Source organism: Misgurnus anguillicaudatus, unplaced genomic scaffold, assembly GCF_027580225.2.
Source record: "Misgurnus anguillicaudatus unplaced genomic scaffold, ASM2758022v2 HiC_scaffold_34, whole genome shotgun sequence".
Lineage (NCBI taxonomy): Eukaryota > Metazoa > Chordata > Actinopteri > Cypriniformes > Cobitidae > Misgurnus > Misgurnus anguillicaudatus.
In genome coordinates, this window is record NW_027395284.1 from 1770582 (window position 1) to 1821337 (window position 50756).

The following is a 50756-nucleotide window of genomic DNA, read 5'->3' on the forward strand; positions in this document are numbered from 1 at the left end:
TTCTGTTCCAACTTAATGCAATAATAAACTCAATTTAGGTTTATTTCCCTTAAACCACTGGCATATATTTTTACTTGATTTAGGCCTTAACCTATTACATTTTAGAATTTATTTCAGTAAACAAGACTTAAAATCTAAGCCACTTTGCTTAAGAAAATGCATCTCGATTTAAGAATTCTTTTTTACTCGAAAACAGGAAAAAAATACAAAGTAAACGAACAGATTTGGATGTTTAAAACACTTTAACACTTTTTTTTCACTCTACCCTTCATATTACATACTACTTCATATTAGAGTTAAATGCCCGCTAGCCTCCACCCCGAAAGCCAGCGCCTTCGCCGGCTCCCCTTTGGCTGCGTCTATTGCGGTATCGCTTCTCGGCCTTTTGGCTAAGATCAAGTGTAGTATCTGTTCTTATCAGTTTAGGAGGACTAAAAACAGAACATACAAGTAAAAGCAATGGTAAAATTACAGCTTTAAAAATCAACACTTTTCCATGTAATGTCAACTGTCTCTGTCCCCAAAACCCCAGTCTTTTCCTAACTTTCCCTAACAAGTCAGTCCAGTTTCCCCGTCCACCACCCTCCTTGTCAAATTTAACTCCTAAAATTTTTAGGTCTGTTTCTTTAAAATCCACATCCAGTCCTCCTGTGTCAATGTTTCCCCACGGCCCGAAGAGCAGGGCCTCAGACTTACTTCTGTTGAGTTTAGCGCCTGAGGCCCGACCGTACCAGTCAGTCAAGTCCATTGCTCTTCGTAAAGATAAAACATCAGTTGTTAAAAGGGTTACGTCATCCATATATAAAACACAGGTCGCTGTCAGTCCACCAGTCCCAGGCACGTCTAGTCCTTTAATCCATTTATCGCTTCTCAAGATCTGTGCCAGTGGTTCCATACATGCCACATACAGGAGGGGAGATAAAGGACACCCCTGACGGACGCCGCTGCATATATTTACAGCTTTGGAAAGATGCCCGTTAACTAGAATTCTGCTGACTAAGCCGTTGTACAGCAATCCCACCCAAGCTATGAATCTCCCTGGGAAACCCATTTTTTCCAGTACCTGAAACAGGTACTTGTGCGAGACCCGGTCGAATGCTTTTTCAAAATCTAAATTTAGGACTGCTAGCCGAATGTTTCTGTCTCTCGCAAAACAGATGGCATCTCTAATCAGCACCAGACTGTCCGTGATCTTCCTCCCGGGCACAGCACATGCTTGATCCGGGTGGATTACGTCCTCTAAAACAGTAGACATTCGTGTTGCTAAAATTTTACTAAAAAGTTTAATGTCAAAATTTAAAAGTGTGATTGGTCGCCACGTCTTAAGGTCAGTCTTGTCTCCTTTCTTATGTAAAAGTGAAACTATCCCTATTCTGAAGCTGTCAGGAAGTTTGTCTAGAGTCTCAAATTCCTTAAAAACCGTCAATAAATCATGTGCTAAAATATCCCAAAACGTCACATAAAACTCCAGGGGGAGTCCATCCATTCCTGGGGACTTCCCTCGTTTAAAACCTTTAAGAGCAGTATGTAATTCTAAAATGGTTAAATCTTGAGATAAAAACACATTTTCACAACTTACCTTTTTTTCTACAAACTCTAAAACTTCCTTTATTGTCTCGTTTTCTACTTCTTTATTGCAATATAAACTTTCATAGAATTCCGTCACTCCATTTAAAATTTCTTTTGTTGTATGCACTTCCCTCCCACCTGTTTTTAGTGATGTTATTGCTTTAGCCTTTGTAACAATCTTCTTAAAAAAATATCTGGTGCATTTTTCCCCTTCCTCAATATCTCTTTCTCTACTTCTTAAAATTACTCCTTTGCTTTGAGTTTCACTTAAAGCTGACATTTCCTCTTTAACTTCTTTGATTTCTTGACTAAAATCCAATCCTTCATTTAAAAGATTAAAATACCTCTGCAGTCTTTTTTGCAGCCCCATCATGCGTCTTTTCTCCCTGTCTTTTTTCATCTTTCCTATTTTTCTAAAAAATTGCCTTGTCCTGTCTTTTACCATCTCCCACCATTGTGTACGTGAATCATAAAAGTCTTGGAGGGTCTGCCATTGGCTAAACTGCTCCCTATATTCTCTAACTACCTCCTCATCCTCGAGAAGGGAACAGTTCAGCTTCCACAGCCCTCCCCCTACCGTCACACCAGTGGGCAGTGAAAGGGTGCAAGACAGCATCATGTGATCAGAAAAGAACAGGGGGGTCAATGTAGCATCGGTTGGCGGGCAGTCTCTTGTAAAAACATAGTCGATTCGAGAGGCTTTAGTGCCATCACCACTGAACCAGGTGAAGCCCTCCTCTCTCTGATGCATTAGTTTAAAACAGTCGACTAACTTAAAATCTCTCACTAAACCCTGCAATAAAACCGATGTTTTATCTACCTTAAAATCTTCCCCTACCCTCTTCCTATCCTTTTGGCTTAAAACACAATTAAAATCCCCTGCCACCACCAGGGGAGCCCTACCTAGCATGTGAGGCTGCAAAACCTCTAAAAGTTCATGCCTTTCATTTTTATCTGTAAAACCATACACGTTGAGAATCTTAAAATCCCTGTCGAAAAAAGTCAGATTTGCTAAAATGGCCCGTCCGTCCCTCACCACCGTGCTGCCCTTCACCAAGATGTTAGGATTATTTATTAAAATTGCAACACCATCTGATTTATTAAAATTTGATCCACTCCACAGTGAGGGTCCTGGGGTCCATAGTTCCTCCCACCTTCTGTAATTAGTTAAAAAGGGCAGAGAACACTCTTGCAATAAAAACACATCTGACTTAAAAGACTTTAAAAGGGATAAAACACTCTGTGCTCGGATGTTAGTCCTCACACTTCTCACATTGATTGTAGAGACAGTGAGGGCCATGAGCAGTAAGGTTTTAAAAAGCATGAACTTTAAAAGAGAAACATTGTATGTTCTGTTTTTAGTCCTCCTAAACAATTTTTTACAGACGTGGAGAGGGCCGTGTTTTATTTCCTGTGGGGGTCCAAATGGGAACGTCTAAAGAGAGAGGTCGTAAAGAAAAGACCAGAAAATGGTGGGATAGGCCTCCCAGACCCACAACTGTTTTTAACAAGCCGATTTACTGCACTGCACATTAGTTATGCAGTGACCCCATCCAACGAGAACAAGACGACAGCTATGGTCAGATATTGGATGGGGTCCTACCTGAGATTTTTAAAAGTTTTACCAGTTGATTTAAAAACTCCAGTATCTTTTAATTTGCCCCAACAGTACAGTTTTATCAAGACATTTTTAAAGAAATATATTTTAGAGACTCAAGATGTAAATATTTTAACAAATCACAAATCTCTTGTCTCTCTTGTACAGGACCAGGAGTCAGTGAGCCCAGTTCCAGGCCTCACTTTAGAGGAGGCCAAACAAGTATGGAGGAACGCTGCCCACCCCGCTCTTCAGAACAGACACAAAGATTTGGCGTGGTTGGTGGCCCATGAGATCCTCCCAGTCAGGGCGGTAATGCACTCCCGGGGTATGGCCAAGAACCCAGTCTGTCCACAGACTGGGTGTAATCTACCAGAGACTGTTCGACATCTGCTCTGGGAGTGCGGTAATGCGAGGGACCTGTGGGCCAGAACCGGTCCCCTGTTTTTCCCGTGCCTGCCAGCAGGTGGGGTCCAGATGGACTACAAGCTCGCAGTCCTGGGGGTGGGTCTGGGCCTGAGGGTGTTGTCAGCACAAGAGTTCACCTCGCTCTGGCTCACCCTAAATGCCATTAAGGACACCATCTGGACCACCAGGAACCTGCTGGTGGGGAAACGTGTTACGGTGCCCCTCCACGCACGCGAGCGGATGGTCAGAACGGTGTTGCAGGGGCACCGGACATAATCATTCGGACGAAGGGGCCGGGGTCACACAGGGAGGTCCCCGCTTGCCACCGTGCCGGGCTGCCCGTAGATGCACCCAGACCACCACCGGCTACGGGAACAGCGGGCCGGAGGGTGGGGATCTCCGCTGGGCACCAGGGAAAAAATAAAAATAAAAAAGTTTGTTCTGTAGAGTGGGGGGATGGCCACGTTGGTAAGGGCTCACCCCGGCCCTGGACAATAAAGGACTTTTTAAATTGATTTAGGTTGTTGTTTTATAATTGTTTAAAACTTCATGCATTGTTTTATTCTTAAACTCATTGGCTTTTTACCCTTTTAACACCCAGAAAAGATTTTAATAGTCCTATCTCTTTAAAAAAGTCTTAAATGTTATGTATTGTCTGACGTTTTAAAGATATTTTATTGAAATTAATGACTGTGACTGTGAATGTGAGTGTTTCTTTAAAGCCATGTTTGTTTTTGGAAAAAAGATGTGATGACAATAAAAAAATTTTCGAAAGAAAAATCTGTTCTTATCAGTTTAATGTCTGATACGTCTCCTACCCGGGGACTATACGTTAAATGGATTTTTGACCTTCGGAAATGGAAGCGGAGCTTGCTCCTTCCACTCCATGCATCGACGTGGTATTGCAGTGTTTCCATGAACGGTGCGCTCCCCTTCTCGGGGACAAATAAGTTAGGTAAAAAACAGAATTTGTTTCTTTTGTGCGTGAATGACAGAGTGTTTTTTAATTCGTGTGTTTTAAAAGTGCTGTGTATTCGTTGGCATTATTGGTTTAACGAAAAGCTTGCATGGAAATGAACACGCTGATAACGAAATGTTTTTGTAATGTATTTAATTATTTTCCTTACAGTTTGCGGAGGTGATACCAGGACGAATTAAACAGCCTCGACACAGCTGAAGGCGCAAGAAAATCGTACGAGACAGTTTGGGATGTTAAAAACACCTGAAAACTTTTTTTCCACTACCCTTCATACTACAGCGGTCGAAAAACCACAGCAACGTCGACACGCCTGGAAGCATAGCTGTATTTGTTTAAGACAACGGGTAAAGTATTTTCTTGATTACCTAAATGACTTGCAGTAAGAAAATATTTTAATTTATAATGATAACTCTGTCATCATTTATTCATCCTCGTGTTGTTTTCAACCTGTATGCATTCGTATTTTGGAGGTGACACGATGACGACTTAAACATCATCGACACAGCTGAAAAAGCGAACGAGACAGATTGGGATGTTCAAAACACCTGAAAACTTTTTTTTTCACTGTACTACAGCTGTCGAAGAACCACAGCAACGTCGGCAGATCTGGAAGCATAGCTGTATTTGTTTAACTCACAACGACAACGGGTAAGTCATTGAGCCCTTGTGTTTTTATTTATCCACGTTCTAAAATTGCTATGCTTTCGTTGTTTCTCGATTGCTCTGTACATTTCTTTGTTTCTATTCCACGTAAAGTTACTTTGTAATAACGAAACGATATATTGAAATGCGCTATTTAAATCCATTTGATTTAAATTGTTTCACGTTTTTCTCTCTGCACGGTTTAACCGGGCTGGAAACGGAAAATGGGTAGATCTCGAAGAATATTTGGTTTCAGACCTGGCTTCGTGCGCCTTTCCACCTGGTCACACACAGTAATGAAATGGTAGTCGGACGGCCTTCGGGGGCGCCGTCGATGCGATCGGTCACAGGAAGATGCGGCCGTCTGGCCTCAAATGGCGCTTTTCCATTGCATAGTACCCCACGGTTTAGTTTAGTTTGGGTCGGGTCAGCTCACCTCACTTTGGCGTGGTTAGCTTTTCCATCGAGTTTAGTATCACTTCGCAGTGGGAGGAATTATAGGCGTGTCGTTATATTTGCGCTGCATACGGCTGTGACATCATACAAGAGAGAGCGTCCTTGTACATTCCCATACATTTATTTATTTATCAGTCCGCCACAAAATTAAAATTGGCCACCACAAATAGATGTTTACTTTGCACATCGCGTTTATAACTACCTCTCTCTCACATAACAGTTTCTGTTCAAACACCCGTGGCGTCTGTCGACGGCGCTCCGCTGAGCCTCAATGAAGTTGCATTAAAGCATAAATAATACTGACGTGCACGTCGCGAATGTGCCGCCACAAAATTAAAATTGGCCACCACAAATAGAAGTTTACTTTGCACATCGCGTTTATAACTACCTCTCTCTCACATAACAGTTTCTGTTCAAACACCCGTGGCGTCTGTCGACGGCGCTCCGCTGAGCCTCAATGAAGTTGCATTAAAGCATAAATAATACTGACGTGCACGTCGCGAATGTGCCGCCACAAAATTAAAATTGGCCACCACAAATAGAAGTTTACTTTGCACATCGCGTTTATAACTACCTCTCTCTCACATAACAGTTTCTGTTCAAACACCCGTGGCGTCTGTCGACGGCGCTCCGCTGAGCCTCAATGAAGTTGCATTAAAGCATAAATAATACTGACGTGCACGTCGCGAATGTGCCGCCACAAACTGCAAGTCTGGAAAAAACTTTTATGTGTTCCTGATTCACAACCTGTGGACGTTTTTAATCGCTAAAAGGGTGTTTGGAAACTTAAAACAGAGCACAGATGACAACATGTTTGCTCGAGACAGCGCAAGTTAGCAGCAAGCTTAAGCTAAAGCTAATATTTTACATAATAGGATGACGGCGCCGATGACGATTCTCTCAGACCAATCAGTGAACTACAGTGTTTACGCGTCACGTTTGGTATCAGCTCGGGTCGCTTGGAACCCCAACCGAGGTGGTACGAAAAAAAGTATCGGGTACTACGAAGTGATCCCAATGGAAAAGCTCCCAAAAGTAAGCTGACCCGACCCAAACTAAACCAAACCGTGGGGTACTATGCAATGGAAAAGCGCCAAAAGGCTGTTGCTCATACTTACCTGGCAGGGGAGATACCATGATCATGAAGGTGGTTCACCCAGGGCGAGGCTCAGCCATTGCACTCCGGTTGTGCTGACCCTTTGCGAATTCCCCAAATGTGGGAATCTCGACTGCAAAATTTCTGATAGTGGGGGACTGCGTTCGCGCTCTCCCCTGGCCTTTGTGTTAAAAATAGATTCGTTTGTCTTTTTACGGAAAATCCAAGAGACGCCTAACCACGGCACAAGAACGCATTGGTCATCAAAAAGCGGCTATTAAACGACTACATAACTTCTAATAGACCGCGAATATGTGTCTAGGCTAAAACAAGGCTTAATTTGGGCTGTCAGTGAAAATCTAATAGACGTTTGACCGTTCCCCAAGTATAGACTGGCCATTAAATAGAACCACAATCAAACAGCTACATGTCTAAGAGACATTCAACAAAATAATGCTTAGATGATTCTTTTACTTACAATGTAAGCGGTTCTCAGGAATGGCAATCATCCAAACTAATAAATTATAAAGCTTTTAAAAGAAAATGACAACCGTTAAACAACCTAGACAACGTTGGGCAGTACAAAATGCTTAGAAATACAAGACAAAACGAAATATTGTACATGAATGTACATTAAAACAAGCCAACAAATCTGCCAATGGGCTAAGACAATTTTTCTTGAATTAGGTGTTTAAATCTAGATTTGTTTCTAACCCCTTTGGCAGATTTATTTGCTTGTTTTAAGCCCAAATTCACTTAAATTTTATGTTTTTTCTCCCGAAAGGCTAGGCTTATTTTCTTATGTCCTTTTGCTCATCAAAATAATGCATCTTATTTTAAGACTTTTTAGATATTTGCATAGTTAAAAAGGATTTTTTGTGCAATGTATTCATTCATTCGCTACCCTTCATACTACAGCTGTCGAAAAACCACAGCAACGTCGACAGACCTGGAAGCAAAGCTGTATTTGTTTAACTTGCAAAGACAACGGGTAAAGTATTTTCTTGATTACCTAAATGACTTGCAGTAAGAAAATATTTCAATTTATAATAATGATAATTCTGTCATCATTTACTCATCCTCGTGTTGTTTTAAACCTGTATGCGTTCGTTTTTTCTGATTAACACAAAAGAAGATATTTTGAGGAATGATGGTAAACCCACAGCAGATAGTGACCATTGACTTCCATAGTAGGAATAAAAAAATATGATGAAATTTAATAGGTACCATCGACTGTGTGCTAACCATCATTTTTCAAAATATTTTCTTCATCATTTATCACGATACTTCCAAAATATTTTTTTCCTACTATGGAAGTCAATGATAATGTATTTCATTATTTGCTTTACAAGCCTGAAAATGATAGGTTGGAATCCAGGCGACAGGATTCTATGGTAGTCAAAAACAGGCAAACAAGTAAAATAATCACCATTTACTTTTAAAGCATTTTGAAAATTGCTTGCTTATGCTGGGAGTAAAGGTATTTAATGCAGTGCGCATCCTGTTTAAAAGGTAAGGTATGATTCTTTTAAAGCTGACACATTTGCCACATTAAAATAACAGAAATGTACTGTTTCAACATTTTGGAGCCGGTGTGTCTGTGTTCTTGGGGCACATCTAAATGTAAGAGCAGAATTGCTTAATATTCTTCTCTATTTCTTGTATAGGTCAATTATGAGTGAAGAACCGTTCACCAAATGAAGACCACAGCCAGGTGACGGGATTGTGTGGTAATCACAAACAGGTTGAAAATTGAAGTTCTGTGTGTTCTTTTTGTACTTTATTTCTGCAGGTAAGCACCATACCGTAAGCTTCATTCCCTTTATAACAGGCAAGGTTCATACTGTTTTATTCTTTTATACTGTTTTATTTTAAATCATTCAGTAAATGCAAAGTTAAACCGATGGTGTTTTTAATCTAGATTTGAAAGTGCCTACTGTTGAAACACATCTGATCTCATCTGAAGCTGATTCCAGCTATACAGGTTCATACTGTTGTATTCTTTTATACTGTTTTATTCGTACTGTTTTAAATCATTCAGTAAATGCAAAGTTAAACCGATCATACTGTTGTATTCTTTTATACTGTTTTATTCGTACTGTTTTAAATCATTCAGTAAATGCAAAGTTAAACCGATCATACTGTTGTATTCTTTTATACTGTTTTATTCGTACTGTTTTAAATCATTCAGTAAATGCAAAGTTAAACCGATGTGTTTTTAATCTAGATTCAAAAGTGTCTTCTGTTGAAACACATCTGATCTCATTTGAAAGCTGATTCCAGCTACAGGTTCATACTGTTGTATTCTTTTATACTGTTTTATTCGTTCTGTTTTAAATCATTCAGTAAATGCAAAGTTAAACCGATCATACTGTTGTATTCTTTTATAATGTTTTATTCGTACTGTTTATTCAGTAAATGCAAAGTTAAACCGTTGTGTCTTTAATCTAGATTTAAAAGTGCCTACTGTTGAAACACATCTGATCTCATCTGAAAGCTGATTCCAGCTACAGGTTTATACTGTTGTATTCTTTTATACTGTTTCATTCGTACTGTTTCAAATTCTTCAGTAAATGCAAAGTTAAACCGATGTGTCTTTAAATCTAGATTTAAAAGTGCCTACTGTTGAAACACATCTGATCTCATCTGAAAGCTGATTCCAGCTACAGGTTCATACTGTTGTATTCTTTTATACTGTTTTATTCGTACTGTTTTAAATCATTCAGTAAATGCAAAGTTAAACCGATCATACTGTTGTATTCTTTTATACTGTTTTATTCGTACTGTTTTATATTCTTCAGTAAATGCAAAGTTAAATCGATGTGTCTTTAATCTAGGTTTAAAAGTGCCCACTGTTGAAACACATCTGATCTCATTTGAAAGCTGATTCCAGCTACAGGTTCATACTGTTGTATTCTTTTATACTGTTTCATTCGTACTGTTTTAAATCATTCAGTAAATGCAAAGTTAAACTGATGTGTTTTTAATCTAGGTTTAAAAGTGCCTACTGTTGAAACACATCTGATCTCATCCGAAAGCTGATTCCAGCTACAGGTTCATACTGTTGTATTCTTTTATACTGTTTCATTCGTACTGTTTTAAATCATTCAGTAAATGCAAAGTTAAACCGTCGTGTTTTTCATCTAGATTTAAAAGTGTCTACCGTTGAAACACATCTGATCTCTTCTGAAAGCTGATTCCAGCTCCAGGTGGCATATTAACTGAATGCTGATGCACCTTGTATTTCGATTGCTTTGTATGCTTGAAACATGTGAAGAATTGACAATAAATAATCTTTATCAAGTGTTATACATTAAAAAGTGGATAAGTAACAAAAATGTCACTCCTGACAGCTGATAAATTAATGTTTTTTTATAGCACCATTGAGGCGAGCACTTTTCAAGGCAAGATTCTTTATAGAACCTTATAAAAAGTTTCCATATAGTACCAAAAAACGGGTTCTGCTGTGGTTACATGCTGAGGAACCCTTATTTGGTACTTTTTAGGAGCATTTGTCTTAAGAGTGTTGCATAGGTTCGAAACTTTCAAACTTGAAACCAAATAGAAGGGTCACACTGTTTTTTTTTGTGGAGTGGACATGAACAAGCTGCAGGCATTCAAATGTTATTTGTAATTTATTGTCTTATTTCATATTTAAAAAATAGCTATACAACTGGTGTTCCTCAATTTTAGGGCCTATTTTGTTTAGTATATCAGTTTTGTTCAGTTTTTTATGTGCATGCAAAAAGCAATCAGCAGGCAAATTAACTGAAGCTTTACCTTCATGTTCTTTTTGTGTAAGTGATAACTGTTTCTGTATGTATTTTATGTATTTGTATGTTTTTTACACGTATAGAGTGAAATGCACACGGTGAGGAATGGACCCAGACCTTCAGTGCCAGACCTCTGACCCGTTAACCTCCATCCCGACAGCCAGCGCCTTCTCCGGCTCCCATTGCGGTATCGCTTCTCGGCTTTTTGGACAAGAACAAGTGGACACCGGGGACTACAAGTTTAAATGGATTTTTGACCTTCGGAAATGGAAGCGAGGCTTGCTCCGTCCACTCCGTTCATCGACTCGGGCGCTTTCCGGGCACAAATAAGGTGAGTTTAAAACCAGAGTTTGCTTCTTTTGTGCGTGGTTGCCAGTTTGGTTTCCAATCCGTGATCTATATGATGTTGCGCGTTCTATAATATGTTTCTCGTTCGCTCAGTACTTTTGTGTGTTTCTATTCCACGTAAAGCTAACACCAAAACGATTGTGGAGAGCGCTATATAGATTGTTTTCAAAGAAAAAACAACAACGAGAAACAAACCCATGTTAAAATGGGTCAAATTATTTAGGCGGAGCACGCTGTCGCGTTGAACAAAGACAATGGCGCGTGCACACAACGAATGTGTATTGTGGAAAAGTTTGGCCCATATGCAGGTTCGCATGTGTCTTCGGTGGATACTAAAAAGATAAACATCTGCCCGGTGATCTAGTTTGTAGACAATATTTTTATATATGCAATCGAAGTGAATTTAAACAAGCAAAAAATCGGCCAGTGGGGTAGGACAGTTTTTCTTGAAATAGTATTTATGGGAAAAGTTCACGACTTTTTTTCTTACCCTTTAGGCAGATTTATTTGCTTGTTTTAAGCATAAAATAATCATAAACAGGAAAACGAATTGTATAGGCGGAGCACACGGGGTTTTTTTTCGTTCAAAGAAAAAAAGCAGCGTGGCACGAAGGAATGTTTGACTGAAATGGAATTTCGCCCTCTATTTTCCTTACAAACATAAACCAGAGAGAAGGGCCAGATGGCATCGTGTTGTACCTTGTATTCGGTGATTGAAATCGAAAAAAAAATCGAATAGATCTATATATAAACACAATTGTTTTGTTGAACAGAGACAATGGCGGCATGCTCCAGCGTCGCCTATATGCCCATTTCACAAAATGGCGGCTTTGACCGGAAGTAGGGAAAACATTTTACTGTAATGACGGGGGTCGTTGTCCAAAGTGTGCCCATTTGAAGAAGTACATACACGTTTTACTTCTCATTTCTTTAGACTGAATAATTGTTTCTTATTAATTCCAAAGTATGTGACGTGATGATCTAATCGTATGTGTTATTCCTCGTTTGCTTGCATGTGTAACCTTTGGTTAAAGGTATGAAAAGGAACCGACTAGGTCACCTGGGTTATTTATTCACACAGGAAAATAGATTGAACCCAAGAGAAAAAATAAACAAACAAAAAAGTTACAAAAATATGAAAAGGACCCTGCTGGTTCGGATGGGATTAAAGACAGAGACGTGACTCTCCAAAAATAGTACAAATTTATTTTTTACAGAAAGTGCTTAAAAATATTTAAAAGATAAAATTTATGGCCCACCGGTTATTTACCCACAATTGGAGAGACTAGATTAAATCCACTTTTTAACAGAAGGGACAAACCACACAGCAAATCAGTGCATAGTTCTTAAAAGCAGTGACGAACCAAAAATAAACCAAAACACACAAACATACTCTCGCCTTCTGTTTAAGTCTCAAAAACCACCGCTCAGATATTACATGTGGAAATAGTTATATAAATGGTACATACACTTATATACACACGTAAAGAAAGAAAAAAACTGCAGGACAGCAAAATACAGTTAACTCCCGATGACTATTTAAACAGCGTCCAAGCGGCTCACGGAGCAAAAATCAATCAAGCACTTTATTGTCACATGGTACAAGTACCAGTGAAATTATCCATCAACCTGTCCATACATACAATACATGAACTGACAAGGGGTAGACAGAACAGGTTGACAGGGCATTAGGAAGAAATACAGCATTACATGAGGGAGGGTAGGTTAAAAAAAAAAAATACAAACCCCCAGACTATGCTCCAAAGGGAGTACAGTCTGGGAACAGGGAAAAAAAAACACCTCAGCAACATAAGCACATAGTACACCTTACAACATGAACAACACACAAAACTTGCAACACGTTAGGTAAGGAATGGGGGTAGAGATAGCCCAGCAAGGCCAGCAGCCATCCGGTCCTGCAGCCATGTTAGGCGCTGGTCACAGACCCGTCTGTCCCGCTGAGGGGTACGAAGCTGCGAAGGCGAGGGATCTGGGTACTGGGTGGTGATTGCATATATATATATATATGTGTGTAAGAGTTCGTGTGTGTGTGTAGGCCTTGAGAGAGTCGCTTTGCCCGGCATCCCAAATCTCGGTGCCTCAGTCCGCAGGTTGTTAAAGCGTTAACACAGCAATTGCCATGGAGACAACCTTGATTAGGTCCAAACAGAGTCAACAATCATCAGGTGTCTGTGGGAGAGGGGGTAGGTAATGCAAGAGATGTCTCGCTGCAGTGCTCTTCCGAGGGAGTTGTTGTTCCAGCAGCGGCCTTGGCCGAGGCCAGTGCTGGATAAGGGGGCCGAAAGCAGATAAGATTGCAATTATTTGGTCTTGGGGCGAGTAGCCGCATTCCTTTACACAACTACTCTCTTAGTCCATTCTGGTCCATCAGTTTTCTCAAATCCATTAACATCTCCTTGATGTTTTTCAAATCCGTTTGCATCTCCTTGATGGTATCCATATTGCGGGTCATTTCCAAGTTGTTATCCAAAATGCGGTTAATAGTCCCAGCCTGAGCGCTGACCGCTCTGCCCACCGCTTCAATCATCCCGGGCAGCTTTTTTGGACTTTTGGCAGCTGTCACCGTTTTCTTAATTTCTCGATAAACCAGGGCAAAGCATAATCCAGTCAGCAAACCCCAGGTTATCATGGTTCCGAATAGATAGATATCTTCAACGTCCTCCACGGAAAGAGCCGCCAGACACACGACCCGCCACTTCTCCCATGCGTCCATCGTGTAGCCAGCAGCGAACGTTCCGGCAGGGCAGACAGGTTCCCCCGAACCCAAGCTTCTCGTCGAGAATATGGTGTCAATTGCGTTGAGAGACCAGTTGATCAAATCCATGATTTTTAGTTTTCAAGAGCAGTGCGGAGAGAGTCTCTCAAAGTTAAGACACAAAACTATACAACACGATAGGAGCAAAGCAGGGAAGGTACGGGGAGGAGAGGAGATAAAATGCGACCGCCTTCGCTGAGAGCCAAACGAGAAAATACAAAGCCTTTTAGTTTAATAAACTTCCACAAAAAATAAATATCAAATCCTTACGCAAACATGTATGCGACGAGACTTAAATCATGCAAAACATGAATGGTAACCAGACGTGCTTGTTGTGTACAGGGAGTGCATTTATTTGTAAACTTTTGCTAAATCAAAATGGTTTATTTTTTATTTTACTTTTTTACCTGGGTTTTTGGGAATACTTTTATATATTTCACAGCTATATAATTGGTTATAATAACGCACTTTTTGTTTATGAGCACGTTGAAATACATTAACACAGGATAATGCGGCAACAAATCAAATGTGCATTTAAATGCAACAAGCAAAATAAATAAAGCAAATCCATGCAAGCAAACGAGGAATAAAACACACCGCGATTAGAAAATCAGATCGCATACTTTGTAATTGAAAATAAATAATAATTAATTCTAAAGAAATAAGAAGTAAAATGTGTAAGTATTCCTCAAAATGTGCTTTGGACCAAGACCCCGTTCATCACAGCAAACGGGAGCAGACCCGAATAGGTATGTCTAGTTGTTTTATTTAAAATGTCCAGCCGTCTGTAAATTCATGTTTGGAAGAAAAAAGTAAATTAAGGTCTGTCTTGCTGTTATTGTCTTGTTTTCTAGTAAATATCTGACAATTCTTAAATCGAGATGCATTTACTTGTTACGCAAAGTGGCTTAAGATGTTATGTATTGTAATAATTGAAATAAATTACAAAAATCAACAGGTTTATATTTAAAACAAGTAAAAATATCTGCCGGCGGGGTAAGAAAAATAAACTTAATTTCAGTTTCAACTGAATTCAATAATAAACTCAATTTAGGTTTATTTCCCTTAACCCACTGGCATATATTTTTACTTGATTTAGGCCTTAACCTATTACATTTTAGAATTGATTTCAGTAAACAAGACTTAAAATCTAAGCCACTTTGCTTAACAAGAAAATGCATCTCGATTTAAGAATTATTTTTTTACTCGAAAACAGGAAAAAAGTAGCAAGTAAACGAACAGATTTGGATGTTTAACTTCTTCCACCCTGAAGCTATTTTGGGGATTTTCGCCTGGATTTGGCCTACCCAATTTCAAAAGCTTCCCATACCCACATGCAGAGGTTTACATACAAATGTTTGGTATCATTTTACAGGAAACCCTTTGAAATTACATAAAACACTGTTGAAAGTGCTAAACATGGTTGTATGTGATGTCAGTCCTCTAATAAACACAAAAATAAATAGGCGCTTTTTGATGTTTTTTTTCTAAAGTTTTTATTTAAAAGTGTATAACTCTGGCCCTGAGTGCCTCAGCTCCCTGCAGACAGTTTTGTTTGATTCCAGCAATTGCCAGCTTACAGAGGAAAAAAGATTTTTTTCTCTATCATAATCTATGCAAAAGTTATTTTACTCCAACTGATGGGAGGAATAATACCCTTTTTGTATACAATTTCTGCCTAAAAACATTTGAAGTGCTCCCATAACCACATACAGTGGAATAAATGCAATTGCTTTATATCATTTTAAAGAAAACCCTTTGAAGTTACATAAAAAGCTGCTGTTTGTGACAAATAGTGTTATTTATGTTGTTTTTCATATGATGAAACACCAAATTTTCTTTTTATATGTTGTAAATACTGCCTCTGATAGTGTATAACTCTGGTTCTGGGTGCTCTAGCAGACTGCAGACAGTTCTGGTTGTTACCAGCAGCAGACAGTAAACACCCAAAAAAAGAATGATCTCTTTAGCATGTCGCATTTAAAAGTTATTTTCATTTTACTGAAGTGTCCGAAAATACATTTTTCATATAAATATTAATTTTTTGTTTTGGACATATAATAAATAACAAGGGATTATTCATGCACACAACCTAAGAAAATGCTGTGAATGGACTCATTTTTTAGAGTAGGACCTAAGAGAAAAGATGGTGTATCATTTGTGGCTATATGTGCTATCTGAGGCAGTCCACACTCAATTATCCCATATGTTTACAAAAGACGGTTTTTTACCTTATTATTCATTCAACTATTGTTGGATATGTGTTGATAATAGAACAAAAATAACGCTGTAGCCTTATTCCTGAGAATGAGAGCTTTCATTTGATATAAGACTTGCCCATGTTTGTCATACTTGAAAAATATGAAATATGTGAATATTAAATCATATAAAAAATTATGGGGGGGGGGGTGATAGTGTAAATTAAGTGTAAATAACTTTCTTACAGTAAAAGATTTCTCAAAGTGATGCATATCTGGAGAAAGTAGAGAGTCTAAGCTTTCAAACAGTATCTCATATGTGTTACTGGGGTCCATGGTGGACCATTAAAGATTAAAAGAATATTTTATTTGAGTCAAAATACGAAATTTTGTACCCGGGACTGGGTCCTCAGGGTTTAAGAGGTTAAAACACTTAAACACTTTTTTCACTCTACCCTTCATATTACAGCTGTCGAAAAACCACAGCAACGTCGACAGACCTGGAAGCATAGCTGTTTGCTTGTTGCGTTTAAATGGACATTTGATTTCTTTACCAGCATTGGATTTAGACCATTCAATGAGAATAGTTAACAGCGTTCATTATGATTGATAAGCCCTTAATGGAGAATGAAGTCTGCATACATTAAAAGCCTTATTTTATTCCAAAATGTATGCGACGAAACTTAAATCACGCAAAATATGAATGGTAACGAGACGTGCTTGTTGTGTACAGGGAGTGCATTTATTTGTAAACTTTTGCTAAATCAAAATGGTTTATTTTTTATTTGCTTTTTTTACCTGGGTTTTACCAGGTTCGCATTCCGGACATTTTTAATCCACAGTGTATGCAGTTATTTAGTAGAAAATGATATGCTGTTTTTTGGTAGAATTTTGTGTGAGCTAAAGAAAGTGATGCCAACCCAGCAAATACAAAAACGTTATAAAAACGTTTTGTGTTTGCTGGGAATACTTTTATATATTTCGCAGCTATATAATGAATTATAATAACGCACTTAGGCGGAGCACACGGGTTTTTTTTTCGTTCAAAGAAAAAAAGCAGCGTGGCACGAAGGAATGTTTGACTGAAATGGAATTTCGCCCTCTATTTTCCTTACAAACATAAACCAGAGAGAAGGGCCAGATGGCATCGTGTTGTACCTTGTATTCGGTGATTGAAATCGAAAAAAAATCGAATAGATCTATATATAAACACAATTGTTTTGTTGAACAGAGACAATGGCGGCATGCTCCAGCGTCGCCTATATGCCCATTTCACAAAATGGCGGCTTTGACCGGAAGTAGGGAAACATTTTACTGTAATGACGGGGGTCGTTGTCCAAAGTGTGCCCATTTGAAGAAGTACATACACGTTTTACTTCTCATTTCTTTAGACTGAATAATTGTTTCTTATTAATTCCAAAGTATGTGACGTGATGATCTAATCGTATGTGTTATTCCTCGTTTGCTTGCATGTGTAACCTTTGGTTAAAGGTATGAAAAGGAACCGACTAGGTCACCTGGGTTATTTATTCACACAGGAAAATAGATTGAACCCAAGAGAAAAAATAAACAAACAAAAAAGTTACAAAAATATGAAAAGGACCCTGCTGGTTCGGATGGGATTAAAGACAGAGACGTGACTCTCCAAAAATAGTACAAATTTATTTTTTACAGAAAGTGCTTAAAAATAATTAAAAGATAAAATTTACGGCCCACCGGTTATTTACCCACAATTGGAGAGACTAGATTAAATCCACTTTTTAACAGAAGGGACAAACCACACAGCAAATCAGTGCATAGTTCTTAAAAGCAGTGACGAACCAAAAATAAACCAAAACACACAAACATACTCTCGCCTTCTGTTTAAGTCTCAAAAACCACCGCTCAGATATTACATGTGGAAATAGTTATATAAATGGTACATACACTTATATACACACGTAAAGAAAGAAAAAAACTGCAGGACAGCAAAATACAGTTAACTCCCGATGACTATTTAAACAGCGTCCAAGCGGCTCACGGAGCAAAAATACAAAGCCTTTTAGTTTAATAAACTTCCACAAAAAATAAATATCAAATCCTTACGCAAACATGTATGCGACGAGACTTAAATCATGCAAAACATGAATGGTAACCAGACGTGCTTGTTGTGTACAGGGAGTGCATTTATTTGTAAACTTTTGCTAAATCAAAATGGTTTATTTTTTATTTTACTTTTTTACCTGGGTTTTTGGGAATACTTTTATATATTTCACAGCTATATAATTGGTTATAATAACGCACTTTTTGTTTATAAGCACGTTGAAATACATTAACACAGGATAATGCGGCAACAAATCAAATGTGCATTTAAATGCAACAAGCAAAATAAATAAAGCAAATCCATGCAAGCAAACGAGGAATAAAACACACCGCGATTAGAAAATCAGATCGCATACTTTGTAATTGAAAATAAATAATAATTAATTCTAAAGAAATAAGAAGTAAAATGTGTAAGTATTCCTCAAAATGTGCTTTGGACTAAGACCCCCTTCATCACAGCAAACGGGAGCAGACCCGAATAGGTATGTCTAGTTATTTTGTTTAAAATTTCCAGCCGTCTGTAAATTCATGTTTGGAAGTTTTTGTCTTGTTTTCTAGTAAATATCTGACCATTCTTAAATCGAGATGCATTTACTTGTTAAGCAAAGTGGCTTAAGATATTATGTGTTGTAATAATTGAAATAAATTCTAAAAAGCAACAGGTTTATATTTAAAACAAGTAAAAATATCTGCCGGTGGGGTAAGAAAAATAAACTTAATTTCTGTTCCAACTTAATGCAATAATAAACTCAATTTAGGTTTATTTCCCTTAAACCACTGGCATATATTTTTACTTGATTTAGGCCTTAACCTATTACATTTTAGAATTTATTTCAGTAAACAAGACTTAAAATCTAAGCCACTTTGCTTAAGAAAATGCATCTCGATTTAAGAATTCTTTTTTACTCGAAAACAGGAAAAAAATACAAAGTAAACGAACAGATGTGGATGTTTAAAACACTTTAACACTTTTTTTTCACTCTACCCTTCATATTACATACTACTTCATATTAGAGTTAAATGCCCGCTAGCCTCCACCCCGAAAGCCAGCGCCTTCGCCGGCTCCCCTTTGGCTGCGTCTATTGCGGTATCGCTTCTCGGCCTTTTGGCTAAGATCAAGTGTAGTATCTGTTCTTATCAGTTTAATGTCTGATACGTCTCCTACCCGGGGACTATACGTTAAATGGATTTTTGACCTTCGGAAATGGAAGCGGAGCTTGCTCCTTCCACTCCATGCATCGACGTGGTATTGCAGTGTTTCCATGAACGGTGCGCTCCCCTTCTCGGGGACAAATAAGTTAGGTAAAAAACAGAATTTGTTTCTTTTGTGCGTGAATGACAGAGTGTTTTTTAATTCGTGTGTTTTAAAAGTGCTGTGTATTCGTTGGCATTATTGGTTTAACGAAAAGCTTGCATGGAAATGAACACGCTGATAACGAAATGTTTTTGTAATGTATTTAATTATTTTCCTTACAGTTTGCGGAGGTGATACCAGGACGAATTAAACAGCCTCGACACAGCTGAAGGCGCAAGAAAATCGTACGAGACAGTTTGGGATGTTAAAAACACCTGAAAACTTTTTTTCCACTACCCTTCATACTACAGCGGTCGAAAAACCACAGCAACGTCGACACGCCTGGAAGCATAGCTGTATTTGTTTAAGACAACGGGTAAAGTATTTTCTTGATTACCTAAATGACTTGCAGTAAGAAAATATTTTAATTTATAATGATAACTCTGTCATCATTTATTCATCCTCGTGTTGTTTTCAACCTGTATGCATTCGTATTTTGGAGGTGACACGATGACGACTTAAACATCATCGACACAGCTGAAAAAGCGAACGAGACAGATTGGGATGTTCAAAACACCTGAAAACTTTTTTTTTCACTGTACTACAGCTGTCGAAGAACCACAGCAACGTCGGCAGATCTGGAAGCATAGCTGTATTTGTTTAACTCACAACGACAACGGGTAAGTCATTGAGCCCTTGTGTTTTTATTTATCCACGTTCTAAAATTGCTATGCTTTCGTTGTTTCTCGATTGCTCTGTACATTTCTTTGTTTCTATTCCACGTAAAGTTACTTTGTAATAACGAAACGATATATTGAAATGCGCTATTTAAATCCATTTGATTTAAATTGTTTCACGTTTTTCTCTCTGCACGGTTTAACCGGGCTGGAAACGGAAAATGGGTAGATCTCGAAGAATATTTGGTTTCAGACCTGGCTTCGTGCGCCTTTCCACCTGGTCACACACAGTAATGAAATGGTAGTCGGACGGCCTTCGGGGGCGCCGTCGATGCGATCGGTCACAGGAAGATGCGGCCGTCTGGCCTCAAAGGCTGTTGCTCATACTTACCTGGCAGGGGAGATACCATGATCATGAAGGTGGTTCACCCAGGGCGAGGCTCAGCCATTGCACTCCGGTTGTGCTGACCCTTTGCGAATTCCCCAAATGTGGGAATCTCGACTGCAAAATTTCTGATAGTGGGGGACTGCGTTCGCGCTCTCCCCTGGCCTTTGTGTTAAAAATAGATTCGTTTGTCTTTTTACGGAAAATCCAAGAGACGCCTAACCACGGCACAAGAACGCATTGGTCATCAAAAAGCGGCTATTAAACGACTACATAACTTCTAATAGACCGCGAATATGTGTCTAGGCTAAAACAAGGCTTAATTTGGGCTGTCAGTGAAAATCTAATAGACGTTTGACCGTTCCCCAAGTATAGACTGGCCATTAAATAGAACCACAATCAAACAGCTACATGTCTAAGAGACATTCAACAAAATAATGCTTAGATGATTCTTTTACTTACAATGTAAGCGGTTCTCAGGAATGGCAATCATCCAAACTAATAAATTATAAAGCTTTTAAAAGAAAATGACAACCGTTAAACAACCTAGACAACGTTGGGCAGTACAAAATGCTTAGAAATACAAGACAAAACGAAATATTGTACATGAATGTACATTAAAACAAGCCAACAAATCTGCCAATGGGCTAAGACAATTTTTCTTGAATTAGGTGTTTAAATCTAGATTTGTTTCTAACCCCATTGGCAGATTTATTTGCTTGTTTTAAGCCCAAATTCACTTAAATTTTATGTTTTTTCTCCCGAAAGGCTAGGCTTATTTTCTTATGTCCTTTTGCTCATCAAAATAATGCATCTTATTTTAAGACTTTTTAGATATTTGCATAGTTAAAAAGGATTTTTTGTGCAATGTATTCATTCATTCGCTACCCTTCATACTACAGCTGTCGAAAAACCACAGCAACGTCGACAGACCTGGAAGCAAAGCTGTATTTGTTTAACTTGCAAAGACAACGGGTAAAGTATTTTCTTGATTACCTAAATGACTTGCAGTAAGAAAATATTTCAATTTATAATAATGATAAATCTGTCATCATTTACTCATCCTCGTGTTGTTTTAAACCTGTATGCGTTCGTTTTTTCTGATTAACACAAAAGAAGATATTTTGAGGAATGATGGTAAACCCACAGCAGATAGTGACCATTGACTTCCATAGTAGGAATAAAAAAATATGATGAAATTTAATAGGTACCATCGACTGTGTGCTAACCATCATTTTTCAAAATATTTTCTTCATCATTTATCACGATACTTCCAAAATATTTTTTTCCTACTATGGAAGTCAATGATAATGTATTTCATTATTTGCTTTACAAGCCTGAAAATGATAGGTTGGAATCCAGGCGACAGGATTCTATGGTAGTCAAAAACAGGCAAACAAGTAAAATAATCACCATTTACTTTTAAAGCATTTTGAAAATTGCTTGCTTATGCTGGGAGTAAAGGTATTTAATGCAGTGCGCATCCTGTTTAAAAGGTAAGGTATGATTCTTTTAAAGCTGACACATTTGCCACATTAAAATAACAGAAATGTACTGTTTCAACATTTTGGAGCCGGTGTGTCTGTGTTCTTGGGGCACATCTAAATGTAAGAGCAGAATTGCTTAATATTCTTCTCTATTTCTTGTATAGGTCAATTATGAGTGAAGAACCGTTCACCAAATGAAGACCACAGCCAGGTGACGGGATTGTGTGGTAATCACAAACAGGTTGAAAATTGAAGTTCTGTGTGTTCTTTTTGTACTTTATTTCTGCAGGTAAGCACCATACCGTAAGCTTCATTCCCTTTATAACAGGCAAGGTTCATACTGTTTTATTCTTTTATACTGTTTTATTTTAAATCATTCAGTAAATGCAAAGTTAAACCGATGGTGTTTTTAATCTAGATTTGAAAGTGCCTACTGTTGAAACACATCTGATCTCATCTGAAGCTGATTCCAGCTATACAGGTTCATACTGTTGTATTCTTTTATACTGTTTTATTCGTACTGTTTTAAATCATTCAGTAAATGCAAAGTTAAACCGATCATACTGTTGTATTCTTTTATACTGTTTTATTCGTACTGTTTTAAATCATTCAGTAAATGCAAAGTTAAACCGATCATACTGTTGTATTCTTTTATACTGTTTTATTCGTACTGTTTTAAATCATTCAGTAAATGCAAAGTTAAACCGATGTGTTTTTAATCTAGATTCAAAAGTGTCTTCTGTTGAAACACATCTGATCTCATTTGAAAGCTGATTCCAGCTACAGGTTCATACTGTTGTATTCTTTTATACTGTTTTATTCGTTCTGTTTTAAATCATTCAGTAAATGCAAAGTTAAACCGATCATACTGTTGTATTCTTTTATAATGTTTTATTCGTACTGTTTATTCAGTAAATGCAAAGTTAAACCGTTGTGTCTTTAATCTAGATTTAAAAGTGCCTACTGTTGAAACACATCTGATCTCATCTGAAAGCTGATTCCAGCTACAGGTTTATACTGTTGTATTCTTTTATACTGTTTCATTCGTACTGTTTCAAATTCTTCAGTAAATGCAAAGTTAAACCGATGTGTCTTTAAATCTAGATTTAAAAGTGCCTACTGTTGAAACACATCTGATCTCATCTGAAAGCTGATTCCAGCTACAGGTTCATACTGTTGTATTCTTTTATACTGTTTTATTCGTACTGTTTTAAATCATTCAGTAAATGCAAAGTTAAACCGATCATACTGTTGTATTCTTTTATACTGTTTTATTCGTACTGTTTTATATTCTTCAGTAAATGCAAAGTTAAATCGATGTGTCTTTAATCTAGGTTTAAAAGTGCCCACTGTTGAAACACATCTGATCTCATTTGAAAGCTGATTCCAGCTACAGGTTCATACTGTTGTATTCTTTTATACTGTTTCATTCGTACTGTTTTAAATCATTCAGTAAATGCAAAGTTAAACTGATGTGTTTTTAATCTAGGTTTAAAAGTGCCTACTGTTGAAACACATCTGATCTCATCCGAAAGCTGATTCCAGCTACAGGTTCATACTGTTGTATTCTTTTATACTGTTTCATTCGTACTGTTTTAAATCATTCAGTAAATGCAAAGTTAAACCGTCGTGTTTTTCATCTAGATTTAAAAGTGTCTACCGTTGAAACACATCTGATCTCTTCTGAAAGCTGATTCCAGCTCCAGGTGGCATATTAACTGAATGCTGATGCACCTTGTATTTCGATTGCTTTGTATGCTTGAAACATGTGAAGAATTGACAATAAATAATCTTTATCAAGTGTTATACATTAAAAAGTGGATAAGTAACAAAAATGTCACTCCTGACAGCTGATAAATTAATGTTTTTTTATAGCACCATTGAGGCGAGCACTTTTCAAGGCAAGATTCTTTATAGAACCTTATAAAAAGTTTCCATATAGTACCAAAAAACGGGTTCTGCTGTGGTTACATGCTGAGGAACCCTTATTTGGTACTTTTTAGGAGCATTTGTCTTAAGAGTGTTGCATAGGTTCGAAACTTTCAAACTTGAAACCAAATAGAAGGGTCACACTGTTTTTTTTTGTGGAGTGGACATGAACAAGCTGCAGGCATTCAAATGTTATTTGTAATTTATTGTCTTATTTCATATTTAAAAAATAGCTATACAACTGGTGTTCCTCAATTTTAGGGCCTATTTTGTTTAGTATATCAGTTTTGTTCAGTTTTTTATGTGCATGCAAAAAGCAATCAGCAGGCAAATTAACTGAAGCTTTACCTTCATGTTCTTTTTGTGTAAGTGATAACTGTTTCTGTATGTATTTTATGTATTTGTATGTTTTTTACACGTATAGAGTGAAATGCACACGGTGAGGAATGGACCCAGACCTTCAGTGCCAGACCTCTGACCCGTTAACCTCCATCCCGACAGCCAGCGCCTTCTCCGGCTCCCATTGCGGTATCGCTTCTCGGCTTTTTGGACAAGAACAAGTGGACACCGGGGACTACAAGTTTAAATGGATTTTTGACCTTCGGAAATGGAAGCGAGGCTTGCTCCGTCCACTCCGTTCATCGACTCGGGCGCTTTCCGGGCACAAATAAGGTGAGTTTAAAACCAGAGTTTGCTTCTTTTGTGCGTGGTTGCCAGTTTGGTTTCCAATCCGTGATCTATATGATGTTGCGCGTTCTATAATATGTTTCTCGTTCGCTCAGTACTTTTGTGTGTTTCTATTCCACGTAAAGCTAACACCAAAACGATTGTGGAGAGCGCTATATAGATTGTTTTCAAAGAAAAAACAACAACGAGAAACAAACCCATGTTAAAATGGGTCAAATTATTTAGGCGGAGCACGCTGTCGCGTTGAACAAAGACAATGGCGCGTGCACACAACGAATGTGTATTGTGGAAAAGTTTGGCCCATATGCAGGTTCGCATGTGTCTTCGGTGGATACTAAAAAGATAAACATCTGCCCGGTGATCTAGTTTGTAGACAATATTTTTATATATGCAATCGAAGTGAATTTAAACAAGCAAAAAATCGGCCAGTGGGGTAGGACAGTTTTTCTTGAAATAGTATTTATGGGAAAAGTTCACGACTTTTTTTCTTACCCTTTAGGCAGATTTATTTGCTTGTTTTAAGCATAAAATAATCATAAACAGGAAAACGAATTGTATAGGCGGAGCACACGGGTTTTTTTTTCGTTCAAAGAAAAAAAGCAGCGTGGCACGAAGGAATGTTTGACTGAAATGGAATTTCGCCCTCTATTTTCCTTACAAACATAAACCAAAGAGAAGGGCCAGATGGCATCGTGTTGTACCTTGTATTCGGTGATTGAAATCGAAAAAAAAATCGAATAGATCTATATATAAACACAATTGTTTTGTTGAACAGAGACAATGGCGGCATGCTCCAGCGTCGCCTATATGCCCATTTCACAAAATGGCGGCTTTGACCGGAAGTAGGGAAAACATTTTACTGTAATGACGGGGGTCGTTGTCCAAAGTGTGCCCATTTGAAGAAGTACATACACGTTTTACTTCTCATTTCTTTAGACTGAATAATTGTTTCTTATTAATTCCAAAGTATGTGACGTGATGATCTAATCGTATGTGTTATTCCTCGTTTGCTTGCATGTGTAACCTTTGGTTAAAGGTATGAAAAGGAACCGACTAGGTCACCTGGGTTATTTATTCACACAGGAAAATAGATTGAACCCAAGAGAAAAAATAAACAAACAAAAAAGTTACAAAAATATGAAAAGGACCCTGCTGGTTCGGATGGGATTAAAGACAGAGACGTGACTCTCCAAAAATAGTACAAATTTATTTTTTACAGAAAGTGCTTAAAAATATTTAAAAGATAAAATTTACGGCCCACCGGTTATTTACCCACAATTGGAGAGACTAGATTAAATCCACTTTTTAACAGAAGGGACAAACCACACAGCAAATCAGTGCATAGTTCTTAAAAGCAGTGACGAACCAAAAATAAACCAAAACACACAAACATACTCTCGCCTTCTGTTTAAGTCTCAAAAACCACCGCTCAGATATTACATGTGGAAATAGTTATATAAATGGTACATACACTTATATACACACGTAAAGAAAGAAAAAAACTGCAGGACAGCAAAATACAGTTAACTCCCGATGACTATTTAAACAGCGTCCAAGCGGCTCACGGAGCAAAAATACAAAGCCTTTTAGTTTAATAAACTTCCACAAAAAATAAATATCAAATCCTTACGCAAACATGTATGCGACGAGACTTAAATCATGCAAAACATGAATGGTAACCAGACGTGCTTGTTGTGTACAGGGAGTGCATTTATTTGTAAACTTTTGCTAAATCAAAATGGTTTATTTTTTATTTTACTTTTTTACCTGGGTTTTTGGGAATACTTTTATATATTTCACAGCTATATAATTGGTTATAATAACGCACTTTTTGTTTATGAGCACGTTGAAATACATTAACACAGGATAATGCGGCAACAAATCAAATGTGCATTTAAATGCAACAAGCAAAATAAATAAAGCAAATCCATGCAAGCAAACGAGGAATAAAACACACCGCGATTAGAAAATCAGATCGCATACTTTGTAATTGAAAATAAATAATAATTAATTCTAAAGAAATAAGAAGTAAAATGTGTAAGTATTCCTCAAAATGTGCTTTGGACCAAGACCCCGTTCATCACAGCAAACGGGAGCAGACCCGAATAGGTATGTCTAGTTGTTTTATTTAAAATTTCCAGCCGTCTGTAAATTCATGTTTGGAAGAAAAAAGTAAATTAAGGTCTGTCTTGCTGTTATTGTCTTGTTTTCTAGTAAATATCTGACAATTCTTAAATCGAGATGCATTTACTTGTTACGCAAAGTGGCTTAAGATGTTATGTATTGTAATAATTGAAATAAATTACAAAAATCAACAGGTTTATATTTAAAACAAGTAAAAATATCTGCTGGCGGGGTAAGAAAAATAAACTTAATTTCAGTTTCAACTGAATTCAATAATAAACTCAATTTAGGTTTATTTCCCTTAACCCACTGGCATATATTTTTACTTGATTTAGGCCTTAACCTATTACATTTTAGAATTGATTTCAGTAAACAAGACTTAAAATCTAAGCCACTTTGCTTAACAAGAAAATGCATCTCGATTTAAGAATTATTTTTTTACTCGAAAACAGGAAAAAAGTAGCAAGTAAACGAACAGATTTGGATGTTAAAACACTTAAACACTTTTTTCACTCTACCCTTCATATTACAGCTGTCGAAAAACCACAGCAACGTCGACAGACCTGGAAGCATAGCTGTTTGCTTGTTGCGTTTAAATGGACATTTGATTTCTTTACCAGCATTGGATTTAGACCATTCAATGAGAATAGTTAACAGCGTTCATTATGATTGATAAGCCCTTAATGGAGAATGAAGTCTGCATACATTAAAAGCCTTATTTTATTCCAAAATGTATGCGACGAAACTTAAATCACGCAAAATATGAATGGTAACGAGACGTGCTTGTTGTGTACAGGGAGTGCATTTATTTGTAAACTTTTGCTAAATCAAAATGGTTTATTTTTTATTTGCTTTTTTTACCTGGGTTTTACCAGGTTCGCATTCCGGACATTTTTAATCCACAGTGTATGCAGTTATTTAGTAGAAAATGATATGCTGTTTTTTGGTAGAATTTTGTGTGAGCTAAAGAAAGTGATGCCAACCCAGCAAATACAAAAACGTTATAAAAACGTTTTGTGTTTGCTGGGAATACTTTTATATATTTCGCAGCTATATAATGAATTATAATAACGCACTTAGGCGGAGCACACGGGTTTTTTTTTCGTTCAAAGAAAAAAAGCAGCGTGGCACGAAGGAATGTTTGACTGAAATGGAATTTCGCCCTCTATTTTCCTTACAAACATAAACCAGAGAGAAGGGCCAGATGGCATCGTGTTGTACCTTGTATTCGGTGATTGAAATCGAAAAAAAATCGAATAGATCTATATATAAACACAATTGTTTTGTTGAACAGAGACAATGGCGGCATGCTCCAGCGTCGCCTATATGCCCATTTCACAAAATGGCGGCTTTGACCGGAAGTAGGGAAACATTTTACTGTAATGACGGGGGTCGTTGTCCAAAGTGTGCCCATTTGAAGAAGTACATACACGTTTTACTTCTCATTTCTTTAGACTGAATAATTGTTTCTTATTAATTCCAAAGTATGTGACGTGATGATCTAATCGTATGTGTTATTCCTCGTTTGCTTGCATGTGTAACCTTTGGTTAAAGGTATGAAAAGGAACCGACTAGGTCACCTGGGTTATTTATTCACACAGGAAAATAGATTGAACCCAAGAGAAAAAATAAACAAACAAAAAAGTTACAAAAATATGAAAAGGACCCTGCTGGTTCGGATGGGATTAAAGACAGAGACGTGACTCTCCAAAAATAGTACAAATTTATTTTTTACAGAAAGTGCTTAAAAATATTTAAAAGATAAAATTTACGGCCCACCGGTTATTTACCCACAATTGGAGAGACTAGATTAAATCCACTTTTTAACAGAAGGGACAAACCACACAGCAAATCAGTGCATAGTTCTTAAAAGCAGTGACGAACCAAAAATAAACCAAAACACACAAACATACTCTCGCCTTCTGTTTAAGTCTCAAAAACCACCGCTCAGATATTACATGTGGAAATAGTTATATAAATGGTACATACACTTATATACACACGTAAAGAAAGAAAAAAACTGCAGGACAGCAAAATACAGTTAACTCCCGATGACTATTTAAACAGCGTCCAAGCGGCTCACGGAGCAAAAATACAAAGCCTTTTAGTTTAATAAACTTCCACAAAAAATAAATATCAAATCCTTACGCAAACATGTATGCGACGAGACTTAAATCATGCAAAACATGAATGGTAACCAGACGTGCTTGTTGTGTACAGGGAGTGCATTTATTTGTAAACTTTTGCTAAATCAAAATGGTTTATTTTTTATTTTACTTTTTTACCTGGGTTTTTGGGAATACTTTTATATATTTCACAGCTATATAATTGGTTATAATAACGCACTTTTTGTTTATAAGCACGTTGAAATACATTAACACAGGATAATGCGGCAACAAATCAAATGTGCATTTAAATGCAACAAGCAAAATAAATAAAGCAAATCCATGCAAGCAAACGAGGAATAAAACACACCGCGATTAGAAAATCAGATCGCATACTTTGTAATTGAAAATAAATAATAATTAATTCTAAAGAAATAAGAAGTAAAATGTGTAAGTATTCCTCAAAATGTGCTTTGGACTAAGACCCCCTTCATCACAGCAAACGGGAGCAGACCCGAATAGGTATGTCTAGTTATTTTGTTTAAAATTTCCAGCCGTCTGTAAATTCATGTTTGGAAGTTTTTGTCTTGTTTTCTAGTAAATATCTGACCATTCTTAAATCGAGATGCATTTACTTGTTAAGCAAAGTGGCTTAAGATATTATGTGTTGTAATAATTGAAATACATTCTAAAAAGCAACAGGTTTATATTTAAAACAAGTAAAAATATCTGCCGGTGGGGTAAGAAAAATAAACTTAATTTCTGTTCCAACTTAATGCAATAATAAACTCAATTTAGGTTTATTTCCCTTAAACCACTGGCATATATTTTTACTTGATTTAGGCCTTAACCTATTACATTTTAGAATTTATTTCAGTAAACAAGACTTAAAATCTAAGCCACTTTGCTTAAGAAAATGCATCTCGATTTAAGAATTCTTTTTTACTCGAAAACAGGAAAAAAATACAAAGTAAACGAACAGATTTGGATGTTTAAAACACTTTAACACTTTTTTTTCACTCTACCCTTCATATTACATACTACTTCATATTAGAGTTAAATGCCCGCTAGCCTCCACCCCGAAAGCCAGCGCCTTCGCCGGCTCCCCTTTGGCTGCGTCTATTGCGGTATCGCTTCTCGGCCTTTTGGCTAAGATCAAGTGTAGTATCTGTTCTTATCAGTTTAGGAGGACTAAAAACAGAACATACAAGTAAAAGCAATGGTAAAATTACAGCTTTAAAAATCAACACTTTTCCATGTAATGTCAACTGTCTCTGTCCCCAAAACCCCAGTCTTTTCCTAACTTTCCCTAACAAGTCAGTCCAGTTTCCCCGTCCACCACCCTCCTTGTCAAATTTAACTCCTAAAATTTTTAGGTCTGTTTCTTTAAAATCCACATCCAGTCCTCCTGTGTCAATGTTTCCCCACGGCCCGAAGAGCAGGGCCTCAGACTTACTTCTGTTGAGTTTAGCGCCTGAGGCCCGACCGTACCAGTCAGTCAAGTCCATTGCTCTTCGTAAAGATAAAACATCAGTTGTTAAAAGGGTTACGTCATCCATATATAAAACACAGGTCGCTGTCAGTCCACCAGTCCCAGGCACGTCTAGTCCTTTAATCCATTTATCGCTTCTCAAGATCTGTGCCAGTGGTTCCATACATGCCACATACAGGAGGGGAGATAAAGGACACCCCTGACGGACGCCGCTGCATATATTTACAGCTTTGGAAAGATGCCCGTTAACTAGAATTCTGCTGACTAAGCCGTTGTACAGCAATCCCACCCAAGCTATGAATCTCCCTGGGAAACCCATTTTTTCCAGTACCTGAAACAGGTACTTGTGCGAGACCCGGTCGAATGCTTTTTCAAAATCTAAATTTAGGACTGCTAGCCGAATGTTTCTGTCTCTCGCAAAACAGATGGCATCTCTAATCAGCACCAGACTGTCCGTGATCTTCCTCCCGGGCACAGCACATGCTTGATCCGGGTGGATTACGTCCTCTAAAACAGTAGACATTCGTGTTGCTAAAATTTTACTAAAAAGTTTAATGTCAAAATTTAAAAGTGTGATTGGTCGCCACGTCTTAAGGTCAGTCTTGTCTCCTTTCTTATGTAAAAGTGAAACTATCCCTATTCTGAAGCTGTCAGGAAGTTTGTCTAGAGTCTCAAATTCCTTAAAAACCGTCAATAAATCATGTGCTAAAATATCCCAAAACGTCACATAAAACTCCAGGGGGAGTCCATCCATTCCTGGGGACTTCCCTCGTTTAAAACCTTTAAGAGCAGTATGTAATTCTAAAATGGTTAAATCTTGAGATAAAAACACATTTTCACAACTTACCTTTTTTTCTACAAACTCTAAAACTTCCTTTATTGTCTCGTTTTCTACTTCTTTATTGCAATATAAACTTTCATAGAATTCCGTCACTCCATTTAAAATTTCTTTTGTTGTATGCACTTCCCTCCCACCTGTTTTTAGTGATGTTATTGCTTTAGCCTTTGTAACAATCTTCTTAAAAAAATATCTGGTGCATTTTTCCCCTTCCTCAATATCTCTTTCTCTACTTCTTAAAATTACTCCTTTGCTTTGAGTTTCACTTAAAGCTGACATTTCCTCTTTAACTTCTTTGATTTCTTGACTAAAATCCAATCCTTCATTTAAAAGATTAAAATACCTCTGCAGTCTTTTTTGCAGCCCCATCATGCGTCTTTTCTCCCTGTCTTTTTTCATCTTTCCTATTTTTCTAAAAAATTGCCTTGTCCTGTCTTTTACCATCTCCCACCATTGTGTACGTGAATCATAAAAGTCTTGGAGGGTCTGCCATTGGCTAAACTGCTCCCTATATTCTCTAACTACCTCCTCATCCTCGAGAAGGGAACAGTTCAGCTTCCACAGCCCTCCCCCTACCGTCACACCAGTGGGCAGTGAAAGGGTGCAAGACAGCATCATGTGATCAGAAAAGAACAGGGGGGTCAATGTAGCATCGGTTGGCGGGCAGTCTCTTGTAAAAACATAGTCGATTCGAGAGGCTTTAGTGCCATCACCACTGAACCAGGTGAAGCCCTCCTCTCTCTGATGCATTAGTTTAAAACAGTCGACTAACTTAAAATCTCTCACTAAACCCTGCAATAAAACCGATGTTTTATCTACCTTAAAATCTTCCCCTACCCTCTTCCTATCCTTTTGGCTTAAAACACAATTAAAATCCCCTGCCACCACCAGGGGAGCCCTACCTAGCATGTGAGGCTGCAAAACCTCTAAAAGTTCATGCCTTTCATTTTTATCTGTAAAACCATACACGTTGAGAATCTTAAAATCCCTGTCGAAAAAAGTCAGATTTGCTAAAATGGCCCGTCCGTCCCTCACCACCGTGCTGCCCTTCACCAAGATGTTAGGATTATTTATTAAAATTGCAACACCATCTGATTTATTAAAATTTGATCCACTCCACAGTGAGGGTCCTGGGGTCCATAGTTCCTCCCACCTTCTGTAATTAGTTAAAAAGGGCAGAGAACACTCTTGCAATAAAAACACATCTGACTTAAAAGACTTTAAAAGGGATAAAACACTCTGTGCTCGGATGTTAGTCCTCACACTTCTCACATTGATTGTAGAGACAGTGAGGGCCATGAGCAGTAAGGTTTTAAAAAGCATGAACTTTAAAAGAGAAACATTGTATGTTCTGTTTTTAGTCCTCCTAAACAATTTTTTACAGACGTGGAGAGGGCCGTGTTTTATTTCCTGTGGGGGTCCAAATGGGAACGTCTAAAGAGAGAGGTCGTAAAGAAAAGACCAGAAAATGGTGGGATAGGCCTCCCAGACCCACAACTGTTTTTAACAAGCCGATTTACTGCACTGCACATTAGTTATGCAGTGACCCCATCCAACGAGAACAAGACGACAGCTATGGTCAGATATTGGATGGGGTCCTACCTGAGATTTTTAAAAGTTTTACCAGTTGATTTAAAAACTCCAGTATCTTTTAATTTGCCCCAACAGTACAGTTTTATCAAGACATTTTTAAAGAAATATATTTTAGAGACTCAAGATGTAAATATTTTAACAAATCACAAATCTCTTGTCTCTCTTGTACAGGACCAGGAGTCAGTGAGCCCAGTTCCAGGCCTCACTTTAGAGGAGGCCAAACAAGTATGGAGGAACGCTGCCCACCCCGCTCTTCAGAACAGACACAAAGATTTGGCGTGGTTGGTGGCCCATGAGATCCTCCCAGTCAGGGCGGTAATGCACTCCCGGGGTATGGCCAAGAACCCAGTCTGTCCACAGACTGGGTGTAATCTACCAGAGACTGTTCGACATCTGCTCTGGGAGTGCGGTAATGCGAGGGACCTGTGGGCCAGAACCGGTCCCCTGTTTTTCCCGTGCCTGCCAGCAGGTGGGGTCCAGATGGACTACAAGCTCGCAGTCCTGGGGGTGGGTCTGGGCCTGAGGGTGTTGTCAGCACAAGAGTTCACCTCGCTCTGGCTCACCCTAAATGCCATTAAGGACACCATCTGGACCACCAGGAACCTGCTGGTGGGGAAACGTGTTACGGTGCCCCTCCACGCACGCGAGCGGATGGTCAGAACGGTGTTGCAGGGGCACCGGACATAATCATTCGGACGAAGGGGCCGGGGTCACACAGGGAGGTCCCCGCTTGCCACCGTGCCGGGCTGCCCGTAGATGCACCCAGACCACCACCGGCTACGGGAACAGCGGGCCGGAGGGTGGGGATCTCCGCTGGGCACCAGGGAAAAAATAAAAATAAAAAAGTTTGTTCTGTAGAGTGGGGGGATGGCCACGTTGGTAAGGGCTCACCCCGGCCCTGGACAATAAAGGACTTTTTAAATTGATTTAGGTTGTTGTTTTATAATTGTTTAAAACTTCATGCATTGTTTTATTCTTAAACTCATTGGCTTTTTACCCTTTTAACACCCAGAAAAGATTTTAATAGTCCTATCTCTTTAAAAAAGTCTTAAATGTTATGTATTGTCTGACGTTTTAAAGATATTTTATTGAAATTAATGACTGTGACTGTGAATGTGAGTGTTTCTTTAAAGCCATGTTTGTTTTTGGAAAAAAGATGTGATGACAATAAAAAAATTTTCGAAAGAAAAATCTGTTCTTATCAGTTTAATGTCTGATACGTCTCCTACCCGGGGACTATACGTTAAATGGATTTTTGACCTTCGGAAATGGAAGCGGAGCTTGCTCCTTCCACTCCATGCATCGACGTGGTATTGCAGTGTTTCCATGAACGGTGCGCTCCCCTTCTCGGGGACAAATAAGTTAGGTAAAAAACAGAATTTGTTTCTTTTGTGCGTGAATGACAGAGTGTTTTTTAATTCGTGTGTTTTAAAAGTGCTGTGTATTCGTTGGCATTATTGGTTTAACGAAAAGCTTGCATGGAAATGAACACGCTGATAACGAAATGTTTTTGTAATGTATTTAATTATTTTCCTTACAGTTTGCGGAGGTGATACCAGGACGAATTAAACAGCCTCGACACAGCTGAAGGCGCAAGAAAATCGTACGAGACAGTTTGGGATGTTAAAAACACCTGAAAACTTTTTTTCCACTACCCTTCATACTACAGCGGTCGAAAAACCACAGCAACGTCGACACGCCTGGAAGCATAGCTGTATTTGTTTAAGACAACGGGTAAAGTATTTTCTTGATTACCTAAATGACTTGCAGTAAGAAAATATTTTAATTTATAATGATAACTCTGTCATCATTTATTCATCCTCGTGTTGTTTTCAACCTGTATGCATTCGTATTTTGGAGGTGACACGATGACGACTTAAACATCATCGACACAGCTGAAAAAGCGAACGAGACAGATTGGGATGTTCAAAACACCTGAAAACTTTTTTTTTCACTGTACTACAGCTGTCGAAGAACCACAGCAACGTCGGCAGATCTGGAAGCATAGCTGTATTTGTTTAACTCACAACGACAACGGGTAAGTCATTGAGCCCTTGTGTTTTTATTTATCCACGTTCTAAAATTGCTATGCTTTCGTTGTTTCTCGATTGCTCTGTACATTTCTTTGTTTCTATTCCACGTAAAGTTACTTTGTAATAACGAAACGATATATTGAAATGCGCTATTTAAATCCATTTGATTTAAATTGTTTCACGTTTTTCTCTCTGCACGGTTTAACCGGGCTGGAAACGGAAAATGGGTAGATCTCGAAGAATATTTGGTTTCAGACCTGGCTTCGTGCGCCTTTCCACCTGGTCACACACAGTAATGAAATGGTAGTCGGACGGCCTTCGGGGGCGCCGTCGATGCGATCGGTCACAGGAAGATGCGGCCGTCTGGCCTCAAATGGCGCTTTTCCATTGCATAGTACCCCACGGTTTAGTTTAGTTTGGGTCGGGTCAGCTCACCTCACTTTGGCGTGGTTAGCTTTTCCATCGAGTTTAGTATCACTTCGCAGTGGGAGGAATTATAGGCGTGTCGTTATATTTGCGCTGCATACGGCTGTGACATCATACAAGAGAGAGCGTCCTTGTACATTCCCATACATTTATTTATTTATCAGTCCGCCACAAAATTAAAATTGGCCACCACAAATAGATGTTTACTTTGCACATCGCGTTTATAACTACCTCTCTCTCACATAACAGTTTCTGTTCAAACACCCGTGGCGTCTGTCGACGGCGCTCCGCTGAGCCTCAATGAAGTTGCATTAAAGCATAAATAATACTGACGTGCACGTCGCGAATGTGCCGCCACAAAATTAAAATTGGCCACCACAAATAGAAGTTTACTTTGCACATCGCGTTTATAACTACCTCTCTCTCACATAACAGTTTCTGTTCAAACACCCGTGGCGTCTGTCGACGGCGCTCCGCTGAGCCTCAATGAAGTTGCATTAAAGCATAAATAATACTGACGTGCACGTCGCGAATGTGCCGCCACAAAATTAAAATTGGCCACCACAAATAGAAGTTTACTTTGCACATCGCGTTTATAACTACCTCTCTCTCACATAACAGTTTCTGTTCAAACACCCGTGGCGTCTGTCGACGGCGCTCCGCTGAGCCTCAATGAAGTTGCATTAAAGCATAAATAATACTGACGTGCACGTCGCGAATGTGCCGCCACAAACTGCAAGTCTGGAAAAAACTTTTATGTGTTCCTGATTCACAACCTGTGGACGTTTTTAATCGCTAAAAGGGTGTTTGGAAACTTAAAACAGAGCACAGATGACAACATGTTTGCTCGAGACAGCGCAAGTTAGCAGCAAGCTTAAGCTAAAGCTAATATTTTACATAATAGGATGACGGCGCCGATGACGATTCTCTCAGACCAATCAGTGAACTACAGTGTTTACGCGTCACGTTTGGTATCAGCTCGGGTCGCTTGGAACCCCAACCGAGGTGGTACGAAAAAAAGTATCGGGTACTACGAAGTGATCCCAATGGAAAAGCTCCCAAAAGTAAGCTGACCCGACCCAAACTAAACCAAACCGTGGGGTACTATGCAATGGAAAAGCGCCAAAAGGCTGTTGCTCATACTTACCTGGCAGGGGAGATACCATGATCATGAAGGTGGTTCACCCAGGGCGAGGCTCAGCCATTGCACTCCGGTTGTGCTGACCCTTTGCGAATTCCCCAAATGTGGGAATCTCGACTGCAAAATTTCTGATAGTGGGGGACTGCGTTCGCGCTCTCCCCTGGCCTTTGTGTTAAAAATAGATTCGTTTGTCTTTTTACGGAAAATCCAAGAGACGCCTAACCACGGCACAAGAACGCATTGGTCATCAAAAAGCGGCTATTAAACGACTACATAACTTCTAATAGACCGCGAATATGTGTCTAGGCTAAAACAAGGCTTAATTTGGGCTGTCAGTGAAAATCTAATAGACGTTTGACCGTTCCCCAAGTATAGACTGGCCATTAAATAGAACCACAATCAAACAGCTACATGTCTAAGAGACATTCAACAAAATAATGCTTAGATGATTCTTTTACTTACAATGTAAGCGGTTCTCAGGAATGGCAATCATCCAAACTAATAAATTATAAAGCTTTTAAAAGAAAATGACAACCGTTAAACAACCTAGACAACGTTGGGCAGTACAAAATGCTTAGAAATACAAGACAAAACGAAATATTGTACATGAATGTACATTAAAACAAGCCAACAAATCTGCCAATGGGCTAAGACAATTTTTCTTGAATTAGGTGTTTAAATCTAGATTTGTTTCTAACCCCTTTGGCAGATTTATTTGCTTGTTTTAAGCCCAAATTCACTTAAATTTTATGTTTTTTCTCCCGAAAGGCTAGGCTTATTTTCTTATGTCCTTTTGCTCATCAAAATAATGCATCTTATTTTAAGACTTTTTAGATATTTGCATAGTTAAAAAGGATTTTTTGTGCAATGTATTCATTCATTCGCTACCCTTCATACTACAGCTGTCGAAAAACCACAGCAACGTCGACAGACCTGGAAGCAAAGCTGTATTTGTTTAACTTGCAAAGACAACGGGTAAAGTATTTTCTTGATTACCTAAATGACTTGCAGTAAGAAAATATTTCAATTTATAATAATGATAATTCTGTCATCATTTACTCATCCTCGTGTTGTTTTAAACCTGTATGCGTTTGTTTTTTCTGATTAACACAAAAGAAGATATTTTGAGGAATGATGGTAAACCCACAGCAGATAGTGACCATTGACTTCCATAGTAGGAATAAAAAAATATGATGAAATTTAATAGGTACCATCGACTGTGTGCTAACCATAATTTTTCAAAATATTTTCTTCATCATTTATCACGATAATTCCAAAATATTTTTTTTCCTACTATGGAAGTCAATGATAATGTATTTCATTATTTGCTTTACAAGCCTGAAAATGATAGGTTGGAATCCAGGCGACAGGATTCTATGGTAGTCAAAAACAGGCAAACAAGTAAAATAATTACCATTTACTTTTAAAGCATTTTGAAATTTGCTTGCTTATGCTGGGAGTAAAGGTATTTAATGCAGTGCGCATCCTGTTTAAAAGGTAAGGTATGATTCTTTTAAAGCTGACACATTTGCCACATTAAAATAACAGAAATGTACTGTTTCAACATTTTGGAGCCGGTGTGTCTGTGTTCTTGGGGCACATCTAAATGTAAGAGCAGAATTGCTTAATATTCTTCTCTATTTCTTGTATAGGTCAATTATGAGTGAAGAACCGTTCACCAAATGAAGACCACAGCCAGGTGACGGGATTGTGTGGTAATCACAAACAGGTTGAAAATTGAAGTTCTGTGTGTTCTTTTTGTACTTTATTTCTGCAGGTAAGCACCATACCGTAAGCTTCATTCCCTTTATAACAGGTAAGGTTCATACTGTTTTATTCTTTTATACTGTTTTATTTTAAATCATTCAGTAAATGCAAAGTTAAACCGATGGTGTTTTTAATCTAGATTTGAAAGTGCCTACTGTTGAAACACATCTGATCTCATCTGAAGCTGATTCCAGCTATACAGGTTCATACTGTTGTATTCTTTTATACTGTTTTATTCGTACTGTTTTAAATCATTCAGTAAATCTAAAGTTAAACCGATCATACTGTTGTATTCTTTTAAACTGTTTTATTCGTACTGTTTTAAATCATTCAGTAAATGCAAAGTTAAACCGATCATACTGTTGTATTCTTTTATACTGTTTTATTCGTACTGTTTTAAATCATTCAGTAAATGCAAAGTTAAACCGATGTGTTTTTAATCTAGATTTTAAAGTGTCTTCTGTTGAAACACATCTGATCTCATTTGAAAGCTGATTCCAGCTACAGGTTCATACTGTTGTATTCTTTTATACTGTTTTATTCGTTCTGTTTTAAATCATTCAGTAAATGCAAAGTTAAACCGATCATACTGTTGTATTCTTTTATAATGTTTTATTCGTACTGTTTATTCAGTAAATGCAAAGTTAAACCGTTGTGTCTTTAATCTAGATTTAAAAGTGCCTACTGTTGAAACACATCTGATCTCATCTGAAAGCTGATTCCAGCTACAGGTTTATACTGTTGTATTCTTTTATACTGTTTCATTCGTACTGTTTCAAATTCTTCAGTAAATGCAAAGTTAAACCGATGTGTCTTTAAATCTAGATTTAAAAGTGCCTACTGTTGAAACACATCTGATCTCATCTGAAAGCTGATTCCAGCTACAGGTTCATACTGTTGTATTCTTTTATACTGTTTTATTCGTACTGTTTTAAATCATTCAGTAAATGCAAAGTTAAACCGATCATACTGTTGTATTCTTTTATAATGTTTTATTCGTACTGTTTATTCAGTAAATGCAAAGTTAAACCGTTGTGTCTTTAATCTAGATTTAAAAGTGCCTACTGTTGAAACACATCTGATCTCATCTGAAAGCTGATTCCAGCTACAGGTTTATACTGTTGTATTCTTTTATACTGTTTTATTCGTACTGTTTTATATTCTTCAGTAAATGCAAAGTTAAATCGATGTGTCTTTAATCTAGGTTTAAAAGTGCCCACTGTTGAAACACATCTGATCTCATTTGAAAGCTGATTCCAGCTACAGGTTCATACTGTTGTATTCTTTTATACTGTTTCATTCGTACTGTTTTAAATCATTCAGTAAATGCAAAGTTAAACTGATGTGTTTTTAATCTAGGTTTAAAAGTGCCTACTGTTGAAACACATCTGATCTCATCCGAAAGCTGATTCCAGCTACAGGTTCATACTGTTGTATTCTTTTATACTGTTTCATTCGTACTGTTTTAAATCATTCAGTAAATGCAAAGTTAAACCGTCGTGTTTTTCATCTAGATTTAAAAGTGTCTACCGTTGAAACACATCTGATCTCTTCTGAAAGCTGATTCCAGCTCCAGGTGGCATATTAACTGAATGCTGATGCACCTTGTATTTCGATTGCTTTGTATGCTTGAAACATGTGAAGAATTGACAATAAATAATCTTTATCAAGTGTTATACATTAAAAAGTGGATAAGTAACAAAAATGTCACTCCTGACAGCTGATAAATTAATGTTTTTTTATAGCACCATTGAGGCGAGCACTTTTCAAGGCAAGATTCTTTATAGAACCTTATAAAAAGTTTCCATATAGTACCAAAAAACGGGTTCTGCTGTGGTTACATGCTGAGGAACCCTTATTTGGTACTTTTTAGGAGCATTTGTCTTAAGAGTGTTGCATAGGTTCGAAACTTTCAAACTTGAAACCAAATAGAAGGGTCACACTGTTTTTTTTTTGTGGAGTGGACATGAACAAGCTGCAGGCATTCAAATGTTATTTGTAATTTATTGTCTTATTTCATATTTAAAAAATAGCTATACAACTGGTGTTCCTCAATTTTAGGGCCTATTTTGTTTAGTATATCAGTTTTGTTCAGTTTTTTATGTGCATGCAAAAAGCAATCAGCAAGCAAATTAACTGAAGCTTTACCTTCATGTTCTTTTTGTGTAAGTGATAACTGTTTCTGTATGTATTTTATGTATTTGTATGTTTTTTACACGTATAGAGTGAAATGCACACGGTGAGGAATGGACCCAGACCTTCAGTGCCAGACCTCTGACCCGTTAACCTCCATCCCGACAGCCAGCGCCTTCTCCGGCTCCCATTGCGGTATCGCTTCTCGGCTTTTTGGACAAGAACAAGTGGACACCGGGGACTACAAGTTTAAATGGATTTTTGACCTTCGGAAATGGAAGCGAGGCTTGCTCCGTCCACTCCGTTCATCGACTCGGGCGCTTTCCGGGCACAAATAAGGTGAGTTTAAAACCAGAGTTTGCTTCTTTTGTGCGTGGTTGCCAGTTTGGTTTCCAATCCGTGATCTATATGATGTTGCGCGTTCTATAATATGTTTCTCGTTCGCTCAGTACTTTTGTGTGTTTCTATTCCACGTAAAGCTAACACCAAAACGATTGTGGAGAGCGCTATATAGATTGTTTTCAAAGAAAAAACAACAACGAGAAACAAACCCATGTTAAAATGGGTCAAATTATTTAGGCGGAGCACGCTGTCGCGTTGAACAAAGACAATGGCGCGTGCACACAACGAATGTGTATTGTGGAAAAGTTTGGCCCATATGCAGGTTCCCATGTGTCTTCGGTGGATACTAAAAAGATAAACATCTGCCCGGTGATCTAGTTTGTAGACAATATTTTTATATATGCAATCGAAGTGAATTTAAACAAGCAAAAAATCGGCCAGTGGGGTAGGACAGTTTTTCTTGAAATAGTATTTATGGGAAAAGTTCACGACTTTTTTTCTTACCCTTTAGGCAGATTTATTTGCTTGTTTTAAGCATAAAATAATCATAAACAGGAAAACGAATTGTATAGGCGGAGCACACGGGTTTTTTTTTTCGTTCAAAGAAAAAAAGCAGCGTGGCACGAAGGAATGTTTGACTGAAATGGAATTTCGCCCTCTATTTTCCTTACAAACATAAACCAGAGAGAAGGGCCAGATGGCATCGTGTTGTACCTTGTATTCGGTGATTGAAATCGAAAAAAAAATCGAATAGATCTATATATAAACACAATTGTTTTGTTGAACAGAGACAATGGCGGCATGCTCCAGCGTCGCCTATATGCCCATTTCACAAAATGGCGGCTTTGACCGGAAGTAGGGAAAACATTTTACTGTAATGACGGGGGTCGTTGTCCAAAGTGTGCCCATTTGAAGAAGTACATACACGTTTTACTTCTCATTTCTTTAGACTGAATAATTGTTTCTTATTAATTCCAAAGTATGTGACGTGATGATCTAATCGTATGTGTTATTCCTCGTTTGCTTGCATGTGTAACCTTTGGTTAAAGGTATGAAAAGGAACCGACTAGGTCACCTGGGTTATTTATTCACACAGGAAAATAGATTGAACCCAAGAGAAAAAATAAACAAACAAAAAAGTTACAAAAATATGAAAAGGACCCTGCTGGTTCGGATGGGATTAAAGACAGAGACGTGACTCTCCAAAAATAGTACAAATTTATTTTTTACAGAAAGTGCTTAAAAATATTTAAAAGATAAAATTTACGGCCCACCGGTTATTTACCCACAATTGGAGAGACTAGATTAAATCCACTTTTTAACAGAAGGGACAAACCACACAGCAAATCAGTGCATAGTTCTTAAAAGCAGTGACGAACCAAAAATAAACCAAAACACACAAACATACTCTCGCCTTCTGTTTAAGTCTCAAAAACCACCGCTCAGATATTACATGTGGAAATAGTTATATAAATGGTACATACACTTATATACACACGTAAAGAAAGAAAAAAACTGCAGGACAGCAAAATACAGTTAACTCCCGATGACTATTTAAACAGCGTCCAAGCGGCTCACGGAGCAAAAATACAAAGCCTTTTAGTTTAATAAACTTCCACAAAAAATAAATATCAAATCCTTACGCAAACATGTATGCGACGAGACTTAAATCATGCAAAACATGAATGGTAACCAGACGTGCTTGTTGTGTACAGGGAGTGCATTTATTTGTAAACTTTTGCTAAATCAAAATGGTTTATTTTTTATTTTACTTTTTTACCTGGGTTTTTGGGAATACTTTTATATATTTCACAGCTATATAATTGGTTATAATAACGCACTTTTTGTTTATGAGCACGTTGAAATACATTAACACAGGATAATGCGGCAACAAATCAAATGTGCATTTAAATGCAACAAGCAAAATAAATAAAGCAAATCCATGCAAGCAAACGAGGAATAAAACACACCGCGATTAGAAAATCAGATCGCATACTTTGTAATTGAAAATAAATAATAATTAATTCTAAAGAAATAAGAAGTAAAATGTGTAAGTATTCCTCAAAATGTGCTTTGGACCAAGACCCCGTTCATCACAGCAAACGGGAGCAGACCCGAATAGGTATGTCTAGTTGTTTTATTTAAAATGTCCAGCCGTCTGTAAATTCATGTTTGGAAGAAAAAAGTAAATTAAGGTCTGTCTTGCTGTTATTGTCTTGTTTTCTAGTAAATATCTGACAATTCTTAAATCGAGATGCATTTACTTGTTACGCAAAGTGGCTTAAGATGTTATGTATTGTAATAATTGAAATAAATTACAAAAATCAACAGGTTTATATTTAAAACAAGTAAAAATATCTGCCGGCGGGGTAAGAAAAATAAACTTAATTTCAGTTTCAACTTAATTCAATAATAAACTCAATTTAGGTTTATTTCCCTTAACCCACTGGCATATATTTTTACTTGATTTAGGCCTTAACCTATTACATTTTAGAATTGATTTCAGTAAACAAGACTTAAAATCTAAGCCACTTTGCTTAACAAGAAAATGCATCTCGATTTAAGAATTATTTTTTTACTCGAAAACAGGAAAAAAGTAGCAAGTAAACGAACAGATTTGGATGTTTAAAACACTTAAACACTTTTTTCACTCTACCCTTCATATTACAGCTGTCGAAAAACCACAGCAACGTCGACAGACCTGGGGCCCGTACCATGAAAATGGTTAAACAAACTCAGGGTTACAGGATTAGTTTCAGGTTGACAAAACCAAGCCAATGTGCAGGCCTTGTTGGTAAAAGCTATTTTCATGGTACCCAAAACCCAGGATTTGCACAAACTAATCCTAAACAAAGCTGGCTAACCAACTAAACCAGCTTCATGGTATAGGCCCCTGGAAGCATAGCTGTTTGCTTGTTGCGTTTAAATGGACATTTGATTTCTTTACCAGCATTGGATTTAGACCATTCAATGAGAATAGTTAACAGCGTTCATTATGATTGATAAGCCCTTAATGGAGAATGAAGTCTGCATACATTAAAAGCCTTATTTTATTCCAAAATGTATGCGACGAAACTTAAATCACGCAAAATATGAATGGTAACGAGACGTGCTTGTTGTGTACAGGGAGTGCATTTATTTGTAAACTTTTGCTAAATCAAAATGGTTTATTTTTATTTGCTTTTTTTACCTGGGTTTTACCAGGTTCGCATTCCGGACATTTTTAATCCACAGTGTATGCAGTTATTTAGTAGAAAATGATATGCTGTTTTTTGGTAGAATTTTGTGTGAGCTAAAGAAAGTGATGCCAACCCAGCAAATACAAAAACGTTATAAAAACGTTTTGTGTTTGCTGGGAATACTTTTATATATTTCGCAGCTATATAATGAATTATAATAACGCACTTAGGCGGAGCACACGGGTTTTTTTTTCGTTCAAAGAAAAAAAGCAGCGTGGCACGAAGGAATGTTTGACTGAAATGGAATTTCGCCCTCTATTTTCCTTACAAACATAAACCAGAGAGAAGGGCCAGATGGCATCGTGTTGTACCTTGTATTCGGTGATTGAAATCGAAAAAAAATCGAATAGATCTATATATAAACACAATTGTTTTGTTGAACAGAGACAATGGCGGCATGCTCCAGCGTCGCCTATATGCCCATTTCACAAAATGGCGGCTTTGACCGGAAGTAGGGAAACATTTTACTGTAATGACGGGGGTCGTTGTCCAAAGTGTGCCCATTTGAAGAAGTACATACACGTTTTACTTCTCATTTCTTTAGACTGAATAATTGTTTCTTATTAATTCCAAAGTATGTGACGTGATGATCTAATCGTATGTGTTATTCCTCGTTTGCTTGCATGTGTAACCTTTGGTTAAAGGTATGAAAAGGAACCGACTAGGTCACCTGGGTTATTTATTCACACAGGAAAATAGATTGAACCCAAGAGAAAAAATAAACAAACAAAAAAGTTACAAAAATATGAAAAGGACCCTGCTGGTTCGGATGGGATTAAAGACAGAGACGTGACTCTCCAAAAATAGTACAAATTTATTTTTTACAGAAAGTGCTTAAAAATATTTAAAAGATAAAATTTACGGCCCACCGGTTATTTACCCACAATTGGAGAGACTAGATTAAATCCACTTTTTAACAGAAGGGACAAACCACACAGCAAATCAGTGCATAGTTCTTAAAAGCAGTGACGAACCAAAAATAAACCAAAACACACAAACATACTCTCGCCTTCTGTTTAAGTCTCAAAAACCACCGCTCAGATATTACATGTGGAAATAGTTATATAAATGGTACATACACTTATATACACACGTAAAGAAAGAAAAAAACTGCAGGACAGCAAAATACAGTTAACTCCCGATGACTATTTAAACAGCGTCCAAGCGGCTCACGGAGCAAAAATACAAAGCCTTTTAGTTTAATAAACTTCCACAAAAAATAAATATCAAATCCTTACGCAAACATGTATGCGACGAGACTTAAATCATGCAAAACATGAATGGTAACCAGACGTGCTTGTTGTGTACAGGGAGTGCATTTATTTGTAAACTTTTGCTAAATCAAAATGGTTTATTTTTTATTTTACTTTTTTACCTGGGTTTTTGGGAATACTTTTATATATTTCACAGCTATATAATTGGTTATAATAACGCACTTTTTGTTTATAAGCACGTTGAAATACATTAACACAGGATAATGCGGCAACAAATCAAATGTGCATTTAAATGCAACAAGCAAAATAAATAAAGCAAATCCATGCAAGCAAACGAGGAATAAAACACACCGCGATCAGAAAATCAGATCGCATACTTTGTAATTGAAAATAAATAATAATTAATTCTAAAGAAATAAGAAGTAAAATGTGTAAGTATTCCTCAAAATGTGCTTTGGACTAAGACCCCCTTCATCACAGCAAACGGGAGCAGACCCGAATAGGTATGTCTAGTTATTTTGTTTAAAATTTCCAGCCGTCTGTAAATTCATGTTTGGAAGTTTTTGTCTTGTTTTCTAGTAAATATCTGACCATTCTTAAATCGAGATGCATTTACTTGTTAAGCAAAGTGGCTTAAGATATTATGTGTTGTAATAATTGAAATAAATTCTAAAAAGCAACAGGTTTATATTTAAAACAAGTAAAAATATCTGCCGGTGGGGTAAGAAAAATAAACTTAATTTCTGTTCCAACTTAATGCAATAATAAACTCAATTTAGGTTTATTTCCCTTAAACCACTGGCATATATTTTTACTTGATTTAGGCCTTAACCTATTACATTTTAGAATTTATTTCAGTAAACAAGACTTAAAATCTAAGCCACTTTGCTTAAGAAAATGCATCTCGATTTAAGAATTCTTTTTTACTCGAAAACAGGAAAAAAATACAAAGTAAACGAACAGATGTGGATGTTTAAAACACTTTAACACTTTTTTTTCACTCTACCCTTCATATTACATACTACTTCATATTAGAGTTAAATGCCCGCTAGCCTCCACCCCGAAAGCCAGCGCCTTCGCCGGCTCCCCTTTGGCTGCGTCTATTGCGGTATCGCTTCTCGGCCTTTTGGCTAAGATCAAGTGTAGTATCTGTTCTTATCAGTTTAATGTCTGATACGTCTCCTACCCGGGGACTATACGTTAAATGGATTTTTGACCTTCGGAAATGGAAGCGGAGCTTGCTCCTTCCACTCCATGCATCGACGTGGTATTGCAGTGTTTCCATGAACGGTGCGCTCCCCTTCTCGGGGACAAATAAGTTAGGTAAAAAACAGAATTTGTTTCTTTTGTGCGTGAATGACAGAGTGTTTTTTAATTCGTGTGTTTTAAAAGTGCTGTGTATTCGTTGGCATTATTGGTTTAACGAAAAGCTTGCATGGAAATGAACACGCTGATAACGAAATGTTTTTGTAATGTATTTAATTATTTTCCTTACAGTTTGCGGAGGTGATACCAGGACGAATTAAACAGCCTCGACACAGCTGAAGGCGCAAGAAAATCGTACGAGACAGTTTGGGATGTTAAAAACACCTGAAAACTTTTTTTCCACTACCCTTCATACTACAGCGGTCGAAAAACCACAGCAACGTCGACACGCCTGGAAGCATAGCTGTATTTGTTTAAGACAACGGGTAAAGTATTTTCTTGATTACCTAAATGACTTGCAGTAAGAAAATATTTTAATTTATAATGATAACTCTGTCATCATTTATTCATCCTCGTGTTGTTTTCAACCTGTATGCATTCGTATTTTGGAGGTGACACGATGACGACTTAAACATCATCGACACAGCTGAAAAAGCGAACGAGACAGATTGGGATGTTCAAAACACCTGAAAACTTTTTTTTCACTGTACTACAGCTGTCGAAGAACCACAGCAACGTCGGCAGATCTGGAAGCATAGCTGTATTTGTTTAACTCACAACGACAACGGGTAAGTCATTGAGCCCTTGTGTTTTTATTTATCCACGTTCTAAAATTGCTATGCTTTCGTTGTTTCTCGATTGCTCTGTACATTTCTTTGTTTCTATTCCACGTAAAGTTACTTTGTAATAACGAAACGATATATTGAAATGCGCTATTTAAATCCATTTGATTTAAATTGTTTCACGTTTTTCTCTCTGCACGGTTTAACCGGGCTGGGAACGGAAAATGGGTAGATCTCGAAGAATATTTGGTTTCAGACCTGGCTTCGTGCGCCTTTCCACCTGGTCACACACAGTAATGAAATGGTAGTCGGACGGCCTTCGGGGGCGCCGTCGATGCGATCGGTCACAGGAAGATGCGGCCGTCTGGCCTCAAAGGCTGTTGCTCATACTTACCTGGCAGGGGAGATACCATGATCATGAAGGTGGTTCACCCAGGGCGAGGCTCAGCCATTGCACTCCGGTTGTGCTGACCCTTTGCGAATTCCCCAAATGTGGGAATCTCGACTGCAAAATTTCTGATAGTGGGGGACTGCGTTCGCGCTCTCCCCTGGCCTTTGTGTTAAAAATAGATTCGTTTGTCTTTTTACGGAAAATCCAAGAGACGCCTAACCACGGCACAAGAACGCATTGGTCATCAAAAAGCGGCTATTAAACGACTACATAACTTCTAATAGACCGCGAATATGTGTCTAGGCTAAAACAAGGCTTAATTTGGGCTGTCAGTGAAAATCTAATAGACGTTTGACCGTTCCCCAAGTATAGACTGGCCATTAAATAGAACCACAATCAAACAGCTACATGTCTAAGAGACATTCAACAAAATAATGCTTAGATGATTCTTTTACTTACAATGTAAGCGGTTCTCAGGAATGGCAATCATCCAAACTAATAAATTATAAAGCTTTTAAAAGAAAATGACAACCGTTAAACAACCTAGACAACGTTGGGCAGTACAAAATGCTTAGAAATACAAGACAAAACGAAATATTGTACATGAATGTACATTAAAACAAGCCAACAAATCTGCCAATGGGCTAAGACAATTTTTCTTGAATTAGGTGTTTAAATCTAGATTTGTTTCTAACCCCTTTGGCAGATTTATTTGCTTGTTTTAAGCCCAAATTCACTTAAATTTTATGTTTTTTCTCCCGAAAGGCTAGGCTTATTTTCTTATGTCCTTTTGCTCATCAAAATAATGCATCTTATTTTAAGACTTTTTAGATATTTGCATAGTTAAAAAGGATTTTTTGTGCAATGTATTCATTCATTCGCTACCCTTCATACTACAGCTGTCGAAAAACCACAGCAACGTCGACAGACCTGGAAGCAAAGCTGTATTTGTTTAACTTGCAAAGACAACGGGTAAAGTATTTTCTTGATTACCTAAATGACTTGCAGTAAGAAAATATTTCAATTTATAATAATGATAATTCTGTCATCATTTACTCATCCTCGTGTTGTTTTAAACCTGTATGCGTTCGTTTTTTCTGATTAACACAAAAGAAGATATTTTGAGGAATGATGGTAAACCCACAGCAGATAGTGACCATTGACTTCCATAGTAGGAATAAAAAAATATGATGAAATTTAATAGGTACCATCGACTGTGTGCTAACCATCATTTTTCAAAATATTTTCTTCATCATTTATCACGATACTTCCAAAATATTTTTTTCCTACTATGGAAGTCAATGATAATGTATTTCATTATTTGCTTTACAAGCCTGAAAATGATAGGTTGGAATCCAGGCGACAGGATTCTATGGTAGTCAAAAACAGGCAAACAAGTAAAATAATCACCATTTACTTTTAAAGCATTTTGAAAATTGCTTGCTTATGCTGGGAGTAAAGGTATTTAATGCAGTGCGCATCCTGTTTAAAAGGTAAGGTATGATTCTTTTAAAGCTGACACATTTGCCACATTAAAATAACAGAAATGTACTGTTTCAACATTTTGGAGCCGGTGTGTCTGTGTTCTTGGGGCACATCTAAATGTAAGAGCAGAATTGCTTAATATTCTTCTCTATTTCTTGTATAGGTCAATTATGAGTGAAGAACCGTTCACCAAATGAAGACCACAGCCAGGTGACGGGATTGTGTGGTAATCACAAACAGGTTGAAAATTGAAGTTCTGTGTGTTCTTTTTGTACTTTATTTCTGCAGGTAAGCACCATACCGTAAGCTTCATTCCCTTTATAACAGGCAAGGTTCATACTGTTTTATTCTTTTATACTGTTTTATTTTAAATCATTCAGTAAATGCAAAGTTAAACCGATGGTGTTTTTAATCTAGATTTGAAAGTGCCTACTGTTGAAACACATCTGATCTCATCTGAAGCTGATTCCAGCTATACAGGTTCATACTGTTGTATTCTTTTATACTGTTTTATTCGTACTGTTTTAAATCATTCAGTAAATGCAAAGTTAAACCGATCATACTGTTGTATTCTTTTATACTGTTTTATTCGTACTGTTTTAAATCATTCAGTAAATGCAAAGTTAAACCGATCATACTGTTGTATTCTTTTATACTGTTTTATTCGTACTGTTTTAAATCATTCAGTAAATGCAAAGTTAAACCGATGTGTTTTTAATCTAGATTCAAAAGTGTCTTCTGTTGAAACACATCTGATCTCATTTGAAAGCTGATTCCAGCTACAGGTTCATACTGTTGTATTCTTTTATACTGTTTTATTCGTTCTGTTTTAAATCATTCAGTAAATGCAAAGTTAAACCGATCATACTGTTGTATTCTTTTATAATGTTTTATTCGTACTGTTTATTCAGTAAATGCAAAGTTAAACCGTTGTGTCTTTAATCTAGATTTAAAAGTGCCTACTGTTGAAACACATCTGATCTCATCTGAAAGCTGATTCCAGCTACAGGTTTATACTGTTGTATTCTTTTATACTGTTTCATTCGTACTGTTTCAAATTCTTCAGTAAATGCAAAGTTAAACCGATGTGTCTTTAAATCTAGATTTAAAAGTGCCTACTGTTGAAACACATCTGATCTCATCTGAAAGCTGATTCCAGCTACAGGTTCATACTGTTGTATTCTTTTATACTGTTTTATTCGTACTGTTTTAAATCATTCAGTAAATGCAAAGTTAAACCGATCATACTGTTGTATTCTTTTATACTGTTTTATTCGTACTGTTTTATATTCTTCAGTAAATGCAAAGTTAAATCGATGTGTCTTTAATCTAGGTTTAAAAGTGCCCACTGTTGAAACACATCTGATCTCATTTGAAAGCTGATTCCAGCTACAGGTTCATACTGTTGTATTCTTTTATACTGTTTCATTCGTACTGTTTTAAATCATTCAGTAAATGCAAAGTTAAACTGATGTGTTTTTAATCTAGGTTTAAAAGTGCCTACTGTTGAAACACATCTGATCTCATCCGAAAGCTGATTCCAGCTACAGGTTCATACTGTTGTATTCTTTTATACTGTTTCATTCGTACTGTTTTAAATCATTCAGTAAATGCAAAGTTAAACCGTCGTGTTTTTCATCTAGATTTAAAAGTGTCTACCGTTGAAACACATCTGATCTCTTCTGAAAGCTGATTCCAGCTCCAGGTGGCATATTAACTGAATGCTGATGCACCTTGTATTTCGATTGCTTTGTATGCTTGAAACATGTGAAGAATTGACAATAAATAATCTTTATCAAGTGTTATACATTAAAAAGTGGATAAGTAACAAAAATGTCACTCCTGACAGCTGATAAATTAATGTTTTTTTATAGCACCATTGAGGCGAGCACTTTTCAAGGCAAGATTCTTTATAGAACCTTATAAAAAGTTTCCATATAGTACCAAAAAACGGGTTCTGCTGTGGTTACATGCTGAGGAACCCTTATTTGGTACTTTTTAGGAGCATTTGTCTTAAGAGTGTTGCATAGGTTCGAAACTTTCAAACTTGAAACCAAATAGA

The 50756-nt window shown here is 37.4% G+C and overlaps 6 non-coding genes and 4 pseudogenes across 6 annotated transcripts; all 10 read left to right on the forward strand.

Moving 5' to 3' along the window:
• The first annotated feature begins 369 nt into the window (after positions 1-369).
• On the forward strand, positions 370-493 carry LOC141363429 (U2 spliceosomal RNA; annotated as a pseudogene).
• Positions 494-4330: 3837 nt separating this feature from the next.
• On the forward strand, positions 4331-4507 carry LOC141363423 (U2 spliceosomal RNA; annotated as a pseudogene).
• A 2254-nt stretch (positions 4508-6761) lies between these two features.
• On the forward strand, positions 6762-6926 carry LOC141363466 (U1 spliceosomal RNA). The gene has a single exon (XR_012368957.1). It is a non-coding gene; the product is annotated as a U1 spliceosomal RNA (small nuclear RNA).
• A 12087-nt stretch (positions 6927-19013) lies between these two features.
• On the forward strand, positions 19014-19204 carry LOC141363478 (U2 spliceosomal RNA). The gene has a single exon (XR_012368970.1). It is a non-coding gene; the product is annotated as a U2 spliceosomal RNA (small nuclear RNA).
• Positions 19205-20278: 1074 nt separating this feature from the next.
• On the forward strand, positions 20279-20443 carry LOC141363467 (U1 spliceosomal RNA). Its single transcript, XR_012368958.1, has one exon. It is a non-coding gene; the product is annotated as a U1 spliceosomal RNA (small nuclear RNA).
• A 9298-nt stretch (positions 20444-29741) lies between these two features.
• On the forward strand, positions 29742-29865 carry LOC141363430 (U2 spliceosomal RNA; annotated as a pseudogene).
• A 3837-nt stretch (positions 29866-33702) lies between these two features.
• On the forward strand, positions 33703-33879 carry LOC129435128 (U2 spliceosomal RNA; annotated as a pseudogene).
• Positions 33880-36133: 2254 nt separating this feature from the next.
• Positions 36134-36298, forward strand: LOC129435127 (U1 spliceosomal RNA). The gene has a single exon (XR_008641132.1). It is a non-coding gene; the product is annotated as a U1 spliceosomal RNA (small nuclear RNA).
• A 9642-nt stretch (positions 36299-45940) lies between these two features.
• On the forward strand, positions 45941-46131 carry LOC141363480 (U2 spliceosomal RNA). Its single transcript, XR_012368972.1, has one exon. It is a non-coding gene; the product is annotated as a U2 spliceosomal RNA (small nuclear RNA).
• A 1073-nt stretch (positions 46132-47204) lies between these two features.
• Positions 47205-47369, forward strand: LOC129434913 (U1 spliceosomal RNA). Its single transcript, XR_008641030.1, has one exon. It is a non-coding gene; the product is annotated as a U1 spliceosomal RNA (small nuclear RNA).
• Positions 47370-50756: the final 3387 nt, after the last annotated feature.